The sequence below is a fragment of the Amblyomma maculatum genome, unplaced genomic scaffold, assembly GCF_055883805.1.
Source record: "Amblyomma maculatum isolate TAMU_Amacu unplaced genomic scaffold, ASM5588380v1 scaffold_13, whole genome shotgun sequence".
Classification (NCBI taxonomy): Eukaryota; Metazoa; Arthropoda; class Arachnida; order Ixodida; family Ixodidae; genus Amblyomma; species Amblyomma maculatum.
In genome coordinates this window covers 29,071,340-29,143,428 of record NW_028146738.1, presented here as the reverse complement: position 1 = coordinate 29,143,428, position 72,089 = coordinate 29,071,340, and the positions used below count along the sequence as shown (strand labels likewise).

Sequence of the window (72,089 nt, the reverse complement as noted above, 5' to 3'; positions counted from 1 at the left end):
CATGAAAGGTTGCTGCCGATTACTGCACAGGGTGGCCAACTGCTGTTCTGGTGAGGGAGTGCGTTGCCGGAGGTGTTCACCGGCATCAGGTCGCACCCCAAACCTGTTTATGCAATTCCATCGACACGCGGATATTTTTTTATCCGGAGTAGAATTGCGTTTCATCGGATTTTAAACCCCGGTCCTCTTGCATGCGAGGCGGATGTTCTACCGCTACGCCACCGCTGCAACGCGCTACAGCAAAAGAATAACATTAAAAAATAAAATAAAGAAGGTACTCAAGCAACTCGATCGTGCATACAGAAGACAGACACTGACCTCAAACTGCGTTCTACTCTGAGCAGTCTTCCGTTGCATGCTTCAACAGCTGTGGTATTTTAAACCGAAACGGTAATTACACCATTTCTAAGCGTTTGCATTAGGTTTTCTTGACGGCAGCGACCTGTCGTGATTTGACATGGCACCCAACGAGAGAATTGCATCATTTTAGACGTCGCGCACCAAAAAAATTCAAGAGCTTATTACCGAGTGATGATGTCCTTATATAGCCAGGATGACATACTCGATAGGGATATGTATTTTTTTATCGTTCTTTTATTGTAAATGTGTGATGAGAGATTGTTCACATTTACTTTCCAAGAGGCAGATAGGTACGCAAACGCGCACAAGAACCGCGAAACAGCAGCAAAGAAGACACACTGGTACTCGCCGCACGCACGCACGTCAATCGATGTAGGCTGGCACACGACGTTAAAACGCATCCACTCTGAGTAGGGCAGGCCGCTGCGCCGCAAGGCGGCGACTAGGCTGAGGTCAATACTAGAAGAGAACGATAGCAAGAGGGCGGAGCTCCCGAGGGGACCGCCGGTATCCCCGGGAAGCCGTTTTCGGCCGCTGAAGGCGGCTCGTTTTATTGAAGTGTACACAACACCACTCGTAAAGGCTGTAGTTCCCCCTCGTGTGAATGCCGTTTGATGGTCATGAAATTCCCACGGAAGTTTGGTTCGGGGGCAAGCGGCTGCGAGGGCGTCATCTCCCATCGAGCGGGCATGAGGGGTGGACCGGCTGCGGGGTATTATACGGCTGCACCTGAAACTCTCCTTTCATGCCTGTGCTAGTACTCAGAAATTTTTTTTCCTTCACACTAAATGAGAGTCGGCGTTATGTAATCGCTGCAGAAGTGCAAATGTAATCTTCTTGGCGTTTAAATGAAGAAGGCGCGGCGGCAGAGCCACAGCTGGTTCCTCAGCCGTATAACTTTATAGCTACATGCTCCCGTAAACGTACGTCTACCTTTGTCATACGTATAACGGAACGCAAACATTACCAAAACGTAGTGGGCTCGTTACCCCACAACACGTAAGGTAAAACTGAGTGGTGCGCGGCACGGTGATGGCCGTGTTAGAGACTGCGAGCGGTAGTCACTAAGCGCCATAGTGGAATATCGATAGCTGGGGACAGCCGGAAATAAATATAGTCAGAGACTGCTTAGTGTCCACCCTACTTTGTCTATAGACCTTTGCAACGAGGGCCTTCTGGGCGTCACCATGATGCTCGCTGGGCTGTTGTGTGCGCCTGACGTCAACACGGTGGAGGAGGCAGCGGAACCGGCTTGCAACAGTCCAGAGAGGAGGCGTTTCGACAACCTCCTCGCCCGATGCAAAGGTCTATAGGATGTGTGAAGTTCGGTGAACTATCGCCTGCACGGCTACAATGTTGGGTGCTCTATCTGGGGGCCTACCGATACCGGCTACTGTACGCAGGAGGAAGAGAGAGGCTCGACGCAAACGCCCTGGGCCGACTTCAGCAGCGATCTCCGGAAGCTGACGACGACGTGAGCCGCCTGAATATATGCTGTCGCTGAACACGCTGAACAACGGCGCCGTAACAACGCGTGAGCTCAAGGCATTAACTTCTTCTGACATTGTTCTGCTGGAGTTCAAATTGTACATAATACATGGACGGTCCAGAAACGCAAACAGATTAACTCGGGCCGCACTGCCGTTTTTTCACCGTAAGCTCGAACTATCCGTAGCACAGGAACTGGTGTACTGGGGTAATAGATGATAATACTGACCGAAGCTATAGGGAGCGAGTGCTGCAACTTCTACATAAACGCACCAGGGTTCACTGGGAATCAAATCAGTCTCACGTTCTTTGTTCTGGTGGCCAGGCCTCGACAGATATATTGAAAAGGTGTCCGCTTCGGTGCCAGAACTGTGAAAAATCTGCCGATTCTAGCCGTGGCTCCCGTCGTTAACTCGCCTGAAACAGGCGAAAGCTGGTCCCGTATTCACATCGACTACGCGGGCCCAATCTGCGGAAAGCTGATATACTCTTAGTAGCGACGCACATACCAATTTGTTCGAAGCGCTTAATTTAGGGCATGCTATAACGCATTTTAACATTAACAGTCTCCGTGACAATTTGAAGCTGGTTTGGAATACCTTGTTTTTGTCTCCAAAATCATTATTTTGCTGTCGTGCTCTCAAGAAACGGCGTCTGCTCTCGCGGTTGGATTATTAGTGCGGCAATAAACGTAAGGCCTAGCATTGTCGAGTAGAGTATGGGATTGGAAAAAAGAGACAAAAAAGCACTTTCAATAGGCAAAAGCTCTTCGTGAGCAGAGCATTAACCACGGACACGGAGGTCACAACCTGCAAAGACACGACAAAATTTTTATTTTTTTCTATCATTCAAAATACGTGATCAATCTCAAACTCCATTGCTCTCCTGTGAAGCACCTAGAGCATGGCGGAATTCGGAACATGTTTTGGCGCAAATTATGTCCATGGCCTTGTCACCAAGTGTGGTCTTGAGACAAGCGTAGGAAACATCCTTGTCCACTGCACCAGTGCACTCATGCGCAGAAGAGGCATTGGCGTAGGTCAAGTCCATGGTCTCCAAAGCAAGGGTCGACCTGTCGGGATATGTGGGGGGTATATTTTCTTATTAGTACTTTAAGCAATCGCTTTTCATTCTGAACATTGACACCTCTGTACGCCTTTTTTATTGTTTACCTTTATTTCCTGAATCAATTTAAATGATTTTATTAACTCTTCGCCTATCGCACACCAATCAGTTGTAAACCATTAGAACCAAAAATTACCATGATGCGATGTTTTACGCTCCATCCGAATATTGCGGATGAACTATGCCGATGACTACAACTAATGCGCGGATGCCTGCCGAACGAGCTATATAAGCTATCGCTTATACTATGAACAAATTGTCAACAGCTATAGTGATTATAGTGATTATTGTAGCTAGTGGGCAGCTGCAAACCTCACCGGGGAAGTCATCGGTGTCAAACTCCCGCAGTGGTCGATGGCCGGACGACTGACTGCTCTGCCAGGCTCGGCGATGTTCCGGGCAAACAGACTTGGTGGCCAACGAAGTAAATGTCGACAGCTCCGGCCGCCACCCCTTCCGTGTACTTCGAGCATGGAGTCGCAGTGCAGGTCTGAGACTAAAGAGCCCTTGTGGAACATCGAGATAGGTAGTCGCCGGGGCGACCTCTCCGCAGGGTCCACGATGTGATCCTAGTTCTCGAGCCAGGAGCCGATAACACGCCAACGAGGAGGACTCAGGAGGTGCGGTGCAGGAAACCAGGCTTCTACCAAAGTACCAGGAGGAGAGCTGTTTGAAGGTGGGTGCTTGCTGTGAAAAAACGCTCGGCGCAGCGCCTGTGTTCGAATCACCGCGTGCTGAACGAGGCACGAGGAATACGTGCGCTCTTCTTCTGCCTTCATACATGGCACGTACCCACGAGGGGGGATTGACCAGGGTTCAGAGTGGACTGCCAAATGTCCTACACAAACTCAATTACTGCATTAAAGTAATTGTCAACTAAATGAAAGCATAAGATTTCAGATCACAAAATCGATCGAAAGAAAAATACGAAGCAAAAATGTGAAAGTTTGTAAATTTGGAATATAATGCGCAAGGGAATCTGTCCCTAGCTGTGATGTTATGTGTGCACTGAAAAATTTCAGGCAACATAAATCCTTCCGCACTCGCACCGAAGAAGAGTAGAAGCGGGACCGACAACGTAAATCTCAAGCCTGTAATTGGAGATTCTAAATGCACCCTCCTCTGACGTGAAAACCTTCGACAAGCGACAAAGAAGTGACCAATATTTTCAATGGAGGAGGTCCTGTTGTGACATTTTGTTATGTGCACAAAATATTGTATTTTAAATGTTTTCTTCCCAGATTAAAAACAACTTATGATGCTATCAGGTGTGTTCTGACTTCGAACTTATAAAACTTACTTCCATGAGCAAGTGGGCAACAAGTACGAATTATGATGAGCGTCTTCATGTGACTAATATTATTATTCACGGGAAACTTTTGTGCGACATCAAATGAAAATGGCTTCGGCTATAGCCAAGTGGCGAAAATCTGCAAAGTTGTCGCAGCGAATTTGTTTGCAAGCATTCTTGGTAGTACAAAAGACGCAGATTTTATGAGAAATGGCTACTTTTCTACTCTTGTAGCGCTTTAAAGCAACATATATTTGTTAGCCTAATAACCGAGGAAGAAGGAAAGTGAGAGTTGTGCGGAAGGTTCCGTAAATAATATACTGTTGAGGGCACCGGTATGAAACCTGGGCCGCTTTTCTAAAAACGTCTACGATTTCAACATGCCTTTTAGAAATGACGGCTTTAGGTTGCACCTTGGCCTTACGTTCGGATAGATGCTTCTTACCTTCATTGCTGAGCCTAAACCTTTTAAGCGCGCTGTGAAAATACTTTGTTTTTAGTGCGTTCACACGGGTACAAAACAGCTGTTTTTCGTGTTGTAACACGCCCTACGTGAACGTAGAAATTCGCACATGTGCAGTCATGGAGCGATTAACTACCACCTACGAGATTTTCCAACGAAGTCATTGAAATCATGAAGCCTCTGCTCCAAATTTGGAGTCGCATCGCCTTTCCACTACGTCTCTATTTCCACACAAGCAAGCGTTTTCGGACACTGCCAGTGTTTGCCTTGGTCAGACGAACTTCAGAGAAAAAAAATCATTTGTAATATTTGTTCAGAATCAGACAACCGTAGTTTTTTATCATATAAGCGAAGTTGAACACATTATTCCTACTGGCAGTCGATATTTTATATGCGCTCGGCCGCAGTCATCGATGTCAGTCAGTGCCGCCTCATAAATAGAAAAAGACATCCCCGATAAAAAGTCCGTCAGAGCGTATTCAGCAGGAATACCTTGTAGAAAGCTAGTATGCAACATCATAGTCACGGCGGCCCCACGTTTGTTTCAGTGAAGGGTAGACAGGATGTATTACGCTATATGAAGGTATAGAAAGTGCTAGGACCAGGGTTCAGAGGGTGACAAAGTAATAAGGAGACCATATGATAGTTCTAATGCTTTGATAAAAGACCTGCATATATTAATGACAGCGAAACATGTCTAATGGGATTAAAAGGTGATCCTGAGAAAACTGGCAAGGCTTTAGCGTGTGTGAGCCTAGTCGCAATGAAATCAATATGGGGCCACCCGAGATATGAAACTGAATTGGTCTTCGCTGAAATGCTCTTTGGAGCCACTCGAGCGATGCTCTAGAGATGTGCCCTCAGCGCTCGATATTCGATATCAAAAAATCGCCTTGACGAAATGTCGTAATAAATTTGCTCGGTTAAAATCACATGTTCCTGTCCTCGTTGGGTTCTTTGCCAACAGCGGCGGCAGCAAAAGTGGCATCGGCGGTGCGACCTTGCACGTAAGTGTATATACGCCCATGCAGCAACCACCGCTGTTAAAAATTGCTAATGCCTTTAAACCTTATTCTTGCAAAGCATGAACTGCCATATTTAAAACAGTGATGTAATACCTATTGCCTAGCAATATCTGAACACAGGAGCCATAAAATATCTTCACAAACATTCTTGATAAATCTTCTATCGCGTAGTCGTATGTGCGTTTTATTCAATCGTGGTCACTCTTTCCGCCTTCTAGCTTTCTTCCCTGATCTATTTGGTCCAGGGCGCACAAACGCACAAGAAAAAAGAACGCTGACAAGCAAAAAATGTTCATAACAATCTCGATGGGTCTCTGGTTTGCCAAGGTCGTTCTCCGCGGTATCTTGAAAGCAAGACTGAAGGGCGAATGTGCGATTATATTAATATAGAGCCAGATTCCTTGAAAACCGCTTTATGCTCGTGAAATTTCTCCTCCACTCTCTACGAGAGCTTTGTAGGCTGCCAAAGGCGGCCGCCCAGCAGTGCTGGCATTAAACGGGGCATATGTTAATAAGGCGAAATCCTTTAATGCCTCATCGTTGTTGACAGAAGGTTGTCATCAGAGGTGTCACGCTTTCGACAGCGAGAGTTAAAAATAAATTATTAAACCTTTTCTCCGCCATAAATCGAACCACCATCACTTAGATCCAGGCGTCCGTGCGGCTCCTTTCATCTGCCGCTTCCTCGAACGACACACTACACAGCAAACAGAAGCAGACCCCGTTGTCTAGGAGGCGTTAGTACAGCAGGCATCAGAGCGTTTGAAATTGATTTACAGGATAGAAAAGCGCAGTATCTGTCACAATTCTCAGCGGACACATGTACCACATCGTAAAGGAAGGGAGGAAGGTGAGAGTGAAAGAAGAGAGGCAGATAGATGTACCACAGTGGAGGGCTACGATCCACTGCGCTATAATGGCTTTCGCCTCATTGTTTATTAGAGGTCCAAAGTACCCTCTAGAATTTTGGGGGGACGGAGATCGGGCGGCCGTCGTGATCGATATTTTACAGAGATCGGTTGTGTCATTTTCAATCAGGATGCATCTAGGAGATTACCAGCGACAACCGAAAAAACTCTGCACCGAAAGTGCCCCCTCCACCTGTCAATCATGAAAAAAAGAAAAATCCAGCCTTCTTCGGTAATTGAACCTCTGCGTCTCGGATCCCCAGGCGCCCGCTTTAACTAACAACGCCTCACTCAAAATTTCGGTTTTCTCTATTTGCCTTACCTTGACATATATTACTTCACAAAAAGAAGCCCCAAACACAGCATGATTAACATGTGGACATCATTTATGAACATCAAGATCAGCCGGTGTTAGTCAGGTTACGTGAAATGTAAAATCCGCAACAACAACCAGTGTCTACCCTTGAAAGTCAGTCGGTTGGTTATTCAGTAGCTTTTTTGTATGACGATAAACCATTGTATTCTCTCTCGAAAATACATTCCAGTAGGTCTTGCATCCTTGTTACAGTGATTGCCTGACATTGTAGACTAACGTATAGAGTGGAAGCCTAAAATCTTGATTACATTAAATAGTACCTCATCCTTATTGTCTATGCTCAAATATTATTGTCTGCCTATGTCTATTTATGTATCACCTGATCACCACCACTGGGACCTAGCGCTGACATATGTGACCTTCGCTTATAACTCCTCTAAGCACGACACGACGGGTTATAAACCCTTCTTCCTGCTTTTTGGCAGGCACCCCGCTTTACCTTTGGACACGTTGGTTCCGCCTGCTGGCCGCCCCATAACTACCTACGCACGTGACGCCATTGCGCAAGTCACTGAAGCGCGTCAGGTAGCCCGTAGTCGGCTCCTCGCCTCTCAGACTTCTCAGAAGTCTGCCTACGATAGGCGAGATTGCCACGTAACCTATGACCCTGGGTCCTTGGTTCTTTTGTGGTCTCCTGCACGCCGCATTGGTCTCTCAGAGAAACTTCTGTCCCCCTACAGTGGCCCTTATCGGGTGGTGCGTCAGGTCACTGATGTGACGTATGAACTTACCCCTCTTGTGCCCGCGTAAATGTTCTCTATTGTGAGAATTAGAGTAGCGATAGCAAAGACGCTGCAATCAGTAATAATGATAATAATGATACCAGCGATAATCAAGGGTGTTTCTCAGCGTTAAACCTGTCGCAGTCTAGATGTAAAGAATGCGCACGTTTTCGTAAATCAATTCCTCTGTGTGAATGGAGGCCTCAGGTGTTTTAAGGGTAGACGCAACGCGACAAGGTCGGTGACGAAGACGCCACTTTTTCATTCCCACACTCACGCGAGCTACGACAGAATCGTAGACGGCCCATTCCCCAGGAATCAGTTGGTAACTTCACATTTTATCCTCTTAACGCGCCTGTTCTTTAAAAACGTTTTGACACATTGGACCTCACCAGCTACGATATGTTCCCAGTCAAGGGGTAACGTGTGCTTCTGCAGCATAAAACGCCTACCTAGAGCCTGGCCTTAAAGCAGTTGGCCTTTACTTTCGTTACTTGGCGACAACCTGAGCGGCGAGGTCCATGTATGCAAAACGTCTAGCGAACGCGACGCCAGCAATAAACGTTTGACACCCTCGCTAGATTTTTTTTTTTTGCGTGTGTCGCTTGATACGTCGCACGGAGGGTTGAGATCTGGTAAACAGAACATTTCGCTAGTCGCTTCGAAATTCACTCGTGATTAGCCAGTCAGGCCTTCACCGGCGGTTTACACTTTGTGAAATAGCTCCTATTCTTACTTCTGCCTTTGCCTGAACAAGCGCGAGAATTCGCGTTACCTCTTAGGCAACCGCAGTATTGAAATAAAAGGAAGAATCTCATTGTTGGAACACGGGCCCAATGTGTGAGGGGGGGAGGGGCGTTTAGTGGAGCTTTCAGTGCCCTAAGGATATTGTGAGCATTGTGTGGCGCTTCATCTTCCACACTGCTGAACGTGCTGCTTCATCTTCATCCTGCTCCCTCTTGTAGATACCCATCGTCATCGCGGAGTGTGTTTGGCTGCAGTGTGCGACCAAGGCTTCAGGTCTGTAATAAAGCCTGGTTCCCCAAGTCCGACCTTCGCGTTACCTTACACGTGGTGGAGGTGCGCCTTGATTTCCCCGCTGCTTCGTCACCTGCATCCACCTGGAGCTTCGTTCTGGCCGCCGTTTGACCCCGACCACCATCGTCATGACACAAGAGGGCCACTCCGCTATTACGGCTGCTACCAACTCGACTCCAGCTCCCCTTGCCACTTGGACTGTCAGTAGCCGTCAGCGCGACCCGCAGATGTTCGCCGGTCTCCGCGGCGACGACGCTGATGACTGGCTCGACAGCTACGACCGGGTCAGTGCTTTCAACCGATGGGACGATTCTCTTAAATTAATTAATGTGTTCTTTTATTTGACGGATGTGGCCAAAACGTGGTTTCTAAATCATGAGTCGACGATTCCGGACTGGGCTACCTTTAAACAAAAGTTACGCCAGATTTTCTGCGCTCCTACTGTTCGCACGGAGTCCGCCAAGAAGAAGCTAGAAGCCCGACTTCAGCGGCCTAATGAGACCTACACCTCTTATATAGAAGATGTACTTTCACTTTGTCGGCGCATCAATGACACAATGCCAGAGGCCGAGCGGGTTCGGCACGTCCTTAAAGGTATTGGGCCACTCGCCTACAACGCCCTGGCCGTGCAGAACCCTACCACAATCGATGCCATCATATCCACTTGTCAACGCCTTGACGAACTACAGTCGATACGCCTGCAGCCTGATCCCACTTCATTTGGTTTCACTGCCGAAGCTGACCTCCGTGTGCTTATTCGCGAATTAATTCGTGAAGAGCTCTCGGCTCAAGGTAATTTGTGCCGCCCTGCATCTGAGCCACATAATTCAAGTGCCGGCCTGCGTAGCATTGTTAAAGAAGAGCTGGCCTCAATGACCTATTCCCCGCCAACATCGGTCGCTCCTACCATTTGTCAGGTGCCAACGTACGCCCAGATCACGTCCTTGCCGCCCGCAGTTGGAGCGCCTACGCCACCGGCGCCTACCACTGCTCATGTCGCTGCATTGGCACCACCTGCCGCAGCGCCGACATACTACCCCAACTGGCGCCCAGCCCGCCCTGTGTGTTATTACTGCGGGTACCGAGGCCATATTTCCCGCTTCTGTCGTCGCAGGCTCCAGAATGAACGCCGCGGCTACGAATCATTTGAAGCAGACTACCCTCCTCGCTTTTCCGGCTCTAACCACCGTTCATTCCCCGATTATCCCCGACGTTCATCACCCCCGCCAGAAAGCCCCGCTCCGCCTGCTGGTTACAGGCCTTCAAGACGCCGTTCTCTTTCGCCTTTTCGCCGCTCAGCCTCGCCTCTCCGTCAAGCTTCTCTGACGACCCCCCGCCTGTCGGAAAACTGACCACTGCAGTTTTAGGAGGGAAAACTGCACTCTTCGGCCATCCCAAAAATCCTCCGGAACGTCCCTGGAATATTATTTTAGTGCGGGTTGAAGGATTATCTGTTGAAGCTTTGGTTGACACGGGCGCCGCTGTTTCTGTGATACACACTGACTTGTGCTCCCGCTTGCGAAAAGTGAAAACGCCTTATGATGGACCTGAACTCCGTGGAGCTAATGGTGCAATAATTCGGCCTTCTGCTAAGTGTACTGTGCGAGTTTTTGTTGACGGTGTCCGCCACCATGTACAATTTGCCGTGATGTCACCGTGCGCTCACCCAATTATTTTAGGCTGGGATTTTCTGTCTGCCGCGTCAGCCAGCATTTCGTGTCGCGACAGGATCATTTACATGAACGAGAGCGATCCGTCTTCTGAACATCCCGAGCCCCGTTATCGCCTGCTTGCCGCTACTAACTCAGTGTTGCCCCCTGGATGCGAACAACTTGTCGCGCTTACTTCTGCTGACATTGATAACGGAGATGTGCTAATCGTGCCTTCTGATCGCCATCTGACCCGCGGAATCGCGCTACCCCCAAGTCTTGTTCGGTTTGAGCATGGCACAGCGCTTGTCGCTGCTTCGAACACTTCCCCAGAGCCCATTGTGCTGACTAAAGGGACATGTTTTCCTTGTGTCCTGGACATTCACCCGGTGTCCCTCACCACCCTTACCGCCCCCTCTTCCTCACCAGCAGCTTCTTCCGATGCTTCTCTCTGTGTTCTCTTTGGCACCATCAATCCTGACCTTCCTGCGACTCACCGCCAAGCTTTGCAGGAATTACTTCGAAAACACCAAGCCTCCTTTGATGTCACTTCTCCGACCTTGGGCCGAACGTCTTCTGCACAGCACCGCATTATTACAGAAGGTACTTCTATTGTTAGCCGCCGCCCTTACCGTGTTTCCTTATCAGAACGTAAAATCATAGAAGATAATGTGAATGATATGCTCCGGCGAGACATTATTCGGCCATCAGCTAGCCCCTGGTCATCTCCGGTCGTCTTGGTCAAAAAAAAGGATGGGTCCGTGCGTTTTTGCGTTGATTACCGCGCACTTAACAAAGTCTCTCGAAAAGATGTTTACCCTATGCCACGAATTGACGACTCCCTCGACTGTCTTCAGGGCGCCGAATATTTCTCCACTTTGGATTTGCGTTCCGGTTACTGGCAGATACCGATGCACGAAGCCGACAAAGAAAAAACAGCATTCGCTACTCCCGATGGGCTTTACGAATTCAATGTCATGCCTTTTGGACTTTGTAATGCCCCCGCTACGTTTGAGCGCATGATTGACACTGTTCTTAGAGGACTTAAGTGGAAAACATGCTTGTGCTACCTGGACGACATAGTTATTTTCTCTGCGACTTTTTCTGATCATTTATGCCGCCTTGATCAAGTATTAACGTGCCTGGCATCCGCCGGTCTCCAGCTGAACACAAAAAAGTGTAATTTCGCCAAGAAAGAAATCAAGATTCTGGGCCACCTCGTCAGCCGCGATGGCATTCGACCCGACCCTGACAAGCTTGCTGCAGTTTTGAACTTTGCACGCCCTCAGCGGACTAAGGAACTACGCAGTTTCCTTGGCCTGTCTTCGTACTTTCGCCGTTTCATTCGAAATTTCGCTACCATTGCTGCACCGCTCCACCGCCTCCTTACAGACCGTACTACTTTCAATTGGTCCGAAGAATGCGAAAAAGCTTTCCAAACCCTAAAGAATGCCCTCACTTCAGACCCTGTTCTCGCTCACTTCGACGACACTGCTGCCACCATTCTTCACACCGATGCCAGCAGCCTCGGTATCGGCGCCATACTTCTGCAACGTGATACCGCTTCTCGGGAAAAGGTAATTGCGTTTGCCAGTCGAACTCTAACACTAGCGGAACGCAACTACACCATCACTGAGCAAGAGTGCCTAGCCGTCGTTTGGGCAGTTCAGAAATTCCGCCCCTACCTCTACGGCCGCCATTTCACGATCGTTACCGATCACCACGCTCTGTGCTGGTTATCAACCCTCAAAAATTTGACTGGACGCCTGGGCCGTTGGATTCTGCGTTTGCAGGAGTACCACTTTGATGTCATATTCAAATCGGGACGCAAACATCGAGATGCCGATGCTCTTTCCCGCTGCCCGATATCAGAATCGCCACCTAGTGCTTCCTCGAGCCTTCCTGCGTGCACCCTCGACGTCCCAATGTCGTCCAGAGCCCCAACCTTAACCTGTGCTACTCTTGCCGCTGCTCCAGATCGCTACGCCATTATTTCAAACCAGCGAGCAGATCCCTACTGTATTTCCCTAATCAACCTTCTCACCGGTGCTTCTCACCCTCCTACCGCTAGGATGCGCAGGCAACTCCAAAAGTTCAAACTTGACAACGGCGTGCTCTCCCGTTATATTTATTGCTCCGAAGGCACCCGTTGGGTCCCCGTTATTCCGAGAGCGCTTCGCACCCGTATCCTGGCGGCTTTCCACGATGATGCTACAGCCGGTCACTTAGGCTTTCATAAAACTTACCACCGCGTGAAAGCCCGTTTCTTCTGGCCAGGCCTCGCCTCAAGTGTGGCAAAATACGTCGCCTCTTGTCTGCCATGTCAGCGCCGCAAACGGCCCACTTCTCCTCCTGCTGGCCTACTACAGCCGCTACCTTGCCCTGCTACTCCTTTTGCCGTTGTTGGCATAGACTTATACGGGCCACTTCCATTGTCCGCACGAGGTAATCGCTGGATCGTCACCGCCGTCGACCACCTAACACGCTACGCTGAGACCGCTTCCCTGCCTAATGGCTCAGCACATGAGGTCGCGACCTTCTTTTTGGAATCGCTCGTACTGCGCCATGGGGCCCCTCAAGTGCTTCTCAGCGATCGTGGTCGGACATTTCTGTCGAAGATTGTAGCCGAAGTTATTGAAGCCTCAACCACACATCACAAATTGACCTCCAGCTATCACCCGCAGACCAATGGGTTGACTGAGCGGTTCCACCGCACGCTTTCTGACATGTTGTCTATGTATGTCGACCAGGACCACCGAAACTGGGACATAATACTTCCTTTTGTTACGTTCGCCTACAATACGGCTGTACAGCGGACCACAGGTTACACCCCGTTTTTCCTCGTTTACGGCCGTTCTCCCGCTACCTTTCTTGACGCCTCTTTTCTTTCTACACATGCCAGTTCCTCATCCTCTCTTCCTGACCAGTTCCTTTCCCGAGTGGCCAAATCACGCCGGCTTGCTCGCGTCAACACGGAAGCTAGCCAGGAAGACCGCAAGTACCGCTATGATGCAACCCATCGCCAAGTTTCGTTCCGTCCCGGCAACGAGGTGTTACTTTGGACCCCATTACGCACTCCTGGCCTTTGTGACAAGTTACAGCACCGTTACATTGGTCCTTACACAGTTCTTGCAAAAACCTCCCCGGTCAACTATCGCGTCTCCCCTGTTTACCCTCCTCCGGACTGTCGTTACCGTGGCACTGAAGTTGTCCACGTTTCACGTATGAAACCTTTTGTTCGGCGCATTCCTGCGGACTAATTGCGGCCAGGCTGGCCGCTTGAACTGCGCGGGCGAAATAGTGTGAGCATTGTGTGGCGCTTCATCTTCCACACTGCTGAACGTGCTGCTTCATCTTCATCCTGCTCCCTCTTGTAGATACCCATCGTCATCGCGGAGTGTGTTTGGCTGCAGTGTGCGACCAAGGCTTCAGGTCTGTAATAAAGCCTGGTTCCCCAAGTCCGACCTTCGCGTTACCTTACAATATATTCGACTAGAAGCGCTACGTATCCTAGATTGCCTGCGTCGCTGCCCTCCAGATGCAGTTGCAACATCACTCACGGGGCATATGCTTACGTGCATATAGTTTGCTATGTCACAACAAGATCAAGGAACAGTTGGTTTGGATTGGGCTGCGATAAATGCCGTAGTTGAGGACTTCGGAAATTGCTTCGACCTGGGGTTCTTTAACGTGCAACGGACATTGCACTGCAATCGGAAGCAACTCCGCTTCGCCTCCATTTAAATGCAGCCTTCGGCGGTCGTGATCAACGAACAATTAACAGACGAGTTGGTTAAGAAGGAGGCTCTGGCTCGTCACGGTAGTCCACCTCTTCGTGAATCCATGAGCTGTCTTCGTCTCAACAAGGTTGCCTGTTTAGACATCGCACTTTAGGCACACCCCTGCCGTATGGAAGCTATTCCTTTGGTCCTATAGCTAAGAAGTGAGCCTGTAAACATTTAAAAGAGAGACCAAAGAGTAGGTTATAGGCGTGTTGACCAAGGAGTTGATAAAAAAAGTGCCGGAGTAGAAGTCGCCTATATCGGCCGATGGGCTGGGATGAAGGCTGCGCAGGCCATCTTGACAGGACAAGAAGCGTCCTGCTAAGCGCTTAGAAGTGTTTTTTCGCCTTTGTTGCCAGTGTGGTGGAAGTTTTAAAGGAGTTTTAGGTTTTGACACAAAGCTGTGGGCTATCAGGCTAGCCATAATGCACAGCTCTGAATAGGTTTGAACCACTTTGATTTTTAATAATCACGACGGTGTCCGAGAACTAGGGCGTTTTTAAATCTACTCAGTGTGAAAGTTACAGCTGGACCTCAATGTAAAACCTTTGAGTCAAGCCTCGACTTATGTCGAGGGTAATAGCACTTGATTAATTGTGTCTTTATTAAAAAGGTCAGTTGTTAGGCTACTTGGTGGCGATGTTCCATATCTACAGCGCGTTAAACGGAACTTCCACACTATGTTCTCAGCATAGTTATGTATTAAATAACTATAGCTTATATTTATATAACGTTTTAATGCAGATGTACGATCGCGCTAATTAAAAAAAAACAGCGAACATTGAAAATTTCTTAGGAAAGTAAAAATAAAGTTTCAACATTGTTTAAACTTTTTCCACGTATTCTCCACTACCCCAGCTATCGAAATCATTACCACCTTACATAATTGTGTTGCGCTAGTAATTACGGCCACTCCAATAAGGCCCTAGTGCAAGCGTAGCGCACCACGCAGATCTGAAGATTCTACGGCATTTGTGAATCGCCCGCGATTTTGAAATTGTGGCATATTATTGTAACAGGGAGAAATATATTTACAAAAGAGGATTAAAGATATGTACAATGAGAGACTGCCAAGCAGCTAGGCAATGAGGCCCCCCGTTCGACACACTTCTTTTTCTTAATATTTCGCAAACGAGCCCGCCACTTCGTCCTCATCATTCTCATCATTATCTAGTCACGCTTTGTCTCGACCTTGCAAACTCGCTGGGACAGATACGGCAATGAATGGTTCGGAGTCAGGGCAAGGGCACACTGCAGCATAACAGCAGCGGAGCCAGCACGCGTGCTAGTCACGGCAGCAGCGTCGCCGTCTTTGTCGAAGCGATCGCGCTTCTTCTTCAGACGCTGCAATATGCATTAATTGCTTTCAAGAAGAAACACAACGCAAAAACACGCGTAACGGAATCCATAAAAGTAATATGACAACAGTTCAAACCCCGAAACGCGAAAAGGAGGAAAAATAGAAACTCGACCAATTAAGCGAATAAGCATCACTATTTATATAATACAGGCAGGAATAGGCGAGATTATATATCTAGACAAAAAAAAAAAAGATTAAAGAAGAAAAAAACGCACTCGTAGAGGCACCATAAAGGCACTACGGCGAAAGGTTCGGCGAATGTCGACATCGTGCGAGTTGTAAGCGGCAGGCCCAGTATATGAAACGCGCTAATCGGCGCCTGTAATTTGGCCCCAACGCGCCCGCAGAGTAAACATCCACCCTCTTCCTCCGCTTGTTTCCCACCGACTGGGCCTTCGCGTCTAACATGCGCTGTTAACCCTTACAAAAATGAGTTTTGAAACTCTATTGTTGGACTATTGACCGCCTTTTTAATTTACTGAATTTCGATAGACATTCAAACCCAGCTGAGTGCAATCTTTACAGGGCCAACAGAATTTTCATTGTGTTCTACCCAATAGACTTTTTGTGCTATTTTTTCTATGTGCTTTTTGTTGTCAGTTTTCAACGTTCACGAACAATTAGCGTGTACTGTTCAAGCTGACCCATGTTTTTAAGTAGTTTTAGGCACCAATGATAAGAACATGATGTGACAATTTCGTTATGAATTTTTGGCCTCACTTGTAATCAACTATTGGCCACATTCTGCAAAGGGAAATATAAGAGCAGCATGCAGTTGCGTGCTCGTTCATGTTATATAAAAGTACATATTAACGGTGCACACTTAGCTCAAGCTTCGCAACACAGTGAAAATATGCCCTAAAAACTTCATGATGGCAAAGCCTCCACTAATAATGCAAATACATCGTTGAATGTCAGTCAGAATTCGTAATGGATCAGTTTCTGTATGTCGCAGAAGGTAACTTTAGTGGTAGGACATATTTTATATTTATCATAAAACAAGTTCAGTGAGTCATCATACTAACAAACAGGATCCTAGATTGAACTTACCATGTAGGGCAGGACAGAGCTTTTTTAAACCAGTTGCCAAGTTCACTATATATGTGCTTCGGGGTCTGACATTCTGCCCAAGCCTAGGTATTTTTGGCCGTAGCTTTTGCCGCAAAATGAGGTGCAGTCTGTATTGGAATCCTCCACCGCTGTATGTCTTTGGAGAATTTTACTGTTATTTTTTTCTTTTCCTTCCTCTCTTAAAGTGGACACCATGCTAAAACGAAGTCACTTTAAACATTGAGGAGTTCTAATAATCACGGATTGATCCCACGCATACTATAGAGTTAACACGCATAGCAAAAACATTCGCGTATGAAATAAAAAGAAAAAAAAAACAGGATTGCATGCGTCTTCTATCGGCGACCCTTCTTTTCAAACAAGCATTCGGCCACTGCCTTGCTCCTGTCCATACCCATCTTCCCCCCGTGCCCGCGAACGGCGCCAGCATGTCCGGAGGGGTCGAGGGTTACTTCCTGTCGGCTGGGGGAGAAAAAGGGGGGGGGGAAGGGGTCGCTCCCGCTGGGTCTCTGCTCTCTGCCTTCTCCGTGGTTTGTCTTCACGGAGATGACCTTGGCTGCAGCATAGCTGGAGTCGCGCAGCGGGGGCGGCGGCTCCCACTTTTCACCGAAGCTGTTCTTCTGCGCCCCGTTTTCTTTGCACGCAGACGCCGGTACGCTGAGTGCGGCGATGTGCCAGTTCAGTTGGCGTTTTCCCGCCACCGTGGTCGCATCTTGCACTGTGAGCGAAGCACCGTATGTAGGTTTTTCGCTGGTGATTATCACTAAGATCGTTTTGTCCAATTTGGAGCGCGAACGTACGCATTTAAGTCTTCGGAGGAATCCGCTCTTGGGGGGCAGCTTCTGCGCAAGGAGAACGTGTTTAAGAAGTTCAACCGTCGCAGGCGTTTTGGATTCTAGGCGAAAAGCCGGCGCGGGCGGAGGAAGCGTCTGCACTTTGGTAAGTGTTTTACTTTTTCCTATTCGTGTTTGTGCCAGTCTTGTACAGTGTGTGCTACAAGGTGAAGCAGGCATGTAAATATTTCTAGCAGGCAAGCCAGCCTCGTCGGAAAAAAAAGGAGGGGGAGAGAGAGACAGAACGAGGCTTGTCTCCACGCGGACGCTGGGGCCGATGGAACGCCAGCTAGGGTGGCGACATTTTCTTTCTTTTTTTTAACCGGTGACCGTTTTTGACGGATTGTTCGGCACAGTGCTGTACTCTTTCGATACGCTACTCGCGCTGAGACGGACACATTATCGAGATCATAATATGCCTCTGTCACACATTGTGGATTATTGAATCTGTGCAGCTCCACCATTTTTGCAGTGTTTGTTTTTGTTTCCAATTATTTTAGTGCCTATAGTTGGTAATTTTGCTTCAAGTTTTCCGGGTAGTAATGCTTGTGACCTGCGCTTTGCTATTTATATTCACAATGGGATCTTTGACGGCAGCATATATTGTTTATCAGGGAGAAATGAACGATGTGGTAGTGCTGCCGAGCTGTGGAGGCAGCGGTCGATGCCGTCTAAGCAGTGAAAGACAGTGACAACTCATTTTAGACAAGAAATTTCTTCAGCTATGACGTGGAGCAGCGCACAAGTGCCTTTGCTCTATTTTTAGGTTTGTATATACCACAACTTAATTATGATTTTTATTGTTTATTTCAGCATCACATGCGAGGAGTTCCCGGACGTATCAGCGTTTTACGCAAAGAACAGCCTGGCGTCATACCATGCACATGAATTGAAATAAAGCAAATAAACAACCCAGCTCATGTTATGGGTTCACCAAAGATGCATATTTTTTCTTTCTCATTAACGCGCATTTTTTTATTCTGTGTTCCCTTTCCGCTGAGGATTAACAGAAAATGCTGAGTGATCAACGGTTACCCAGGAGCAGGCACGAGGTGGTTTATATTAATGCAAAAGTAGCACAGCACATATCCTTGCTGCGGTCAGTCAACACATTCTATGTTCTGCTCGACCAATCAACAATTTAGTCAGTTTAGTGTAGGTTAATGAGTGAGTAAGTATAATGGGGCTTAAAAGATCAAGATCTGTTTTGTTCTTTTAAGCCTCACTATGCTTATCATTAACCAGCACTGATCAGACAGGATTGTTGATTAGTCGGGCAGAACATAGAATGTGGTGACTTATCGCAGCTAGGAGATGTACTGTACTACTTTTGCATTAATGAAAATCACCTCGTGTCTGCTCCTGGCAAACCGATGGTCGTGTACTATTTTCTGTTCAGGAGTGGAAAGGTAGCAGAAAATCAAAAAGCGTCACTTGCGGAGTTTCTGAAGCATTTGAGCCTGAAATCAACAGAATTTCAGTGGCGCGAATTCCAAAAGCGCTCTTAAGAAACACATGGGCCACTATTCCAAAAGACCTTAATATGGGGTCAACACGGCACCTTCAAAGATGTCGATGATTATCAATAGAGTTTCAACAATGTATGTTGACACATCTGATCCGAATGTCTATAGACACCCAACATGCATTTGTGTAATGGTTGGCTTGCACACGCTCTGAGCAGACTACCCCTGAACAGCAGGGAGGCGAGAGAGGCTGATAGAGGCAAGAACCTCCTTCGGTTTCACGTTCCAGCTTTAGTTCGCAGCATTGAACCAACACGTACAGCTTCGAGCAAACCGCTACGATTGCTTTTTTTTATACAAGAGGATGCGCCAGACAAATTTGTTTGGGCAAGATGGCAAGTGAATTTAGGAGAGTACCTTAAAAAGAAATAACCGTTTCACCGTCAGAAAAAGCGAACGTGCAGACTTGTCAAGGCGCGTGGTCTCTCCACTTTTTCTCGCCGGTGTGCATACCTCGCTAACACACGTCTCAAAAGGAAGGTCGTTTTTGTCGGCCTGTGACCAGAAAATTATCGTAAATTGCCTCTGCCCAACGTTCTTTAAATGCCTATGCTCAGTTGTCGGTCGCTTCGACAGGGAGGCCTATTGTGGCTTAGGAAGAACGGCGAGAAATTCAGCCTATGCATGCGCGCCATCGCTTTCGGGACCCATCATAAGTAGAACATTCGCCCACAATCCACATGGATTCTGCGACATGCCTACAAAATTGATATCCGAATCTGAAGCGTAGAAGGCGTCATAGCTCAGTGGTTACGCTCGAGGTCTGAATACAAGTGCGAAGGTACTTGTATTCAGCCAAGCAACCAGGCAATGAGTTCGACGCACTTCTTTTCTTTATTCTTCCACAAACGAGCGCGCCACTTTGTCCTCATCATCCTGTCATTTTTTTCCTCGACTTTGCAGACTAGCTGTGACAGACACAGCAATGGATGATTCAGAGTCAGTTTTGTATGCGTAGAGTTGCTGATGCGCTGTGTCATAGGGCAGCCCACAGACGTTTTTCGCAATCACCTTCACCATTACAATGAAAATTTCTGCGGTCAAATAAAAAAAAACTGTTTTTGATATCTTTTTAAACTTTGTTAACGTATTCTTCTCTACATCAACTTTCAATATCAATGAAAACACATTGCATAATATTGATGCACTAGTAGTTACGACCAGCCCAATAAGACCCTTCAACAGGAATTTGCAATTGCTGTAGGTCTGACGTCTTGGCCACTAAGCGAATAAAATGCAAACAGGATTCAATTTCAGGTTCTAAAAGTATGTCTAACAGTAGGGAAAAGATGTCGACGGGAATGAGGACGTTAATGATCAGATGTTGAGATGACCGGAGCGGCCATGAGCGCGGGGGTGTGCTCACGAGTCGCCGCAGACGTTCGTTTGAAGAGGCACAGCAGTGAGAGCTCGTTTTTGCGTCTTCAGAACGACAGACTTCGATAAATATATTATGGTGAGGCTACCCAAAACTAATAAAAAATAATATGCCTCTGCCCGTGCCACTAGGTATAAAGGGCTTATAGTAACTCTGTTGTAGCAGTTCACCGCATCTGCACTGGAGCTTCACTATTCTATCCGCCTGTTTTTCGCACCGCAACCAGACGCCAATAACACGGGGTGAAGTAAGTGAGATGCAACCCCTGTCGGGGAGCCCGCTTCACCAGCACAGGCGACAGCCCCTGCCGCATGAAATTCAACAAGGTTGACGACTGGGCACGTTGGTATGGGTTCATACTAACCCATTCAAAAGACGAGACATAGCAAAGAGGAGGACAGGACAAGGCTGGACTATCAACTGAATGTTTATTGATCAGAAGAAAACAACGAAGACTCCTTCCGAAAAGCTCGCGCACAACTCAACCGGTGGAGTGGCAGGAAATTGGGAAGAAGATGAAAAAGAAAATGCAAAGCCAATTCAAAGTCAAGGCCTAACTAACGACTTTTCTAATAGATGAAATTCCTTACAATGAAGGCTAACCGACGCCTTAGCCACACACTTGTCCTCGGCTTTAGCAATGTAAAATGCTTCAACCAACTCTCTGCAGAGTTGATTACCATTGCTGTAAACTACACCCGTATTATTGAAGTCAGGCGCACAAAGGGACGGGTCATGAGAAACTGCTGCGCCAGATGCGATCGATGGAAAGCTTGAATGTGGTGCTGCGATGGCAAACCAAGGTGTCGAATGCTAAAAAAAAAGAAAACAACAACAACCATTGGTAACCGAATGCTCGTGCCTCTCTCAGATGACGGCATCCAGACGGCCTGAAGTGGCCCTACTTCTTCATTACTCTGTTAGTCGCATTTATACCCACCTAATCCGCAATAATTGTGTGTGATCCCCTTAACTCAGCCTAATTCGTCTTATTTAACGCAATTACCATCAATCAAACGTAATCCTCCGTAATCAAAGTTAATCCCAAGTAATCGTTCTTAGTTACACGTAAACTGCCATAATCCAACCTAAACCACCCTTATCCAATTTAATCCGGCCTAATCTAGCACTACTGTGCTTAAATAAAGGTAATACGCTCTAGTCGCCCCTTACTAAGCCATCATTACTATAATATAATGAAGCGTTAATTAAACTTTCTCCACCAAATCCTCCTTAATGAACCCGTAATCCAACTTCATCTCCACTTTTCCGGAATTAACACGTCATTCATGTGCACGACATACGATGCCACTTCTTCAGAAGCAGCACACAAAGCCTCCAAATTTTTCCTGCACATTTTTCTCAATGTTTGGATAATGCGATGGTTTTCCGACCGAGCGATGTCTATATACGCTTCTCGTAATATTCACGCGCTGATTCATCAGGCATTTACACTTTTATGCAGACTGTCCTAAGCCTATATAATGATTAGTGGTGCATGTATCCACTCCGGAAATAACCGAGTCGGCACAGAGCGTATTAGTCGCGGCTAACAGCTCGATCCCAAAGTGTTCGCGCCTAAGGATCCTATGGAAACCAAGGAGAAAAGAAATAGCCGCTATATGCCCGCACGTACACGCCGCAATGCAAGGAGTATAGACACTTCGGAATGAGCATTACCGGGCGCACTTTTTGAAATGTGACTCCTTGTGTCGTTTTCACACGGTTTTTGCAACCACCTTAAGCCATGCAGGAACCAACAATGTTTGTTTTGATTGTGTTACATGCCGCGCCCTTGGACGCCCTCCACTTGTCCCTGTGTAAATCGGGCGCGCTCTGCTGTAACTGGCTCGCTTTTCTGCTGGCCGTTGTCAGATGGGGGGAAGTTTGGTGCCAGAAGGCTCCGCGCCTCAAAGTCTCGCATAACATATCGACCCATCATCAATCATACGTCATCCCCTGCACCCCTCCCCCCCCCCCTCCCAGAAGTCCGGGAGGAGGGAGTTATTGTTTTGGGATGAAGGCCGTACCCTGGCACGGGGGCAGTCGTGTGGTGACACGCGCATAGCTATTTCACCTAACACTATGTCAACTGTGTTTAAGGTCCCCACTGTGACAGCAAGCCGTGCACATAGGGAACGGACCCTCTGTGGACCTCGGATGTCCTAAAGAACAACTGTACGCTTTGGGTGTTACATATAAACGCTGTTATGGCACCCACAGAGACCGTGCTGCCCTCCGCAAGATAGCTTCATGGAAGCTTGCTTGACGAGCGCTCCTTTCACTCCAGCAGTTTTTTTTTCTAACCTCCTTGGCGTTTACGTATGCGCGGAGTGACGCAGAAATCCAAACCGGTATGCATGTCTATGTCGGCTACGTTTGCATTAAGGTTGCGCAGCGAGCGAAGGCCGCCTTCGCTGCGTCATCTCCTCGTGTTTTAATTTTTCATGCTCATGAAACACACACGGATGATTCCAGGAAAGACCGAACTGCCTAAATATTGATATTTTTATATTCTTTTTGCGAAAGCAACATTACGCCAGGTTTTGCCTCGTCGCCGCGACGAATGGCCTTGAACAGTCATTGCCTAGCAACCGTTTCAGCCGATCTCGACCAGGTCATGTCACCGTCGTCGGCACCGCGCAGCTGCGCGGGCACGCAGTCGCTCGCTCCGCCAGATGGCGCCACAGTCAGCGCCGTGCTAACGGCTCAACTGTTCAGGGTCCTAAAATACAAGGCCATGAAATACCCAGAGTAGCAGAATATAAATATCTGGGGGTATGGGTAAACGAAGGATTGGCATACATTGGAAAGCATGAGCAATCACTTAAGGTCAAAGGACGAAGAAATGCCGGGATAATGAAGCATAGGGCATTGTGGGGATACAACAGGTATGAGGTTTGAGGGGTATTTGGAAAGGAATTATGGTACCCGGATTTACATTCGGAAATGCGGTTTTGTGCCTAAAATCAGAGGTACAGTCGACATTCCAAACAAATTAAAGATCCGTTGGACGATTAGCACTAGGTGCCCACGGCAAAACTACAAATTAGGCGGTACAGGGACATATGGGCTGGGCATCTTTCGAAGTACGGGAAGCTCAGAGTAAAATATTACGTGAGGAACACCTGAGGAAACTGAACAGTAACAGATGGGCAGCTAAAGTATTTAAATACCTGTACTTAAAAAGCATTGACTCACAATGGAGGAAAAGAACTAGGAACCTAACTAGTAAGTATGCTAGTCACAAGGACGGAGAAATAAAGAGCATTAAGCAACAGGTGAAAAAGACAGAAGGTAAAAATTGAATAAATTCGATGAAAAGAAACAAAGCGCGGAATTATACCGAAAGTGGAAAATGCAGATCAGGAAGGAAGCTTTCTTCGATAACTCAAGAGGCAGTGCCCTACTTTTTTAAGCTAGATCAGGATGCCTTAGAACACGCAGCTACAAAAAGAAATTTAACAATGAATATGACGAATGTGCTGTATGTGGTAACTCCGGTGAAGTAATTGACCATATTATACTCAAATGTATTGGTATCCATCCGGAAGTTGATGCAGGCGCAGTCACTGTTCCTGTAGCTCTGGGGTTTAGAGATACCAGTGGCCGGGTGGATAAACCGGCGGTGGAAACGAGCAAAAAACGACTGGAAGATTGGGGCGTAAAAGAAGAGAAGTGACATAATGTTAGTAATGTAGAAACAGAAATTTAATAAATGAAATGATGGTTTAGTTAACCAATGGGGCTGCGGACTCGCAAGCCGCCAAGTGGCAGCTTTGTTTCCGTAGCCCTCCATCTGTATAGCACCTGATGGAAATAAAGATTTATTTATTTATTTAATATAAAACAGTAATTAAGATATAGGGAGAAGAATGAGCATGATAGCTATTGCTACCACCCCGTTTCAAAGGGGACGCTCCTATATTCCATCCATCCATCCAGCCAGTTTACAGTTGACAGCCGTGTGTTGCGGACGCGTGTTCCATCGCTCCTCCGATTGCACGTGTCTACCGGAAACGGACGGACTGGCGACAGCGGGAGCTTCCGAAAACGTCATATAGATGAGTTCTTTCTTTCATTAACTTTATTTTGTTTTCACCTAGTCAGGTTAGGCGAAGCCTAAATAATAGATTTGAGCTCTTTGTCCTAACGGCCTGGTTTTTCGTGCCGGCAGCTAGGTTTTCTCGGCGCTCATTCTTTAATTATTTTGTTTATATAAGTATTCCTTTTTCTAGGCTATTGGCATTCGCAGAAGTTATTTTAATGCGTGTTTGCTAGTTGTATTTGGGTCTTCCTGTAGCAGTTTGTATATCTGAGAATTCGTAGTAGAAATAGTTTCGTTGATACATGCTTAAGATGTGCAATCAAAAGAAGGTAAAGCGTGCTCAGTGTGAGGCGAAGGCTAATCTCAAGGAAACGCCTTTTGACTCTGTAGATGAAGCGGAAGGCAATGCCTTTTTGTGTCGGTGTTGCGTGCTGAGTGCGCGTCTAGATAGATTTGATCAAGAAAGGGGCAGTTTAGTGTGTCGTGTGGATGATTTAGAAAATGAAATACGTTTATTAAGGGCAGAAAATCAAACTGCTCGGACAGCTTCCTCAAATGGAAAAAAAGGTCGACTTTGTCCTTGGAAACAACGAAAATGGACATTCCAGGGCAGTTAACATGGCTGGGACCAGCACTGGCATGGAAGGCATACGCAAAGTAGGTCAGGCGGATCCGAACCGACAGAGTTATTTAAAAGCAGCTGCTAAGAAGTCGTAATGCCCATCACAAAGAATCGGGAACAAAGAATTCCTGTCACACTCATCAACGCTCCATGTAATGTTGGCGCCATTCATTTGCCTCTTTCCATTTTAAGTGGCGTCATACTAACCACCGAAATAGCCTCTCTACGCGCGGCGCGGCGGGGGCGTCGGGGTCTTTTGTTTGGACGGCGCTCGTTGTTCCGCTAAAAGCTCGTTTCAGTGTTTTTTTTTAAACCAAAGCGAACGAGAGGTCCCCCTTATCAGTTGATGGTCGCGTTTCCGCCCGGTCGCAGAGTGTGGGAAGACAGCCTCCTCCGTGGCCGAGTGCGGATTGCCCGCTCGTCCGAGGCGGGGAGACGAGAAAACGATGTTCGCGCTTTGCGGCTTTCTTTAAAGAGTTAAGCTGGTTAGGGGCGCACTTGCGATTAGCGAAGGAATCCACTCTTCGATAGGGCCGGTGCCCTGCGGCGTGGCGCGGTGCAGACAACGCCCGGGATTGGTGCGCCCATTTGCTAGCCACATCTGGAGACGTGTAGCGGCGCCTTGCCTGCCTCGAGGGGGTGTCGCTGTACCTGTGGCGGGTAGGCGTTCGTCGCCGCGTTTGCAGGCTGTGTACGGTGTCGAGGCCGGGACTTTTAAGAAGAGAGCAAAAGCACATGTGAACCTGCCTGGTTTGATTTGACGAGACTCCTCCTGCTCGCGCCTTGTGAACAATTAAACTGTGTTTTTCTTTTCGTCTCGCGTGGTGAGAGAGAGCGGCACGCCCGACGCTCTGCACTGTCGCAGAATAAGAGATTTTGATCTCGACCGGAGCCGGGCACTCGGATCGTGCTCCCGAGTAGCCGTGGAGTGTGTTCACGGGGCGGCCGGTGAGACATCACTCTGAGTTGTATATAATCATTGTAAATAGTTTTCTGTATATAAACCCCATTTCAGTTCAGTTCAGGCGTTCAGTCGTGTCCGACTCTTCGTGACCCTATGGACCATGTCACACCACGCTTTCCGGTCTCTCACTATCTTCTTAACATCACATAGCTTCATCTGCAATGCCTCGAGAATGCCATCTAACCATCGCGTTCGCTGCCTACCCCTTCTCCGGCGACCCTCAACCTTTCCCAACATCAAATCTTTCTCCAGCGACTCCTCTCTTCTCATCAGATGACTAAAGTAGCTGAGCTTTAACTTTAGAATTTGACCCTCCAATGGGCAGTCAGGGTTTATGGTCGACAATATCGACTGATTTGATCTTCTGGCAGACCAAGGAACTCTTAAGAGTCTTCGCCAGCACCACAATTCAAACACGTCAATTCTTCGGCGGTCAGCCTTTTTCACAGTCCAACTCTCGCATCCATACATCACAACTGGAAAGACCATAGCACGGGTTATATGGATCTTGGTTGGCAGACTAATGTCTCTGCTCTTTACTAGGCGGTCAAGGCTAACCATTGCTCTCTTTCCCAGAAGCAGGCGTCTCCTAATTTCATGGCTGCAGTCTCCTTCCGAGGTAATCTTGGCGCCCAAGAACTGAAAATCTGTCACAGCTTCCACTTCTTGTCCATTGATGCTCCAGGACTTGATAGGGCAAGACGCCATGACCTTCGTCTTTTTAATGTTCAGTTTAGGCCCAAACTTCTCACCCTCTTCTTGTACGCGCATCAGAAGTCTCTTGAGTTCCACTTCACTTTCTGCCATTAAAGTGGTATCATCCGCATATCTAAGGTTGTTGATACGTTTTCCAGCAATCTTCACTCCAGCTGAAGACTCGTCCAGACCGGCCTTCCTCATGATGCACTCTGCATATAGGTTAAATAGGCAGGGCGACAGTATGCAGCCTTGCCTCACCCCTTTCTCAATCGGAAACCAATCAGTAAGACCATGCCCAGTTCTGACTGTGGCCTCTTGCCCTTCATAAAGGTTTCTGAGGAGACAGATGAGGTGAATTGGAACTCCCATCTCTTGGAGAGCTTGCCACAATCTGCTGTGATCTACGCAGTCAAACGCTTTCGCATAATCAATAAAGCAGAAGTAAATGGGTTTCTGGAACTATCTTGCTTTTTCCATGATCCAGCGAAGGTTGGCAATTTGGTCTCTAGTTCCTCTGCCCTTGCGAAACCCAGCTTGCACGTCCGGAAGCTCCCGATCCACATACTGCTGCAGCCTACCTTGCAGGATTTTAAACATCACCTTGGTAGCATGCGAAATAAGCGCGATCGTGCGGTAGTTGGAACAATCTTTGGCACTGCCTTTCTTTGGAATGGGGATGTAAAGTGACCTCCTCCAATCCTGTGGCCACTGCAGGGTTGTCCAAATCTTTTGAAATAATGTATGCAGTGTGTTAACAGCGTCGTGGTTGAGGTTTTGAAGCAATTCAGCTGGAATACCATCAATTGCGCTAGCTTTGTTCTTAGCAAGGCTGGCTAAGGCCCATTCAACTTCACTCTTCAGGATGCCCGGCTCGAGATCAGTAATCACAACTGTCCTATGTTGGGTTTGCACATCCGGGTCCTTCTTGTACAGTTCTTCTGTGTATTCCTGCCACCTCTTCTTTATTTCTGAGGCTTCAGTGAGGTCCTTGCCTCGTTTGTCCTTTATCACGCCCAGCTTAGCACAGAAGCTTCCTTTGATATCTTTGATTGTCTTATACAGAGCTCTTGTGTTCCTTAATTGGCTGTTGTCCTCAACTGCTTGACACTGTATGTTCAGGAAGGCATTCTTATCTCTCCTTGCTATTTTCTGAAAATCCGCATTGAGAACCTTGTATCTTTCTCTTTCCCCCATACCTTTTGCCATCCTCCTTGCCTCAGCTATTTGCAAAGCCTCTTCAGAGAACCAGTTTGCTTTTTTGTATTTCTTTTGCTTTGGAACTACCTTAGTAGCAACTTCTTGTATTATATCACGAACATCAGTCCACATCTCTTCGGGCTCTTTGTCTTCTAGATCTAATTCTTGAAATCGATTCCTCACTTCCACAGCATATTCTAATGGAATCTGATCCAGGTCATACCTGAAAGGCCTTCTAGTTTTCTGCGTTTTCCTCAATCGAAGCTTAATTTTGGCAACAAGAAGCTGATGATTGGTGCCACAATCGGCCCCAGGCCTTGTTTTTACTGCTTGTATAGCGCTTCTCCATCTCTGCCGGCAAATGATATAATCGATCTGATTCCTGTACAGACCGTCCGGTGAAATCCATGTGTACAGGCGCCTCTTGTGCTGTTGAAAATAAGTATTCGCTATGATCAGGTTGTTTTCTTGACAGAACTCTACTAGCCTCTGCCCAGCTTCATTTGGCTCACCAAGACCGAACTTGCCTGTAATTCCGGATATTTCTTCACTCCCGACCTTAGCATTCCAGTCTCCTATGAGAAAAACGACGTCTGATGATGGCGTGCGGTCTAAAAGGCATTGTATACGTCCGCATAAAATCTCTCAACGTCAGCTTCTTCAGCAGCAGTGGTCGGTGCATAGACTTGGATAACTGTTATGTTGAAAGGGTGACCTTGGATCCGAAGTGAAATCATTCGGTCGTTTTTGGGGTTGTACCCTAGCACTGCTTTGCCCATTCTTCTGTTTACTATGAGAGCGACCCCATTCCTTCTCTTGGATTCGTGCCCACAATAAAAGACATAATGGTCGCCGGAGTTAAATTCTCCCATTCCGGTCCACTTGAGCTCGCTGATACCCAAGATATCAATGTTCAATCTGTTCATTTCTCGCTTGACGATATCCAGTTTACCTTGCGCCATAGATCTTACATTCCATGTTGCTATGTGATATATCTCCTTGCAACATCGGACTTTCCGGTCGCTTCCCGACACATCCACCACTGAGCGTCCTTTTGGCTTTAGCCCAGCCGCTTCATTCGTCCTGGAGCTACTATTAATCGCCCTTTGTTCATCCTCAGTAACATGTGGGACGCCTTCCAACCTGGGGGGCTCATCTTCCGGCGCCACATCGATAATGGTATTGTGACTGGCCATAGGGTTTTCTTGGCAGGAAATACTGGAGTGGGTTGCCATTACCTTCTCCAGTGAATCACATTTTGTCAGAACTCTCTGCCGTGACCTGTCTATCTTGGGGCGCCCTACACAGCAGAGCTCACGACTTCATTGAGTTTCGCAAGCCCCTCCGCCACGACAAGGCAGTGATCCATGAAGCGGAAACCCCATTTACCAGTGCTCAATAAAAGTGCCCTGCCTTCGCTTCGAGTATCTTCCTATTGGCACAGTACTTAGTTGGAAGAAAGAAGAGAAGAGAAAAGAACCACCACTCCTTACTCCCCATTTAAAGGCTGCTCAGAACAATGTAGTTAACGTCACAAAATGCTACTAGCACTAACTGGAACATTGTAGAAACATACGCAAGTGGTCGGAATCTTCGCGACAGATCTCGGCGCATCGTTCGCGACAAAAAATATAACGCGTCCTATCGCGACCACGAGCATGAACAAACACGGGATGCAGAATTGATACGCGTGCCAGAATCACAGTGATAAGGCCGCATGCCGGCGGCTGTTAAAAAAAAACACAGTTTTGAAGATTTCGCGTCAATATAGTGATGGTAGCCGCGAGGCTAAACGATGTCCTAAATGATGACGCTGCAGGAGTGGTGGAAAGTTGAGCTAAGGGAGTTGACGATATCAGGGAGATAACAGAGCACGCGCAGATAGTTGTATGTACAGTACCGGATGTTCTAGGTTCGAACGGGAAGCTGGAGAAGGACGTAGTGCCAGTCAATCAGGACATAAGAAAGGTAAGCCTGGAGAAGCGTTTCGATGTGGTTGAGGTAAACAGGGAGGTGCATAAAGCAGGTTTTGGCAGTGCTTTTCAGCGAGATGACATTCATCTTAACAGAAGGGTGAGAGCAAAGATCGGCTGGCGACTGGCAGGCAGGGCTGCAGCTTTTTTATGGGGTGCGCAAGGGCTCCGTGCACAACGGTTGTTATAAGTAAAGCAGAAGAAAGCGTGAAAGCGGAGGCTGAACCCCCAAAAATGGCAAGGAGGAGGTCGAGAAAGAAAAGTATAGAAAAGAGATTTAACTCTATTATCAGCTACGTAAATATGCAAGGCGGTAGAAAAGAAGCGAAATGGCTAGAGATAGAACATCAGTTGAAGGATGACAAAATAGGTGTGTACGCTCTCTGCCAGATTCATCTCAGGGATCTAGAAGATCCGCCGTTTATAGAAGGCTACGTCTGGAAGGGTGCAACAGAACGAGAACGAAAAAAAAAGGGTTGAAGGGCAGGTATGTTACTACACCAGGGAACAAATTGGCAAATATTAAAATCATCTTTTAAAGAACATATCTGGGTATCAGGAACAATTGCCGGCATAAGGACATGGCTAGGGGTAGGTTATTTAGGAACCGGACACCAATACAGAAAGAAAACAAGAATCTCGTTGAATGTCTCAGAGACGATATAAGCCAGTTTGGAGACGGGGCCGATATTATTCTGCTGGGGGACATGAACGGCCATATCGACGATCTGGATGCATACACGGATTGTAACGGGAAGCTAATGCTAGATTTCTGCGAGCGACACGATCTAGTTATAGTAAATAGAGAAACAAAATGTGAAGGCCAAATCACGTGGGAATCCCGCAACAGGCAGACGACCATTGACTATTGTCTAATGTCGCAGGAAAGTTATAGCAAGGTCACAAAAATGAAAATAGACGAAGAAGGGTAATGTAGTCTAGGACGTGATCATAAACTTATTAATCTGCAGATGGGGCCCTCAATGAAAAGAGAAATGGAACTTAGAAAAAAAGTAAACGCAAAATTAAACGACAATCAAATAGCGCAGAGAGCAGCAGACATAGAAGAAGCAATAGAGAAAAGCCCCATGGAAGACAGGGATTATGAACAGGTAGAACTACTCATAAGGAGGAAAATAACAAGTTTAAAGTAGCAAACCGCTGGAATGGAAAGAGGAAGCCAGGGAGCTGGTGGAATAAGGAAATCAGGGAAGCCATTGAACAACGACGGGCCGCTGGAAGGGAACACCGAGAGGCAAAAAAAATCACAGGTATCTCAGGAGGAAATCGAGCAAAAATGGGAATCATATCGACAAAAGAAACTTAATGTACAGGCCCTCGTTCATAGTGAAATAAAGCTGTCCACCGATAGCTGGATGGCTGACATACACGATTCCTCTGGAGGCGGACGAAGAAAATTCTGGAACCCGTATAAGCTGGCTAGGTAAAAAAAAATCAGAAAGCAGAACCGGATTCAAGATAACGAGGAAAATTGTTTAAAGAGAGACAACGCAGTGAACTACATTACATCAGTTATAGCCGAGCCATTTAAGAGCGACGATAGGGTAATCTCCGCAAATTACGAAGCAACACAATATCGCAAAATATAAAGCAGCTTAGAACTCATCAATCTAAACTAAAAAAAGGAGGAAAAAAATATTCCTAGAAACACATCTACAGGAAAAGGTGGCATTCTGATCTAGTTGATTAATAAACTTTGTTCAAGAAGTAAGAAAATCTTGTTAAAAGCTTTGAAAACAGTCATAACGAATAAGCAAATGCCGGACAGCTGGCGGCAGAGTAAAATGAATTTGATTTATAAAAGGAAAGGAGAAAGGATGCACATAAAATTCTACAGGCGGATTATCATCACATCTTTTATGTACAGGAAGGACATGCAAACGGTGAAATTAAAGGTGCAAGCATGGGTAGAAAGTAACAAGATACTCGGAGAACTTCAGAACGGCTTTAGAAATGGTAGGCGCTGAGATGATCGCCTGTTCGTGCTTACCCAATGCATCGAAATATCTAGAGTGGAAAATAGACCTTTGTATTTGGCCTTGCTGGACATAAACTGGGCGTATGACAATGTAAACAGGAAACTTCTGGGGAACATATTAAAAAAAGGTATCGGTTATGAGGGAACAGAGTTGCTACAGGAAATATGCCGGGATAACAAGGTATAAATTACACGGGAAGGGATAAGAAGCACGGAAGCTGTCAAGGTATGCAAAGGATTAAGACAAGGTTGTCCTCGATCACCGCTGCTGTTCATGCTTTATATAATAAACGTGGAACGGAGGATACAAGATAGTAACCTAGATTTCATCCTGCCATATAGATTAGGTGGAAAGGCGGTAGAACATCGCCTCCCCGGTTTGATGTATACAGACGATATTGTGCTGCTAGCTGAGAGTCAGGAAGATTTGCAAACTCTATTTAAGTAATGCGGAGACGAAGGGGGCGCTCTAGGCTTCAATTTTAGCGCATTTAATTCGGGTCTGATGATTTTCAACGGCTGAACTGATCAGAGTCTTAAACTACAAGGCCATGAAATACCCAGTGTGGCAGAATAGAAATATCTGGGGGTATGAATAAACGAAGGATTGGCATACATTGGTAAGCATGAGCAATCACTTAAGGCCAAAAGACGAAGAAATGCCGGGATAATGAAGCATAGGACATTGTGGGGATACAAGAGGTATGAGGTTTTGAGGGGTATTTGGAAAGGAATTATGGTGCCCGGGCATACTTTCAGAAATGCAGTTTTGTGCCTACAATTAGAGGTACAGTCGACATTACAAATAAATCAGTGCCGTCGGACAATTAGCACTGGGTGCCCACGGCAAAATTACAAATGAGGCGGTAAAGGGAGATATGGGCTGGGCATCTTTCGGAGTGCGGAAAGCTCAGAGTAAAATATTATATGAGGAACGCCTGAGAAAATAGGACAGTAACAGATGGGCAGCGAAAGTATTTAAATACTATACCTAAAAAGCGTTGACTCACAATACAGGAAAATAAATAGGAACCTAACCAGTAAGTATGCTGGTCACAAGGACGAAGAAATAAAGAGCGTTAAGCAACAGGTTAACAACACAGAAGGTAAAAATTGAATAAATTCGATGGAAAAGAAACAGAGTATGGAATTATACCGAAAGAGGAAAAGGCAGATCACGAAGGAAGCTTTCTTTGATAACTCAAGAGACAGTGCCCCATGTTTTAAAGCTAGATTGGGGTGCCTTAAGACACGCAGCTACAAAAAGAAATTTAACATTGAAGATGATTAATGTGCTGTATGTGGTAACTCAAGTGAAACAATTGCCATATTGTACTCGAATTCAATGGTATCCATCCGGAAGTTGATGCTGGCGCAGTCACTCTTCCTGAAGCTCTGGGTTTTAGAGATACCAGTCGCCGGGTGAATATTCTGGCGGTGGAAACTAGCAAAAATCGACTGGAAGATTGGTGGCTTAAAAGCAGAAAAGTGACATAATACTAGTAATGTAGAAACAAAAATTCAATAAATAGATTGATGGTGTAGTTAACCAATCTAAAAAAATAATTTAGATATAGGGAGAAAAATGAGCATGACAACAATTGCTACCACCCCGTTTCAAAGGGGACGCCCCTATATTCCATCCATCCAACCATGCCACTGCCGCTCGCTTCCCCCAGATGTGTGCTCCGCGAACAGAGGAGAGCAGGTGACGCTTCGCGGATATAAGCGCGCTTTGCTTCAGTATAATCAGCCTGCCATGACTTTTGAATTCACGTTATCTGTATGCAATGGGCAGGAGCTGCCAATTCGGGCCACTCCTTTCTCATGAGAGGGTGATACTAGAATCAGCCTTCCTGAACCATTTGCATGCTCGTTACACTTGCGACACGCACGCACGTTCATATGGTTCGGTTGAAGCCTGACTTTGTATTTGGGTTGGTAGCTTACGCTTTCGGGTCGTGCCCTTAAAGGGAGGTTTGGTGCCAGAAGGCTCCGCGCCACAAGGCCTCACATAACATACCAGCCTGCCAGAACCATTTGCATGCCCGTTATACTTGCGACACGCCTGTACGTTCATATGGCTTGGTTGAAGCCTGCCTTTATATTTGGGCTGGTAGCTTACGCTTTCGGGTCGTACCTTTAAAGGAAGGTTTGGTGCCAGAAGGCTCCGCGCCTCAAGGTCTCGCGTAACATATCAGCTTGCCAGAACCATTTGCATGCTCGTTACACTTGCGACACGAATGCACGTTCATATGGCTTGGTTGAAGCCTGACTTTATATTTGGCTGGTAGCTTACGCTTTTGTGTCGTACCCTTAAAGGGAGGTTTGGTGCCAGAAGGCTCCGCGCCTCAAGGTCTCGCATAACATATCAGCTTGCCAGAACCATTTGCATGCTCGTTACACTTGCGACACGAATGCACGTTCATATGGCTTGGTTGAAGCCTGACTTTATATTTGGCTGGTAGCTTACGCTTTTGTGTCGTACCCTTAAAGGGAGGTTTGGTGCCAGAAGGCTCCGCGCCTCAAGGTCTCGCATAACATATCAGCTTGCCAGAACCATTTGCATGCTCGTTACACTTGCGACACGAATGCACGTTCATATGGCTTGGCTGAAGCCTGACTTTATATTTGGCTGGTAGCTTACGCTTTCGTGTCGTACCCTTATAGGGAGGTTTGGTGCCAGAAGGCTCCGCGCCTCAAGGCGTCACATAACATATCAGCCTGCCAGAACCATTTGCATTCTCGTTACACTTGCGACACGCATGCACGTTCATATGACTTGGTCGAAGCCTGACTATATTTGGGCTGGTAGCTTACGCTTTCGTGTCGTACCCTTAAAGGGAGGTTTGGTGCCAGAAGGCTCCGCGCCTCAAGGTCTCACATAACATATCAGCCTGCCAGAACCATTTGCATGCTCGTTACACTTGCGGCACGAATGCACGTTCATATGACTTGGTCGAAGCCTGACTTTATATTTGGCTGGTAGCTTACGCTTTCGTGTCGTACCCTTAAAGGATGAGCTTAAGTGTCCCCGATAATGTAGTATTTTACACTGATAGGGTGTGATAGGGGAATAATGTAGCGGGCAAAAGAAGGTCCCGCCGTTGCTTTCGCAAATCAACTAAGGTAACCAGAGCTAAACTACAACTAATTAACATTTTCTATGTTGGTTGGTTTGTGGGGTTTAACGTCCCAAAGCAACTCAGCCTATGAGAGACGCCGTAGTGGAGGACTCCCGAAATTTTCACCACCTGGGGTTCTTTAACATGCACTGACATCGCACAGCACACGGGCGCCTTGCTTTTCGCCTCCACGGAAAAGCGGCCGCCGAGGCCGGGTTTCGATCCCGCGTCCTTGTGAACAGTAGTCGAACTCCGTCATTTTCTATGTACACATTCTGTACCCGTAGTATGTACAGTATGTACCCGTAGTACATATTATGTCAAGAATGCAATCATATTTTTATTGTTAATATTAAGGGAGAAAAAGACAGCAATGATTGCACGTCACAGGCAGACATTTCGCTCATATCGCTGTGTCCGGATTTTGTAATTACGCAAGCAAGTGTAGTCATTCAAGCCAAGGATAATAAGTTTAGTTCACTCAAACTTTATATGGCAAAAACTAAGTCAAGTGTCTACCCACCATTCCGATGAAGGTATACTGCTTGCAAGAAAAAAATTCAACAAGTACATACGCTCATGAGATTTTAGGCCTTGTATACGAATTAATTTCTATGCTACTAGCTGCCGCACCTTCTTCGAAGTTTCCCAAATAATAGGCACTTATGCAACATTTACGCTCACCAACTTTGTTTCTAATATATATAGAGGGGACGTGAAAGAAATATTTTCAAAATGTTGCATTTTTGATTAAGAGGGCTTTTCAAGGTTCAGTTATAACAAATATCTATTCTTTATTTGCTCAAAATTCTTCTAGCAATGCTCACGACGTAGGCAATAAAGAATATGAAAAGGCATATTGCATTATTTTGTTCCTTATAAAGTTACGAGAGCGCCAATTTGTCACTTCTGCGGCATTGGCATGGACACCACAATGGCGGTCGTGACACAGCTGCAACTGCCTCCTTAGCTTTAAATTTCCCGAAATTGCCACGACAACATTTTTACTCAGTGTAAAGTAATTTATTTTTAATATGCAGCATCGATGTTTGACTTAAACGCGAAGTAGCTGCTGAAGCACGCGATAGCAGACTGCTCATAGCAGAACGCCGTTTGAGCAGGCCACTCTGTGTCCTCTGTATGCACGACCTACTTCCTTGAGTACCTTCTTCTTTATTTTATTTTATTTTTATTCTTTTGCTGTTAAACATCCGTCACGGTGGCGCAATGGTAAAGAGCTCGACTATTGAGTTCGCGAAATGGTTTTGAATCGCGGCCATTTCGTGAGGCGCTCCTCTGCTGTGGGATTTCACTACAGGTTAAATAACGTCATTTGGTGAACGACACCGAAGTAAGCCCGCTGCTACGTCATCCATCATTGCCGATGTCGCTTCGGTGCATTAAACCAATAAGCAGTTTGTTTTCCTATTGAAAGGTTCTGCGCATCCGCAACAGGAACAGTGAGCAAGTTTTGCGTACTAAATATTCTCGAATCTTTGGGAAATATATCTTCCAATCATCCAATTGTTAGACTAAATAGTACATCAGAGAACAATGTACAGCTAGAAGCAATATGAAAGGCAACACGGGAGGGCATGACCTCCGCCCTTTGCAAAGCGGTACCACACACAAGACGAGAACGGGAAAGAGCAGCCGACCAAACTTACTTTGTATGCGTCTTTAACACTGATTCTTATCATCTGTTAGCGACAGCGCTTTTGAAATCTTGGGGGCCACGAGCTGCCATGCTCCCTTTCACATTGCTTCTAGCTGTACTCCACAAGCAGCCCGTTAAAATGCCATTTCGTCTAAGAGCAACTGCTGTTTTCCGAGCAAACTCGTTCTTTCTGACAAGGGAAGCAAAATATAGCTTCATAATTGCTTAACTATCAGTGTTCAGTTCAGGAATCAATCATCTTTTTAGTCGCATGATAAGACGAACTCTCTTTCTTTCGGGACAGTATTATATCCGGAACTTTTTTTGCAAGTAATCCTAATATTTTGCTCCGCATAACATTGAGTCCCTGCTCAATACTTACAATGATAAAGAAATCTTCACCCTCAAAATTTCTTGCCAGAGCATGACAGCGCCCATGTGCAGTTTTTTGCGACGTGTTCCAAGCAACTGATTCGTTGCTTACACTTTGAAGTTATTGAAAATTAATCGCTGATCGTCCTAAATTTTGTCAGCGTGTAAACCTGCACTCACAAAGGGATATTTATAGGAATTGTAAAAAATTATTACACTACTACTTTACCATTTATCAAAATCACACACATCAGAAATCCTTATATTTCCGCGGTTTCAGGAAATCTTTTAGCCATTGGCGCAGTGGTACACTATCAGATTCTCTGAAAGTGGCCGCAAGAAGCATTCCCCTCGTTGTGAAAGTGGTAAACTAAATGCACTCAGCGCTCTACACGTGACCTGCAGCTTTGCTACGCGAAGACATTTCCGGTATACAGTATCGGCGTAACCACATTTTTTGGGGGGAATACTTGTGCTTTGTTGTCTAGCCAGAGTTGACGTGCACTCACTTTATGACAACCCTCCGGGCAGTACCTTGTCAGTGCTGTATTTAAACAGTTTATTCCTTGAGTCAAGTACGATGCAATGAAGCAGGCGGTGTCTGGATTCCTTCTAAAGTACTGCGTGTCAGAGCACGAACCTTGCATCTGCGAGGGCTTTACGTTAAATTTGCCTCTCCGGCACTCGTATAAGGCGCGTACACTATTGAAAAACTGACAAAAAAAAAAGCTATCGTTACGAAAGAGGTATACAGCAAAAATATCTGGCCCATGAGAGGGGTACAGAACAAAAAGCGTGTAAACAGTAAATCTAAAAGGCCACCGATGCGTTGGTTTCGTTTGCTTAACCAGCGCTTCTTTTCCGCAGCAATGGCCAAATCCACGGATTTTTTTCTGCAATATTGGAACATTCTAAACAGTAGACCTCTATGCATTGGACCCCGCGGGGGTGGCGAAGTAGTTACGGCGCTCGACTACTGTTCTCAAGGACTCTGGATGGAATCCCGGCCTCGGCGGCCACTTTTCGATGTAGGCGAGAAGCAAGGCGCCAGTGTGCTGTACGATGTCAGTGTAGGTTAAAGAACCCCAGGTGGTCGAAATTTCCAGAGTCCTCCGGTACGGCGTCACTCATAGCCTAAGTTGCTTTCGGACCTGAAACCGCACTAACCAAACCATCACGTCACAAAACCCGATTCCTAATGCCGCGAAATGCAAGTTTTGAAGACAACTACGCGTTATCTTCAGGCCCGTGAGGCGAATATATTTTGAAATCCCAATACAATAGAAAGCTGAGAGCATCGATGGCGGCAACTGGGCATCTGAATATGCACGAACAACTAAGGAGGGTCAAAGCTTGTATTTGGGTGTCATTCAGACAGTGGAGAAAAAAATGTGCTGTAATTGCTCTCCCGAAAATGCCTTTTGTTGGGATCTGAAAGCTACTATTTGCAATCACAATTCAGACTCAGGAGTGTATCCCGAGTTAATTATTGTAATTTTGAATGAAACTTTAGGGAGGCGCTTAATACCCCAGTCCCAAGGGCAAGTTTAGTGACACTTTCACGAAGTGCACTTGCATAGGAAGAGTGTCACTTGCGGTGCTCACTGTCACACGGCAAAATCAAGTGCCATTTTGAAATGACGGCAGTGCCGATGCGGATGCTGCAGCCCTATGTGGAAAATAATTAGTTTTCACAAAAATACCTTAAAATTCAATTTTATTGCAAGCACAATTACCCCAAGCTAATATTCAGTTTATTTGTGCATTTGAGTACATGGTTTTCACTTAAAAAGCATCGCGATGTCGCACGCGCTTTTCGCTAACATGCATAGCCTCTCTCATAGCCTGAGTCGCTTTGGGACGTTAAGCCCCACAAACCAACCAACCAACCTATGCATTGGAGAATGCACGTTTCAATCGCCAACAAACCCGCCGTAAACTTGAAAGCAGTCCTACGCCACGTGCGTTACTGCGAGCGCCTCCGGCTGCCGATCGAGGATGGCACCAACGCTATGCCGATCTCGCAACAAATTAAGTACACTAGTTGAATGAGAGAATGATGTTGGCTACACAGCATGAAAGAACACTTAACAAGGGTTGAGGGAAGCTTCCGTTCGCAAGCCGAGCCAACGTTTCGACAAATGGACTTGTCTTCATATGGGCCGCATGATGATCACTGGAAGTGGTTTAAATACGCTTGTGCTTCCGAAGAAGAAAAGTCATGGAGCGAGGAAGGATGAGGATAGGGCAGAAAGAAGTAGGGAAAGGAAGGAACGGATGTTTCTTTGGAGTGAAGTTCTGAGCCAGTATCGCCCCCCCCCCCCCCCCCTGTCGCCTGAAAAAGAAAATCAAAAGCGGCAGCAGGAAAAACTACGACGCGGGCTGGATGATGAGTAGGCCCCTAAGCAGGTTCGATGTTGACACGCAATTCTTAAAAGGGGCAGGCATTCCAAACGGTCCTGATAAAGAATGCAGTTGCAAGAGAATAGCTAACAAACGATTTGCGAAACAAGGGTAGAAGTACAAATAAACCCATTAATAACAAATCGAGTGAACCATACCTGCTGATTCTGACGTTGTCTGCAGAAAAGGAAAAGGAAAACTATTGTAGAAAATGATAAGAAGCAGACATGTTCGGAACAACATATGAACCTTATGATATGCGCAGGGGCGTTACAGTGCACACTAGCTGTGAACGATCTGTCAAATGAACGCTATATTGGATCATTTTCCCGACTAGTTTGGCGCAGAGCGAATATGTTTAGCCGTCTATTTGCTCATTTTCGGATAATTTTTCCTGTTGGTTCCAGTGTTCTAAATTTCTGAATTAGATATACATCCCTATGTTTTCTATCATTTTCATGTCTAAAACCTGACTAGAGAATAAATATCACTTCTTGTAACGTGTGGTCTTTCTGATTGAAATGCTGGGAAACTGCTTTAGGAAGGCGTTTGGCTCTGCCCGATGTCCAGTTTGCCTTATATTCACTGATTGCCCCGTCTCTCAGATGATTGCCCCACCTCTCAGCTCTTAGCCTAGGTGACATATAACTACATTTTGAAGGAGAAAGGAGTTTAATTAAAATTATGCCCTTTACGTATCAATGCAGAGAACTCAAAATACCCGACATTGCCAGCCCTCTTCTTTAACTCTGCTTTGCTAGGACAAATTTATCTGAGCACTGTACTTTCCTTAGACAATCGCTGTTTCGAATATTTTTCCAGCTGCTTGTGTTGAATCTGTTGAGAATACAGGTGGCCTTCTGACATTGCCTTGAACTTCACATACACACACTCCAGGGGCGCTTAAATACAGGGACTTTTCCGAACCCAGATACCCTAACTTGGTGGTCCCGGAACAATTCTTATAAAGGTGCAAACTTTGCCACGATAAGGCGGATCTAGTACATATGATACGGATAGGTATAGAAATAAAAAAAAGTATAAATAAACTATCAAAAACGGAAGAATTTCGGGAGACTCTACTTTGAGCTCACACCCTGAGACTCAGCAAGATGTAATCAGACTGGCCGAACACACCGCCCGGGTCCAAGTCTCCGGGCCGTCATGTAGGCGGTTAGGTTGACGCCTATATGGTATCTGTTGGTAATCCGGTGCAGCAAGAAGTGGCTTGTGGTTCAGGGAGCGGAGGCACTTCAATTGTTGAAAGCATGATTTAGTAAAGTTGACAGTATTTGGAACACATGAGACATTGGGTCCACCATGGGCGTACTTTGCTAACAAAATCTGCCCTCTCATTAGGTCTGATGGCACAGTGGCCAGGGACCCAGTGAAAACGTACTTCTTATAATAAGGTGGAACACAAAATAAAGGCGACGGCAAAGGGGAATATCCCTTGATTTTTTTAGCTTTTGTTAAGAGGGAAACACTCTCGGAAAGTATAATAACCTTTGACGTATTGCAAGGTATTTTTTTTAAGGCCACGTCAATGACCAGAAATTTAGCGAGAAAATTAGTGACCCGAAATAATACCTGCAGACAAAAGCCTGGCTGTGTATTCTAATAGCTGCTTTTTCATTCTGAATCTCTAAAAATGGCAATACTGTTAGCAAAATTGTGTAGGCATTCCTCTCTCAGCCCATTTATACATTGGCAAACTCTTAGCATTCAATGGGAGGGCGACATAAAATCAGAATACAGTATTATGCGTCCGATGGTTAAATAGTACTAAATAATAGAGTGATGCGGAAATTTTTGACAGCAGGGAATTAGTGAATACATCCTTAGGAATACATCTTTATGCCTAGGCCAATAATATCAAAGAAGTGAGATGCGCTATGTGTAAATATGCGGTTAGGCAATTCAGGAACTGGCTCGAAATACCTTAAAACGTTCGTAATGGTAAAGAAGCTGAAACGGCGAGTTTATTAGATATCCGCGCCTCCAATTAAAGCATAACATTAGCCATAGTTCTAGGCAGATCTAAGAAACACGCAGAGCGCGCCGCTCCAAAACACACAGGGGTTCAGTCTTGTATCTTTGGCTCCCAGAAAAGAAAACGGAGCTGAATTTAAGTATTGGCAATAGATAGGTCTTATAAAGAAAGAGCAGAATGTCCGACGCATGCTGTATTTTATAGCGAAAGCTACAGTACAGTAGGTTTTGAAGCCGCCGGCGAGGCACCGTGGCGCCATGGCACCATGGCAGGAGCTGCAAACTTGGATCTCTCGTTTCACATGCAACGGCTGTGCCAGAAAAAGCCGGCCAGGACATTGGTATTCATGTTACCCCTATAGGCCACTAAGGCACGTACATAGAGCTTGATTAAAGCGGGGCATCATATGCGAGCTGGTAGCCTGCGCAATCGCGTCCTACCCTTAAAGGTTGGTTCAGACGAAAGGACCGGAGCGCGGATGGTCCGCGCGTGTCAGCACTGATTTGGGGCACGTGACCACGCGTCCGCGTGCCCATCCGGCCGTCGAGCATTCACACGAAGCCAGCGGACCATCCGCGTGTACCCTCCTTCCCATCGGTGGCGGCGCGCTGCCGAAAACCTTTCTACCGAGAGTTTCAAAATGGACGCCGAGCGAAACCGTCGTCTCGCTGCTCTGGCTGTTCTACGTGAAGTGTAGGAGGGCGACGAGGAAGCGAAAAAGCGTTCATTTATTGCAAGCATATTCTATATCGGTGCACAGCTCTCAACAAGCGCTAAAAACGTGACTGTCGCTTCGTCACTGAGCGCTTTTTTTCGCTACTTAACCCATAATAAGCACTATAAACCGAATAAAGGAACAACTCTGGCACGCCCACAAACACAAACAGATAAAAAACGATGCACTGCTGCGAACACAGGGCGAACAAAGCAGCGCATGCACAAGAAACATACCCCGCTCGAACTTAATATCAGACGAAAAGCGCGGGCGTAGCAACGCGGAGATAGCAACGATAAAGCAAAGAGAGCAAAAACAATTTCGGTACGCGGCGGACGCTCGGTCCGCGCGGACTGAAAAAGGCGCTCGACATATTTAGGCCGCTCCGCGGTCCGGGGCCCCGGACTGGCCCGCCTCTCTCTCCGTCGCTCAGAGCAGTGACGTCGGCGTCTATTGAGGTGCGGGTAGCGCTGACGCGCGCGGACCGTCCGCGCTCTGGTTATCCCGTCTGAACCCACCTTAATGGCGGAGTTTAAGTGCGCCCCACAGTAAACTAAAATGCCGGTGAAATCATATGCGTCCGACGGTACGCTGGTTCTGTTCGATGCAACGTTCGGTCGCCCGTAGCCACAGTTTTCGCTCCACACTCGGATCAGCAGCGTTGAACCCATGTAATTTTTTTGTTGTTGCTCCTCACACAACTTTTAAACAAAAGGCTTCTAATTTGGGGCCTCCAATATAACTCCGGGCCGCGTATTTCAGAAAAGTAACCGGCAGGATTAGGGCCGAATGATATGAAAAATTAACTTTAAAAGGTGACGCCAATGGTAAAACGAGGGCGCCCCCCTCGCCCCCCACATTTGTTCACATACAAATCTAACTTCAGGCTGTACAGCCAGACTTCCAAAGGACTTCCTTCGCCACTCTTCCAACAAACCATACAGGTTGATTATTTGCGGCTTAAGCGAAAAAAGCAATCGTTTGCATACCTATCAACTTTGACGGCCGAGCGAATAGGATTAGCATGCATTAGTATATTAAATGAAAGAAAGGTTTCTTCTTTATACAAGCAATAACAGTGGGAGGAGAGAGCCTTGTGGTGCAGCTCTTGACTTGGCGCAGGTGTTAGAATTTAAGGTGCCTTTATAGCTGAAGAATGATACGTCTCTTAACGATTCCCTTATCTACGCGAAGAACTACAGAGAAGGTTGTAGGCCCAGGCAGTTTATGAAGAAATATTCCGCATTCTACGATGTCGTACAGATTTGTGATATCCAAAGTAACTAGAGCTGATACCTCATTTTGCATCATAGCAGCACTGATGCGGCACTGCAAGTATATGTGCGTGCTACAGGTAGAAAACCTGCGTCGAAAAACAATCTCAGTTCGCTAAAGCCTCAGAGCACGATTTGTTATGAAACTGTATACTACCCGTTCTACAATCTTACCTAAATTTGAAATGAGAGGAATAGGCCGAATACGTCGAGACCAAAACACTTGCCCCAGTCTTCAGCTATAAAGTTATTTTCGCAGTTTTTAAATCATGTGGAATCCAGAATTTTTGGAATGCAGTTCATGATTTCAAGAGGTTCAGGCCGAAGTCTTGCGTTAGTGTTTTCAGCCCGGCATCTCATACTCTGTTAAGCCCAGGGGCAGCAAAACGCAGGCATTTAACTGCAGTCACTAACTCAGATAGAGACACTTGAGTGAAGTCAGTGCCCAAAATTAATGGCTTTGAAGGAGAGGTACTGCAAGCTTGAAAATGTGCGTTAAGATCTTGGAATATGGATTCCAGTTGACCTATTTCGCCTCAGGGTGGGAACGGGGGGGGGGGGGGGGGGGGGGGAAGGGCTTATACCGAGCGAGCCTGGGCGATATATAAAAGGAGGCCAACTCGATTTTTATACGGTTGCCAGGGTTACAAAATTAGGCGTCAAGAATTGCATCTTCTTCCTTACCATTAGATATTGTTCTTCTAAGTGCCTCTGCAATTTGTCCAGTTTTTTTGGAGGGCACTATTTTTGCGCTACAATTTCCTAATGCGGCTTTTACCCTAGGGAGCATAAACGAGAATGTCCTCTTTTTTCGTCTTTCTTCCGTGCAGTGTCAGGAAATCAGATGGCAATCTGGTAAACCTCTCAACTACTTCACCCTTGGCCATCTCTTCACAGGCAGTGAATCCATATGCGGGGTCAATATTGGGCTCTGAAAGAGTCTTTGCTTATTTAAAGTAGCATTTTTCTTTTTTTTTAACTCTCGCATACTTCGCTCGCATATGCTAACCAATACGTTTATTGCCGCACGAAGATTCTAATGGCGAGATTATACGCCGTTTCTTAAGGACACGACAGCAAAGTAATAATTTTTTTGAAGACAAAAACAAATGCTTTGACTCTGTACACATTTAAGCTCAGCATTATCAGCACATTAAGCGAAGATTATTAAGCATAGTAGATGCCCTGAGGCAATAAACATCGCAATAAAAAAATAAAGCACAGTATAGCATCAGAATTAAACAGGCTGCTTTGTAAAAATCTTTGTAAAGTAACATTTGTTGATTTATGCCGTATGCTCTGCCTCAGGCGCGTCTCCCATGGAATCTGCTGACTCATATTAGCGACTAAATTCCTGTCAGCACCAACGTTTGTAGATCCTACACTGTTCCTTACGCGAGCTCCACGAAGAAGAGGCAGAACAGCAAAATAAATTACGCGAGCGCACGTGTTCCGCGTTCCTCGTTCAGCACTCGCTGATTCTAACGTAGGGAAAGCGCCGAGCGTTATTTCACAGCAACCAGCCATTTTCCAACAGCTCTCTTCCTGGTTCTTAGGTGGAAGCCTGGTTCCCTTCAACGCACCTCCTGAGTCCTTCGCATTGGCGTGGTTCGGCTCCCGGCTTTTGAACTGGGTTCACAGCGTGGACTCTGCGGAGCTGTCACCCCGGCGACCAGCGAACTCCGTGCTCCACCTGGGCTCTACTGTATTATAGGCCTACTCTGGGACTCCATGCTCGGAGTATACGGAGGGGGTACCGGCCGGAGCTGTCGACATGTACGTCGGCAGTCACCAAATCTGCATGCCCGAGACATCACCGAGCTTGGCAGAGCATTCAGTCTTCCGGCCATCGACTGCCGCGGGAGTTTGACACCGATGACTTCTCTGGTGAGTTTTGTAGCTATTGCACTGCGATTGCGATAATCGCTATAGCTGTTGAAATTTTGTTCTTAGTCTTAAGCGATAACTCATAGAGCTCCTTCAGTCGAAAAGCCGCGGAAGCCATTTTATTACTCCCCAGGCAAGCCTTCTCGGAAATATTCAGACGCTGCAGAAAAAAATCGTATCTTGTAAATTTTTGCTTCTAATGGTTTCTGAGAATTAATTTGTGCTAGGTGATGACGAGGTAATGAAATCATTGTAATTCATGAATTAATTTTAAACAATAAAAGTGTGGTACAAAGCTGCCAAGATATACAGAATTGAATGCTTAAAATGCTAATTAAGAAAATTTACAGTGAGTGATTTATCCCTTAGTTACAATAATGGAATAAAAGAAAGATTCCAGGAAAGGGGCTCAATTGTGTCAAAAAGCTCAAATGAAAAATACAATTGCTGAGGCCACTAAAAAAAAATTGAGCGTATAATTGGTCAACTAACTGTTTACTAGAATAGAATAGGAAAGACGTTAATTCTTCTAAAAAGGTCTTGTGCTAGTAGCAGACGCGAAAGAGGAGGTCCATGTTCCTTCTTCTCACAGGGTCGCTGCCCCTATTCCAGGGCTCCGCTGAGATTCGCTGCTCGCTGGTCGTGCTGGATCAGACCTAGCTGGCAACCCAGATCGCTGCTAGAGAGCCGGCTCTCTCACTTTTCCGCACTCGGGTCTTTACGAAATCTATCGTCATTACCACATTCCCACGTGATGTGGTAAAACGAAGGTTTGCTACCACACCACGACCAGGTGTCCCGATATTGCGACGGGTAAATCTTGCTAAGGATATGCAGGTTTGGGAATGTTCTTATCTGCAGTCTTCGCCAGTACACTGCATCTTGTTGATTTAGATCTCGATGAGCTGGCGGATAGCGGATCCGTACCCCCTTATAGTAGTTCAGAATGTCTGAAAGCGTAGGGCCGACACGCTCGGGTAGATTGCCCGAATGGGAGGAAGCTCGGCTCGTATACCTTCGAGAGAGAGAGAGAGAACAACTTTTATTTAAAATGCCTGCAGAATCGGTTAGGCTCCCTCCACGCAGGGAGGACAAGCTTTTACCGCGACGCGGCCACTACGTCAGTCTCGTGCGTTGTGCTCTTTGAGGTCTTGTTACGTCCCTCGCTACTTCCGCGGGTTCGAGAGGGCCGCCGCCCCCTTCTTGGGGGTGCTGCCCCCCTCTCCTCGGTTTCGCTCGGTCGCTGCCTCTCTAGAGCTGCCGAGACCTGCTGGACGGCCTTGAGTTGTGTCTCTTGATCACAGCTCCTCGTTGCAGCCTCTAGCTGCGGCGGGATCGTCGTCTTCTCGCTGGCTTCGCGCGGATTTACTCTACAGTCCCAAAGGATGTGAGCCGCGGTGGCTCTCTCCTTCGCGCATAGTCTACACATGTCGCTCGCGTGCACACTCGGACACATGTGCTTAGCTAGCACCGGGGTAAGCAGGGACCCTGTCTGTAACTGTCTGTATAACACTGCCTCCTTCCGGGTAAGCCCCGGGTGAGGTGGCGGCATAGTCTGTCTGTTCAGTCTGTACCATTTCACTATTTCGTTGAAGGTGGTCATCTTGTCCTTGGCACTGCGCCGCGACCAAGACTCCGAGTCGGCCGTGCTTGCAGCCGCGCGGTTGGTTAGTCCTCGCGCGGCCGAGTTGGCCGTCTCGTTGTGGTTCACGTTTCCGCGTTCCGACACGTCACTGCCCATGTGGGCCGGAAACCACTTGATCACCACAGGACTTTTGCGTTCGATGTCTTCGGCCTTGCGCAGTATGCGCGCGGCCTCACTACATACCCTACCCTTGGCGTAGTTCTTCACTGCCGTTCTAGAGTCACACAACACTGTAGTGCATCCGGGGTCGGAAACGGCCAAGGCGATGGCCACCTCCTCCGCCCGGTGCGCTTCTCGAGTCCGGACGCCCACCGCGGTCTTCGTTGCACCCGTCGATGCCCCGACAACCACCGCCGCGTATGCGTCGGTGTTCCCTCGATACTCCGCCGCGTCCACGTAGGCGGCGCCTTCTTCTCTGGCGTGGAGGTCTACGAGAGCCCTGGCCCTCGCCAACCTCCGCTCCCTGTTGTGCTCGGGGTTCACGTTCTTCGGGATCGGGAAGACCCTGAGCTTTCTGTTGATGCTATCTGGTATAGGTACGTCTTTCTGCTGCTTGCCTTCCCTCGGTTCGAGGCCAAGGTCCCGCAGTATCTGTCTTCCGGTTCTCGTTTCAGAGAGACGCTCGAGTTGCGCCGTTCTCTGTGCTTCGGCTATTTCGTCCAGCGTGTTGTGGACTCCCAGCGCCATGAATTTTTCGGTGCTCGTGCTCCCGAGGAGACCGAGTGCCGCCTTATATGCCTTGCGTATGGTGGCGTCTATCTTGTTACGTTCACTCGGCCTCCAGTTGTGGAAGGCGGCCACGTACGTTATGTGGCTAACTGCGAAGGATTGAACGAGCCTAGTCAGGCTCTCCTCTTTCATCCCCGCTTTTCTGTTGGACACCCTCTTGATGAGTCTCATTGCCGCAGCCGCTTTGCCCGCGAGCTTGTTGACCGTTTCACCGTTGGCTCGGTTTCGCTGGATGAGCAGCCCGAGTACTCGAATCTTCTCGACCTCCGGTATTACTTGTCCTCCTGCCGTCTTGACCGTGATCTTGGGACGCTCGTACTTGACTTCCATATTTTTTCTTTTCCTGCCCGATCCTTTCGGGGGAATCACCAGCAGTTCTGACTTGGCCGGAGAGCAAACGAGTCCAGACCCGTCCAGCTGCTCCTCGATGGCGTTGACCGCTTCTTGCAGCGTTGTCTCGATGTGTCCGTCGCTTCCTCCCGGTACCCATAGCGTAACGTCGTCGGCGTAGATGGTGTGCCGGACTCCCGCTACTCTTTCTAGCCGGGTGGCCACCCCGATCATCACGAGGTTGAAGAGTAGCGGGGAGATTACCGACCCCTGCGGAGTTCCGACGCTGCCCAGCTTCTTCTCTTCGAGCTGCAGGTCTCCCGCACAGATTTCGGTGGTCCGTTCCGTCAGGAAGTCTTTTATGTACTGGTATGTCCTCCTGCCCATGTTTAGCCTGGATACTTGGGCCAGGATAGCCGAGTGCCTCACTTTATCAAAGGCGCTCTGCAAGTCCAGCCCGAGTACGGCTCTGTTGTCCTTGGTGCCCGTCGTATCGTCGATGATCTCGTTCTTCAGTAAGATCATGGCGTCTTGCGTCCCGAGTTTGTTCCGAAACCCGATGATGGAATTTGGGTAAAACTCCGATTCTTCCAGGTAACGCTGCCACCTGTTCATGAGAACGTGCTCGAGGACCTTTCCCACGCACGAAGTGAGCGAGATCGGCCTGAGGTTCTCTATGTTGGGTGGCCTGCCAGGCTTGGGGATGAGGATCGTCTTGGCTGCTTTCCATTGCTTGGGTAGCCTTCCTTCTTGCCAGCACTTGTTGTAGAAGTTCGTGAGCGTTTCGATGGCCGCTTCGTTGAGGTTCTTGAGCGCTCTGTTGGTCACTCGATCGGGACCCGCGGCAGACCTTCCATTGAGATTCTGCAGGGCAACTCTGACTTCCCAGGTCTGGATGTCGCGATCTAGCGTCTCGTTCTCTTTGCCTTGGTAATCCGGGTGTCTTTCCGTGGGGGTGGTCGGCAGGTACTTGGCGTCCAAGCGCCGCTTGACCTCGTCTTCCCCGTGTTCGCAGATTGCCTTGTGTAGGATCCTGGCCAGGTTGTTGTGTTGGTGGCCCTTGGTCTTGGTTTCGTCGAGGAGGTTCCGCAGCATGTTCCACGTCTTGCCCTTGTGCATCTGTCCGTCGGCTTCGTTGCAGGCCTCGTTCCACTGTTGGGTGCATAGCACCCTGCAGTGGACCTCGATCTGCCTGTTGAGCTCGGCGATCTTCTTCCTTAGACTTCGGTTGGTTCGTCGCTTCTGCCACCTCGCCTTTATGGACTGCTTGGCTTCTATCAGGTGGGCCAGCCGACTGTCCATCTTGTCTATCCGTTCGTCCGTCTCTAGCTCTTTGGTGGCTCCTTCCGTCGTCTCAACGACGTTGGCCGCCCATTGCTCGATGTCCGTAATGTCCTCTTGCACCGCGGATAGCGCCTTTCGAAAGGCGTCCCAGTCCGTAATGCGATGCTTCCTTATGCCGGTGTTGCCTTGGCCTTCGAGCGGTACGACGACCTCCACGATGTAGTGATCGCTGCCCAGCTCTTGGCCCGTGTTTCTCCATTTCGCTTCTCTTGATCCTCCGTCAGTTTTGACGAAGGTAAGGTCCGGAGTTGTGTCTCTCGTAACAGAAGTGCCAATCCTGGTGGGAAAGGCCGGATCCGTGATTAGGTTCAGTCCGACGTCGGTGGCGTCTTGCATCAGCTCTCTCCCCTTGACTGTCGTTCTGTGGTAGCCCCAGTCTTGGCTCGGAGCGTTAAAGTCTCCGCACACTACGAGCGTATTGCTCCCCGCGACTGAAGTTGCCTTGTGGAGCAGTGCCTTGAATTTCTGTTGTCCGTGGGACGGATTGCTGTAGACGTTCACCAGGAAAGTGCTCTCCTTCCTCTTCTTGCCCGTGATTACTTCCACCGTGCAGTGTTCGATGGCGCTTCTTCCGATCATTTCGTGTTCCACGAAGGTGATCCCTTTCCTAACGAAGGTGCAGACCCCTCTGCCCTTGCCCTTGGACGTGTCCCTTTTGCTCGGCGGGCTGTCGTGCGACCGGTAGCCCGGCAGTCTCGGCGTCTCTTCGCTGTGTGTTTCTTGAATCATTATGACGTCTGGTTTCCTCGTTAGTTGCTGCAAGTGTTGCTGCAGCACCGCTCTCTTGCCGGTAAAGCCGTTGCAGTTCCAGTGCCAGACCAAGAGGTCTCTCACTGGTGGTGTGGATGTTGCTGCACGTGCTGTCCCGTCCATGATTGCTGCAGTTTGGCGGTGATCTGTGCTTCCATACCTTGTATTTGTGCCTGTATCTGCGTCTGCAGCTGTGCTTGCGTTTGCGCCATCATGTTCTGGATCGTGCTCTGTATGTTCGTTGTCATCTGCTGAACCGTTTGCGTGAGCGCAGTAAGGCTTTCGTTGGTTACCTTGCTGATCGCCTCGAGACGGTCGAGTCTGTCGTCCTGTTTTTCGATTCTCTCCATTGTCTTTCGTTCCCTGGCGCCCTCTATGGCTCTCCTCTTGGGAGCCGGTCCCGCCGCTTTCGTGGCTCTCGGGTTCACCTCGACCTCTGGTTCGTCCTCGGTTATCTCTTCTTGTTTCCTCTCTTGTGCGGGCTTCGGCAGCAGCTGCTGCTTTTGCTGCATCGCAATTAATGTCGTTAGCTTCGCGTTGATTTCCTTGATGGTTGCGTCCTGTTCGGCGATTCTCTGCTTTAGCTTCTCGTTCTCGTCTCTTAGGGCTTTTATTACCACCCCGTTCTCTTCTTGGAAGTTCTTCGTGGCGTTTTGGGCCGGTGGTTGTCTCTTCTCTGCCATGTTTGCCTTGACTGTTTCGGCCCAGGCGACTCTTTCCCCCGATTGCGACGGTCTGTGGCGGCTGGCGCTCCTGCCTCCCTTGCTGTTGTCCCTCTTGCGGCTGCTGTCGCGCTGCCTCGAATCTCCGCGGGGTCTCTCGGCAGACGGCTCTCGCAGCGGCGGAAAGCTTTTCGGATCCAGTTGTTGCTGCTTGGCTTCCATCTTGCGTTCCCATTGCCGTTTTTTGAGCACATACGGCATCTTGTACTTGTTCTTGCATTCCCTCTCGCCCGTTGGATGCTGTCCCCCACAGAGCCTGCACTTGGGCTTGCATTCGCGTTTGTGATCCTCGCTGGGGTTCGCGATTCCGCAGCCGAAGCATACTATGGTGTTGGGATTCGGGCATACGTCTCTTCTATGGCCGATCTTGCCGCATTGCCTGCACACGTCAAAGTGCTTGCGGTAAAGCCCGCACCTGACTAATATCGAGCCATACTTGACGTAGTTCGGTACTTTCTCTCCTGCGAAGAGTACTATCACCGTGGTTGTATTGCCGATTCTGTGCGCCTCCACCGCTAGGGGGTTGCACGGGTTCACGATGTTTTCGGCTATCTCCTCCGGGGTGTCGTCTACGGCTATGCCTCGGATGACTCCCTTGACCGTGCCGTCCGGCGCCGTTCGGTAGGCGCTGACTTCGTATGGCCTGTCTCCTACGTTAAGGGTTTTGACCTTAGAGTACAGCGTGGCACGCCTCTCGTCCGGGGTGCTGACCACGATGATGTTTTGCTGCGCGTTCGTGCAGATGGTGTCTGCTTTGGCTTCTTCCTTCGTTACTCGAGCCGCCGTCATGACGGCCGACATAATTATTGAAACCTCAGTTCTCGCTACGTTGAGACCTCCCCGTGGTCTCATGACTATCTTAGTGTCTTCCTTCGGCATGTCCATCGGCATCCTCGCCGCTTTCGTTACCGAGGCTGCAACTCTCTTAGCAAAGCTGGCCCTAGTCTTGGGTCTAGACTGGCGAGTAATGGCGGCGGACTCACCGTTTTCCTTGCCGGCCCTGATCTGCTTGACGCGCTTGCCGGAGACCGACCAGCCTTCGACTTCTTCCGGTGTAATGTCCTCTCCTTGAACTTCAATGCACGTACGCCCGCCGAGACTGCCGATGCTCGGTGCTGACGTCATGTTGTCTCCCATCGACGTGGCCACTTCCATTTCGGACGCTTCCATTTCGGACGCCATCTTGGTCGTACTCGTCGCCGGGTTAGGCCTAGCGGCCGGGCCCGTCACCACCGGTGGCCGTACTCGTGGTAGGCCGACGTTAGGCTTAGAGAAAAGTCCGCACCGCACCAGAGAAAAGTCCTCGTAAATCGGGATAATCACGTACCGCTTGGTCAAAACTGGTACCGGTCGATGCCCCGCACCTTCGCGCACACTTTGGTACCAAATATATCGCGGTAACTGTAAATTAACACTGCGTTAATTGGCATAATAGCAGGGGCCGATGAGAAGCACGTCCCCTCTCGTCGGCGACCGCAGCGCCACCTCGTATACCTTCGAACAACGTCGTCGGCGCATTCGTCTACCGGTACGTCGATGTGTCCTGGCACCCAGTAATTGTTGTGTGTGACTTTTGATGCGGTCGCACTCTGGAGGAGCTTAAGCGCGGCGCGACCTTTGCGGCCGTTCATGTAGTTACGGCACGCTTGTCTCAAATATGTAAGAGTTGTAAGGTACGTGTTGCTTCGATACCCGGCTACCACAGCTAGAGCAACGGCCAGCTCCTCCCCTTTGGTTGTCATGCAATTCCTGACTGAGGCGCTAGCTAATGCCTTTAGGTTGCAATCACTAGCTACTGCTACTGCGCTGTTATGTGAGCTTCCTGTATACGGAGCCATGTCCGTTTATACCGTTCTGGATTTTGTAGCTAGATTTTGTCGCACTTACTTTGCCCTGGATGCCCTACGCGCCATATGCAAGTTGGGGTCCATGTTTCGAGGAAAGGAGTTAACCTTTAGCGTCTGCCGATTTGCGTCATGTATGCTCGCAGTAGAAGTCTCGGTTTCCGCTATTCCGCCTATCCCCAGACGCTTAAGAAGCGAGTACCCCGTAGGAGTCTGCTGGAGCTTGGGTATCTGCGTGGCCAGTTGGGCTTCTTTGATCTCTTCGAAGGTGTTGTGAACTCCAAGAGCTAGTAGTTTTGGGTTGGAGGTGTTCATTGGTAGGTGCAGGGCTGTCTTGTGAGCTTTGCGGATGATGATGTCTGCACTTTCCAATTCTCCTTTGTTGAGGTTGAAGTACGGGACGGCGTAGCCCACGCGACGGAGCACCAGGCTCTGAACCAGGCGCAGGGTATCCCCTTCACGTATGCCACTCCGCTTCTGCGACACGCGCGTGATCATCCTAATGACCTGAGTGGTCGATTGCTTTAGAAGGCGGAGCGTATGGCCGCATCGCTGGTTGCTCTGCGGCCATATTCCCTAAACTCGTATATAGCCGAGGAAACTGCGATCGCTTTAGCTTGCGTCGGAACGGAAGCGAAGTTTGTCATCAGTGACAGCAAAACTAGCTCCCATACAAAATTTTAGCAAGGACAGGATCTCGCCCCTAGGAGCCACAATCCTAGGCCGGAAAAGGTGGACGGGAAGATTCAAATAATTTGGGCTCCTGGGCACGAAGCCGTCCCCGGCAACGAGGCGGGCAACAAGCTGACACGAGATCTCTACCCTCTAGCCGCTACAGGACCACTTACCGAGGGAGCGGAGAGTGCTTGCTAAAACATAGGGAGATCACGCAACACTATAGATTGGATCGTAGATTGGTACCCTTGCCAGACACGCAATTAAACAGCAGACAAGCCATCGCGTGGAGGCGACTGCAAAAATTTACATATCCGCACCAGGTTATGGCGAAATTCATGTTCCTTGAGGCCAATAGTGATAAGTGCAAGCTTTGTGGGGCGAGAGGGACCCTCGACCATATAATATGGGAATGCCCGTATTCTCCCAGGGGGACGCACAATATAGGCAGTAGAGACACCTGGGAGACCCTGCTGCGCAGCTCGGACCCTGAGATCCAGCTCCTACTCGCCGAACTGGCTGAAGAGGCTGCTGGAACCAAACACCTCCCAGCCTGCATCTGAGGCGGCGGCATCCGCCCCCTCGCCTGCGTGTCTCGGGGACGGTTAGATCACCTTCTTTATTGGACATTAAAGTTTAGTCCATCCATTCATCTTGTCTCGTTCGGGAAGTTGCTGTTCTTCGAAGGAGACATTGAGGGTCCCTTCCTTGTGTTTCCCTTTGTGAACTCGCAGGATTTTTCTGTGGAGCTGGCGAGGCCTCGTGCATCAACATACACTTCCACGCAGGTAGCCGCTGCTTACAGTCGTTCTTCTTCCGGGCTGAGTGACCCGGAGGTAACTCAGACCGTGAAGTGTTCAGCGTGCATGGGGTGCTGTATGCCTTCGATATTCGCGAGTTGTCTCGTGAGTCGGATCATAGCCACGTTGAAAAGTAGTAGTGAGATGACCGCCATGCAAGGCGGTGCTGGTGGTTCTTCCAAAGCTGTGCTGCTCCCTGTTCCTTCGGTGCCTGTCCCGAAACAGACCGTCGTGTGTTGGTTGGCTGGTTTCAACATGTCCAGTAGCTCGAACGTCAAAAACCTTCCACCGCAGGTTCTGCGGAAGGTGTCGCGGGAGCTCTGCGAACTGGTTCGTCAGTCACACGAGGGAATCCGGGTCATCGTCAACGAAGAGGACGTTACTGACATTGAGGCCACCATCGAAGGACTTCAGGGCACCCCCTATGCTGGCGGTGTCTTCAAACTGCGCCTGGTGATACCGAAGGACTTCCCGGCGTCGCCGCCACGGGGTTTCTCCACGACGCACATCTTCCACCCGAACGTGGCCGTTCCATCACGCGAAATCTGCGTCAACACCCTGAAGAAGGACTGGAAGCCAGACCTGGGCCCCAAGCAGATCCTGCTCACCATGAAGTGCCTGCTCGTCGCCCCCAACCCAGAGTCGGCGCTCAACAAGGAGGCTGGCCGCATGCTGCTCGAGAGGTATGACTATATCACTAACACCCGCCGGTGTGTTGCAGTATTTACGGCGCTCATGTGCTCACGTTTGCGGGATCGTATCTTGGCCTCGGCAGCCGCTTTTCAATGGAGGTGAAAAGCAATGCGCTCGTATGCTGTGCGCTGTTAGTGCACGTTAAAGAACCCATGTGGTCAAAATTTCCAGAGTCGTCCTATGGCGTCTTATAGCCTGAGTCACTTTGGGACATTAAACCCCACAAACCAAACCAACTATATAAAAATGAAAAATAATAAATGTGTTTATAAGGTCAAAATGCTCAGAATGGAAAGGCGATGACCCCTGATGCTGAGTATAGGTGCAAAAAAATTCTGCCGAACTAAAATAAAAAAATGAATAAAAACTTCAAAAGCTTCGTCCGATTATGTGAAATGCCATCGAGCACTAGCTTTGTTGGTGGAGCTTGTGTATTGTGGCGTTGCGTCGAGATCAAAAAGAATGTGCACAAGGAAGTATCAAGTTTCAAAAAGCGGCGTCTGAGCTTACCGATAACGTCATCGCCCGGCAGGTTATAGAGAAAAAAAGTACAAATATATATATAAAGGCGCAACCCATCGCCTGTGTGTTGGAAATGCTATCGGGTGATAATTTAAAATCGAAGCTTAGGCGCCTCCCTACTTTTTCAAGCAAAATACAACAAATAACTGCGAATTCACCCCTGAGTCTGAATTGTGATAGATAAATCGTATCTTTCAGAACCCAGCAAAATGCATTTTCGGGAGAGCAAATACAGCACATTTCTTTCTCCACTGTCTGTACGACACACATAGGCTTTGACCCTTTTTAGTGTTTCCTGCATTAAGGGATATTCAGATGCCCAGTTGCTGCCATCGATGCTCTCAGCAGTCTATTGTATAGTGATTTCAAAATATATTTACCTCATGTGTCTGAAGATAATGCGTAGTTCTCTTCAAACCTTGCAGTTCGCAGAATTAGCAAGCGGGTTTTGTAACGTGATGGTTTGGTTTGTGGGGTTTAAGGTGCCAAACTAACTAAGACTATGAGTGACGACGTAGTGAATAGCTCCGGAAATTTCAGCCACCTGGGGTTCTTTAACTTGCACAGACCTCGCAACGCACATGGGCGCCTTGCCTTTCGCCGCCATCAAAAAGCTGCCGCAGCTGCCGTGTTACAGTCCTTCCTCCTTGGTCGCAGAAGTCAAGCTCCCGAACCTCTGCACCACCATGGCGGGTCTGTAGCCGATAGTGAACAATTATTTTGACTTTCGGAACGTGATGTGTTATGAACATAAATTCATATCAACAAAATTCATAACTGTTCCACGAGTTAAAGCAGTAAGCAGAGCAGCAATTATGGCTGCTGACTACCGATCTACAACTCGTACTCATTGTGTAGCTATGTACGAGGAAGCCGCCGATAGATACTATAAAGGATCAGTTATACTAACTACTAACCAAACTAGACAGCTGCAGTTCAGTGCCGATAGAGTACGGCCCGCGAAATCTGGTGAAGCGGGCCAGAATCCTACAGGGGTCTTGTGGCAGTTTGTCCCCTAATTGTTTATTTAATTAATTTTATCCATTATACAATTTTACCATACATTGATATTGATTAAACCACTAAAACGTTCCCATGCTTTCCTTGATTTCAGTGGCTGTTTCCTTCCTTTGCATGTGTCTGAAGACAAGCGCCTAATTTCCTTATATTTCTGCGCTGATGAACAGAGCTGCTAAATATGCTTTTGAGGACCTTGTGCGTGGATGCAGCGTGGATTACAATACCACAGAAAAAATTTAGGATTTGTCTTAAAGGTTTGAGTAGTTGGGGATACAGCTGCACATGTAATGTGCTGTTTTTTTTTCTTTCAGTGCTAGGTATAACGGCAATGCACATGTCCCCCAGGGCTCGTTGTCTATTAACATCTCATCTGCAGAGGAGGATCCAGGATCGGCTCACCGGAGCACGCGGACCAGCAATTGTCTTGCGCTTCTTGGGATTGCAACCCCGCGGTTCATGTTTTTTTGTCCTGGTGTCACAACCGGATCAAGCAGTCGTGGCTTCCTGAAAGGAGGCAGAGGCCATTCAGGTCAATGGCCAGACTTGTGACAGCCAACAGGTGAGCCTCCACTCAGTGCACTATTTTGCTAGTTTTGTGGAAGAATGTGGCAATCCTCATGCGCCATCACCGTCTCGGGCAAAGCCTAATGGCTCATCACGCAGTTGATCTGCTTCCTCACAGCACTCGCATCTGGGTTTTGGTGAGTGTCGAGCCGCACCACTGCTTTCCCTATTCCATGTGCGTGATAATCGAGCGTGACGTTGTGTAGGTCACTGCCATCGGGTTGGCATCCGCTCAAACAATGTCCACTGACGTTCAGAGGACGTCAGCAGGGTCCGGGGCTGTGTAGATGTGGGGCAGGGGCACATTGCTATCGGAAGACTAGAGGCGGGCGGTGCAATCGCTCGAGCAGAACAGCAGCTACAGCTTGCAGATGTGGATAGAACGGCCCCAATAGCGTCTGTGTTGCCCCACAGAGTGCCTAACAGGACACCGGACACAAAGGACACATATTGGTCGATGGCTCAGCTAGGCACGTTTCAGCAGCGGATGCTGTTGTCAAGGCCGCCGCTGAAGCACTGCTCCCCAATCGCACCCATTGCCAGGAGCAGAACGGAGCCTGAATTCGCACGACATATGTGTACTGGTTGCGCATGGAGGGCTGCCGTCTTGCAGGCAATGTCTTCTGCAGGATTTAAAGCTTCGGTGTGTGGTCCTCCGAGGCTGCAGTGATGAGCACTGATTTGACCGCATGGAACAAATGAGGAAAACAGGCGCATAAACAGCTAGGTGGGTAGGATCTGTCTATAGAGTTCACATGCTTACAGAAGCTTACACACATTCCGCAGAAGACGTGATATATTCTGCGCCAACCAGCATCCCCAGGAACGAATAATTCTCATTGCCAGCTTCTCCACAGGAGTAGCTATTTCCAATACACGTTGAGATGCACTTCATGAGTATTGCGGCAAATCTCTAGAGTTGCGGAAGCTTCCTCGTCGCGAGCCATTAAGGGCGGCCTATCAAACACACTAAGCGCAGCCAGGGATAAAAATGCTTAATTGTCGCCAGGCATTCGGACATTTTACTATGTTTTGATTATAGTTTAACTCAGACCTCCTCAATACTACCAGTTGCGAAACTTCCCATAGGGCCCATGTATCAATAAACGGCGCTTTTAATTGGTCAAAATTTGGGTGTTTACGATTGGTGGCGGCAACCACGGCCATTAAAAGAAACTGCATCTAAATTCCGAGTGTTTTGATTAAGTATAAAAGTACAACCATTATGGAAAATAAATTTAGATGAAGACTTGTAGCGGCAAAAATTGTTAGAATAAAGCCATATAGATAGTTAAGATGAAAAAGAGGACAGAAAAGTTTGATTTCCAAAACTCAATAGCGGCAATACCAAAAGCTTGTATCTTACGCTGCCAGCAGGCGCGACATTCACAGACACCCGAAAAATGCGTACAAAATCCGGATACTTTTTGAAGCGCGTTGTCGCAAATGGTATGATCCAAAAACTCTTGTTTCACTCACCTGAAGGGAGAAATTAACACTTCGTCTTGTGTGATGTGTGATATTGTGCGAATGAAAACATTTCACCGATAGCGCCTGTTGTTGCGTGTCCCGTTTCTTGTCATCTTCGTGCAGATGCGCTATAATTCCTTGCAAGATCATTATGCATCAATTCCCCTATGCAGAAAACAAATACTGTAATTAAAACTGTAATTTTTCGTGGCTCAGGTCATGCTCCTGGCAGTGCTTGTGTCGCAATCTCAAATACAGTTTTTTCTTAGGAAGACCTCAACAAGACGGATCAATTATTAAAACTGCGCAGGCGCCTAGACGGAAAAAAATAGTCATCAACAAATTGGCATTTCATCATGATCACAGAGCTAGCGGGAGTGGCATTCAAAGAGTAGCGAACGGGAAGTGTCATTGATATTTTTGTCATTTATGTCTGCTCCTTTTAACAGGTTCTCATGTCCACATCCTCGAGGATAAATGACTAATCGGAGCGACCTTTTTTCCCGGAAAGGTCCAAAGCCAACGCGAAAGACTCAAGCATGGGCTCAAAAGAATAATTCGGATTATTTTCAATGCTTAAACATTTTTACTGCAACCTCACATTTTCCTAACTTTATCATCCAATCAAAGCCGCGGTGGAATCGGTCAATAGGTCAAACATGCTTACAGAAGGCAGCGGTAACGAGTGTTACACGCAAATGCTCTGTCGAAGCGCTTATCGACCAAACTAGGTGCCCCGTATGGTATCAAAGGTGTGCTTTAAGGGCTGGGTGTTCAGAGAGAGTTGTCCTTCTAATGAAAAAGCTCTAATATTTCACATTTAAATGCCCCGCCACAACAAAATTGATAGCAATATTGTCAATGAAACTACTACCGTAACAGGCAGGAAAGAAAAGATTTCCCCGTTAAGCAGACAAATAATCCTAAATTTAACTTTTTAATCTGGATCCTGTATTTTCACCAATGCAGTTCTCTTTTTTTTTTTCATTTCTACGCAGGTGCAGCCCTATTCTGAACCCTCCATGCACCGGCTTTATGGGTAAAAGGGATACAATGGAGTAATCCTGGTCTGACATTTTGTTATGCGTACAAAATATTGTATTTTCAATGTTTTCTTGTCAGATTAAGAACAACTTATGATGCTATTAAGTGTCTTCTGATTTTATACTGATAAAACAACTGCATGCATTCAGTGAGCAAGTAGGCAACAAGTACGAATTATGATGAGTGTCTTGATGTGACTAAAGCTATCCTCCACAGGAAACTTTTGTGCGACATCAAATGAAAATGGCTTCGACTACAGCTAAGGGGCAAAAGTCTGCGAAGTTGTCGCAGCGTATTTATGTTTGAAAGCACTCTTGGTAGTACAAAAGACGCAGATTTTATGTGAAATGGCTACTTTTGTACACTTGTAGCGCTTTAAACCAAAATATATTTGTTAGGATAATAACAGAGGAGCAAGGAAAATGAGAGTTGTCAGGATGTTTCCGTAAATAATATTCTGTAGAGGGCACCGCTATGAAACCTGGGCCGCTTTTTAAATAAGTCTATTATTTCAACATGCCTTTAAGAAATGACGGCTTTAGGTTGCACCCTGGCCCTGCGTTCGGAAAGATGTTTGTTGCCTTCATTGCTGAGCATAAACCTTTAAGCGTGCTTTGAAAATACTTCGTTTTTATTACGTTCACACGGGTACAAAACCGCTGTTTTTCGTGTTGTAACACGCCCTACGTAAACGTAGAAATTCGCACATGTGCAGTCATGGAGCGATTAGCTACCACCCACGAGCTTTCCCAACGACGTCACTGAAATCATGAGGCATCTGCTCCAAATTTTGTGCCGCGTGGCCTTTCCACTTTCTCTATTTCACACAGTGTAGATTGAAGACATTGCACGACCACTTTCTCTCGCGTCTTTCCTTGTGTCTAAGACGACTGCAGCGAATGCCGCTAGAAAGCGCTTTCGGACACTACCAACGTTCGCCTTGGTCAGACGAACTTCAGAAAAAAAAAGTCATTTTTAAAATTTGTCCAGAATCAGACAATCGTTGTTTTTTTATCATATAAGCGAAGCACAGCACATTAAACCTGCCGGCAGCCAATATTTTATATGCGCTAGCTTTATCGGCCACTGTCAACGATTTGAGCGATGTCCCAGTGCCTCCTCATAAACAGAAACATACATCTCCGATAAAAATTCTGTCAGAGCATATTCGGCAGGAATACCTTGTCGAAAGCAAGTATGTATCATCACAGTCCCGGCGGCACCGCGTTTGTTTCAGGGAAGGGTAGACAGGATGTATTACGCAATATGAAAGTGATAGAAAGTTCTAGAACAAGGGTTCAGATGCCGAAAAATTAATAAGGAGACCATGTGATAGTTCTAAGGCTTTGATAAAGGAACAGCGTATATTAATGACAGCGAAACATGTCTAATGGGATTAAAAGACGATCCTGCAAAAACTGGCAAGGCTTTGGCGTGTGTAAACCTAGTCTCAATGAAATCTATCTGGGGCAACCTGATATATGAAATTGACTTGGTCTTCACTGAAATGCTCTGCAGAGATATCCGAGCATTGCTCTAGAGACGTGCCTTCTGACGTGCATCAAAACATCGCCTTGACGAAATGTCGTAATAACGTAGCTCGGTTAAGATCACACGTTACTGTCCTCGTCGGATTCTTTACCAACAACGCCGGCAGCAAAAGTGGCATCGGCGGTGCGACCTTGCATGTAAGTGTATATACGCCCATGCAGCAACCACCGCTGTTAAAAATTGCTAATGCCTTCAAACCTTATTCTTGCAAAGCATGAACTGCCATATTTAAAACAGCGATGTAATACCTATTGCCTAGCAATATCTGAATACAGGAGCCATAAAATATCTTCACGAAGCTTCTTGATAAATCTTCTATCGCGTAGTCGTATGTGCGTTTCATTCAATCGTGGTCACTCTTTCCGCCTTCTAGCTTTCTTCCTTGATCTATTTAGTCCAGGGCGGACAAACGCACAAGAAAAAAGAACGCTGAAAAAGCAAAAAATGTTCATAACAATTTCGATGGGTCTCTGGTTTGCCAAGGCTGTCCTCCGCGGTATCTTGAAAGCAAGCATCAATAGCGAATGTGCGCTTTATATTAATATAGAGCCAGATTCCTTGAAAACCGCTTTATGCTCGTGAAATTTCTCCTCCACTCTCTACGAGAGCTTTGTAGGCTGCCAAAAGCGGCCTGCCAGCAGTGCTGGCAATGAACGGGGCATATGCTATTAAGGCGAAAGCCTTCAATGTCTCATCGTATTCGACAGAAGGTTGTCAGGAGAGGTGTCGCGCTTTCGATAGCGAGAGTTAGAAATAAATAATAAACATTGTCTCCGCCGTAAATCGAACCCCCATCACAATTGGAACCCCAGTACAGCGCTTTACCTGCTGCGTCACGCTCGGTATCGTGAAATGCTCTACATAATTCCCCTAGTCTACCGTGAGGATGATAGCCGGATTCAGCGAGTGACAGATTCTGTGGATTTCCTTTCCTGTAAACAAATTATAGGCCGCCGGGAAATTTTGATCGCTTCAATAAAATGCTGGTTGTGTTCGGCAAGGGGCTCGCGATGTACCGTAACTACAGGTCATGACTTCATCAGGCGATTCATGCATAAACGAAGCTGACTCCGCCGGGCGTTCGTGCGGCTTCTTTTATTTGCCGCTTCCTCGAACGCCGCACCGCACAGCAAACAGAAACAGACCCAGGTGTCTAGGAGGCGTTAGTACAGCAGACATCAGAGCGTTTGAAATTGATTTACAGGATAGAAAAGCGCAGTATCTGTCACAATTCTCAGCGGACACATGTACCACACCGTAAAGGAAGGGAGGAAGGTGAGAGTGAAAGAAGAAAGGGAGATAGATGGGCCATAGTGGAGGGCTGCGACCCACTGCACTATAATGGCTTTCGCCTCATTGTATTTTAGTGGCCCAAAGTACCCTCTAGAATTTTGGGGGGACGGAGAGCGGGCGGCCGTCGTGATCGATGTTTTACAGAGTTCGGTTGTGGCATTTTTAATGAGGATGCATCTAAGATATTAGCAGTGACAACCGCAGGAACTGTGGACAGAAAGTGCCTCCTCCACCTGTCAATCATGATAAAAATTAAAATCCTGTCTGCTCCGCTAATTGAACCTCCATGTCTCGGATCCCCAGGCGACCGCTTTAACCAACAACGTCAAACTCAAAATTTCGTTCTTCTCTATTTGCCAGACTTTGACATACTTCACAAAAAGAAGTCCCAATCACACTATGAAGGGCACATGACTACGTATATTTCTGGACATCGCGATCAGCCGCTGTTAGCCTGGTTGCGTGAAATGAAAATCCCGCAACAGCAACCAAAGTCTCTACCCTAGAATTTCAATCGGTTGGCTATACAGTAGCTTTTCGTATGGCGATAAACCATTCCATTATATCTCCAAAATACATTCCAGTAGGTCTTGCACTCTTGTAACAGTGATTGCTTGACATTGTAAACTACCATATAGAGTGGGAGCCCGAAATCTCGATTAGATAAAATAGTACCTCATCCTCATTGTCTATGCTTAACTAGCGATCGTGGAAGATACTGGAGCCACTCCCGAAATTGTGAGAATCACGTCGTAATTCTCTAGTGTAAGAATTATAGTAGCAATAACAATGACGCTGCAATTAGTAATAATGATAATGGTAATACCAGCGCTAATGGAGGGTTTTTTGCAGCGTTAATCCTGTCGCAGTATAGATGTAATGAATTCGCACGTTTTCGTAAATCAATTGTTCTGTATGAACGGTGGCCTCAGGTGTTTAAGGGTTTACGCTACGCGACAAGGTCGGTGACGAAGACGCCGCTTTTTCATTCCCACACTCACGCGAGCTACGACAGAATCGTAGACGGCCTATTCCCCAGGAATCATTTGGTAACTTCACATTTTATTCCCTTAACGTGCCTGTTCTTTAAAAACATTTTGACACATTGGACCTCACCAGCTCCGATATGTTCCCAGTCAAGGAGTAACGTGTGCTTATGCAGCATAAAACGCCTACCTAGAGCCTCGCCTTAAAGCAGTTGACCGTTACTTTCGTTACTTGGCGACGATCTGAGGTGCGAGCTCCATGTATGCAAAACGTCCAGCGAACGCGACGACAGCAATAAACGTTTAGCACCCTCGCTAGATCTTTTAGCACGTGTCGCTGGCCACGTCGCACGGAGGGTTGGGATCTGGTAAACCGAAAATTTCGCTAGTCGATTCGAAATTCACTGGCGATTTGCCAGTCAGGCCCTCAACGGAGGTTTACACTTTGTGAAATATCTCCTCTTCCTTCTTCTGCCTTCGCCTGAACAAGCTCGAGAATTCGCGTTACCTCTAAAGCTACCGCAGTATTTAGATAAAATTAACAATCTCGTTGCTGGTACAGCGGGCAAAAGGTTTGAGGTGGAGGGAGGGGAGGTTAGTGGGGCTTTCAGTGCCCTAAGGATATATTTGAGTAGAAGCGCTACATATCCTAGATTGCCTGTGTTGCTGCCCTCGAGAGGCAGTTGCGACATCACTCATGGTGCATATGCTTACGTACATATAGTTTGCTCTCTCACAACAAGATCAAGAAACAGTTGGTTTGGTTTGGGCTGTGATAAACGCCGTAGTTGAGGACGCCGGAAATTGCTTCGACCTGGGGTTCTTTAACGTGCAACGGACATCGCACTGCAATCGGAAGCAACTCCGCTTCTCCTCCATTTAAATGCAGCCTTCGGCGGTCGCGATCAACGAACAATTAACAGGCGTGTTGGCTAAGAAGGAGGCTTTGGCTCGTCACGGTAGTGCACCTCTCCGCTGATCCGTGATCTGTCTTCGTCTCAACAATCTTGCCTGTTTGGTCATCGCCGCTTTAGGTACGCCGCTGCCGTAAGGAAGCTATTCCTTTGGTCTATAGCTAAGAAGTTGGCCTGTAAACATTTAAAAGAGAGACCAAAGAGTAGGTTGTAGGCGTGTTGACCAAGGAGTTCATAAAAAAACTGCTGTAGTGGAAGTCGCCTATACTGGCCAATGGGTTGGGATGAAGACAACACCGGCCATTTTGACAGGGCAAGAAGCGCTCTGCTAAGCGCTTAGGAGCGCTTGCTCGACTTTGTTGCCAGTGTGGTGGAAGTGTTTAAAGGATTTTTAAGTTTTTATACAAAGTTGTGGGCTACAGGATAGCCATAATGAACAGCTCTTGATCGATTTGAACCACTTGGATTTTTAATAATCTCGACGTTATCCGAGTACTTGGGCGTTTTTAGCTCTTCTCAGTGCGAAAGTTACAGCTGGACCTCAATGCCAAACCTTTGAGTCAAGCCTCAGCTTATGTCGAGGGTAATAGCACTTGATTAATTGTGTCTTTAATAAACATGGCGTATTAATAATGGCTGATAAACTTAGACTTCATACAACATCAACAAATCATATGTCGTCTGTAACTGAACTGGACTTGTTTTAGGTCCGAATCCATTGTTGTAAATAAATAGCTAATTCTGAATAAAATATTGCGTTAACTTAAAATGCTACTTGGTTGAATGGCTTGTGCAGAGTATAATTGCACTAGAAAAACTGCACGACATAATTATTTACCGATACAAGAAATTTTATCAAGCTTAAAAGCAGTGGGTGCTAACAAGTTCGTAGCGTTTGTGACCAGCTGACAAAGTAAGCGAAAGAAAGGATGAAGTTGGAACACTGATTCTGGTGGGTTACACAGTGACATACCATTGCCATAACATGAATACGAATATCAGTTTTTAGTTTAGGAAATATATAGAATTTACTGACTGAAATATACTTCTGAATGAAACAGCAAGTTGATACAATGTGCGCAGACATAAAATTCATTAATTTCTACTCTGCTGAACTGTAAACAAGGCGTAAACTAATATACCCAAGGTTTGGATGAAGCCGCAAATGCAATGCGACATTGCCGTTACCCATTTTTTAAAACACCAAACAGAGGCACTCGTCGCTGTTTATGTCATGATACTGATGCTGCATACTGAATTTTCATTGGTTCCTAATTAAGGTAAGCCTTGAGAGGATGGTCCTCAGTTGGTCCTATGTACTAAACAAATTCCACTACTTTTTTGAGGGATGAAACCTGGTGTTTATATATAGCTCCACTACACTTTGCAAAGCTTGTAGACATACTTTCCCAAAAATTGTAGGCTATGAGTTGTGAAGAACTCCCCACTTCTAGCACGGTATGCTCTCCTTTAAAATAAATTGTTTGATCAATCTCAAATTCTTCTTGCAACCGATACAGCCCTTTCTCTGTACGCTTTATTGCCCATTGCCTATTTTTTTTTTTCCATTAATATAAAGGGCTGATCCTTACGTGCTTTGAATATAAAAACGTCTTCAATTCTCTAACTGTTAGTCGCATTTATACCACCATAATCCGCCTTAATTCTGCTTGATCCCCTTAACCCAGCCTAATCCTTCTTATTTAACGCAATTACCCTCAATCAAACGTAATCCTTCGTAATCTGAGTTAGTCCAAAGTAATCGTTCTTATTACACGTAAACTACTGCCATATTCCAGCCTGAACCATCCTTATCCAATTGAATCCGGCCTAATCTAGCATTATTGGGCTGAAATAAACGTAATACGCTCTAATCGCCCCGTACTAACTAATCATTACTATAACATATTGAAGCCGTAATTAAACTTTCTCCACCAAATCCTCCTTAATGAACCCGTAATCCAACTTCGTCTCCACTTTACCGGAATTAACACGTCATTCAGGTGCACGACATACGACGCCACTGCTTCAGAAGCAGCAAAGAAAGCCTCCATATTTTTCCTACACATTTTTCTCAATATTTGGATAATGCGATGGCTTTCCGACCGACGGATGTCTGTATACGCTTCCCTTAATAATCGCGCGCTGATTCTTCAGCCAGCCATTTACACTTTTATGCAAACTGTGCTAAGCCTATATAATGATTAGCGGTGCCTGTATCCACTCCGGAAATAACCGAGTCGACACAGAGCGTATTAGTCGCGGCGAACAGCTCGATCTCAAAGTGTTCGCGCCTAAGGATCCTATAGAAACCTAGCAGAAAAGAAATAGCCGCTATATTCCCGCACGTACACGCTGCAATGTAAGGAGTATAGCCACTTCGGAATGAGCTTTACCGAGCGCACTTTTCGAAATGTGACTCCTGGTGTCGTTTTCACGTGGTTTTTACAACCACCTTAAGCCATGCAGGAACCAACAATGTTTGTTCGATCGTGTTACATGCCGCGCCTTTGAACGCCCTTCTCTTCTCCCTGTGTAAAGCGGCCGCGCTCTGCTGTTACTGGCTCCTTAATGTTTTCCTAATGAGCACGAGGGAATTCATCGGAGATTCAATACCTCCTGTGTTTTAGCAACAGCCTTAAATCCGGTTTTCAAGTGACATTTCACATTATTTTTTCTTGTTTTTTATATCAAAGCCTTTTTTTGTGGACTGCTAATGTGTAAGCACAGAATGGGAAAAGTTAACGGAGATTATGGTGTGTATTTTCTAGGTCATTGCGACCACCCATTGAGAGAACACGGTGTGTTTCAACTTGAAACAGAGTGCAAATTATCAACGATCACTACATGTGCATTACTATTACTGCTTGATGATCTTGGAGGATGTAAACATAATTAATGAGGAACAACATGTCTTTAAAGCCGTTTAATGAATGCTGCATGCCCTTGCATTACTACAGGACAGAAAGCCAACGGATAAGCCACAATACCTAGATTTTACGAGTCATCATCCGAGTCATTGTAAGCAAGGAATATTTGTAGGACAGGCGACACGGCTTAGAAGAATATGTAGGGATGATAGTGACTACCTAAACGAACTACATTCATTGAAAGCAACACTAATCCAGAGGAACTATACCGGTAAGTCCCTTAATACGGCCCTCGATAAAGCAAGCGCTTTAAACCGCAACCGTGTGCTCACGAAACGACCAAAGGCCAACACTGAACGCCAGCCTTCTTTTGTACCTAAATACTCCAATTCCCTTCCAAACATAAACAATATTCTGCGGAAATACCATTCCATGCTAACGTATAATGAACGCCTGAAGAAAATATTTCTGGAGGCACCAAGGGTAACATACAAACGTAACGCAAACCTCAGAGATATTCTAGTACATTCTAAACCCAACAACAAGCATCCAACACAACCACACCCTTGCTGTCAACCTAGATGTAAGACGTGCAGTCATATACAAAACGACACCACGGTTAAAAGTAATGCAAGCAATTTCACTTTTCACATAAAATCAGGCTTTAACTGCACATCTTCAAACGTTGTCTACCTTTTAGAATGCTCCTTCTGTCATAAACAGTGCATAGGAGAGACAGGGCAACCAATGAACATGCGGCTTAATGGACATCGGGCAGTCGCCGGCAAAAACCTCCCGCAAGCAGTTTCCCAGCATTTCAATCAGAAAGGCCATAAGTTCGAAGAAATTAAATTATATATTCTTCAGTCAGGCTTTAAATCTGCAAGGGACAGAAAATATAAAGAGGCATGTCTAATTCATAAATTTAAAACAATGGAACCAGCAGGAATAAATATATCTAAGGGAACGTTACAATCCCTTAGGTATATTCCTTCTGCATCGTAACTATTCAGGAAAACAATCCCATCATAGCGTTAATTGTACAGTTTATTCACAACGCATGTACACTCTATTCCCTTCCGCAATAGCATAACCTTACATGTTCCTCTAAACACATTTCCTCCTTATCCAAGAAGGACTTTTTGTTGGGCTAGTTGCTGCAGCATTTTTTAACAAAAGGACAAAGCGCTAACGACACATTCACAAGAAAGAAGACACGGACAAGCGCTTATCACTTGTTGCTTGAATTTGTCCTCAAACGTTTTTTTTATTATTATTACTTTTTTCATGTCAGTTGCGGCTCCCTGTGCGGTTATTATCCTGTGGCTTTGTACTTCTTCGCCCCCCTTGCAGAAAGTTTAAAAAATTGTCCCCCTTAGATATATGCCTCATCAGGGCACTTCACAAAGCCTGTCCCTTTGTAAGCTGTATCTGCACCAAACCCGCCTAAGTGGTGACTAATCATCTACCCGGTACTGTGGTGTTTCCTGGTACTGCCGCTTTTACTTCTTTTGCAGGCCACAGGATCTCTGGTTCCAGGTTGAGGTACATAATTAAGATTGTTATTTTTATTTTTTTTTTCAGTTGTGGTTCACTGTGCGGCTATTGTCCTGTGACTTTGTACTCTCCCTCTCCCCTCTTACCTTTTAAGAATTGTCCCCCTAGATATATGCCTTATCGGGCCCTTTGCATAGCCTGTCCCTTTGTAAAGTGTATCTGCACCAAGCTTGCTTAAGTGATGATTAATTACCTACCCGGTATTGTAGTTTTTCCTGGTACTGCCGCTTTTACTTCTTTTGAAAGCCACAGAATCCCTGGTTCCAGGCTGATAAATATATACTGGAAATTTTTTTTTTCCTTTTTCTCTTTTTTTTTTTGCCTCAAGACCAACTTTTTTCTCACCCATCCTCTCCTCCCCACACCTTCACCAGTGCGACCAGTGTGGCGCGTGACAGTATGCGTGACAGTACGAACTGTCTGCAGCGTCATACTGGGCCCATAATCAGGTATGGCACTGGGGTGCTGGGACCCAGCGGCACTGGTTTGTATTCCCTCAGCCCGCCAGATTTGTGCTTAATTATGGCCCTAGACGCAGACTGTACACTGCCTTACAAAAAAAAAATTATCACCAAACTGCCTTTCGAAACCGAAAGTCCCTCTAGGAAGCGGCCTGCAGTAAAAAAAAAGCCAGAAAAGCCACCGATAGGTCAATCCAATCCGATCCGAAGTTGCCAGCGGCAGAAAGTTACGACGGTGTAATGCTACCTTTGTTGTTGTGTGGTGTGATTGTGAATGCTATTTCCTTACGCTGTACTGCTTTTTTGTTCAGTGGTTCTCGAAATGGGCCGCAGAATTGATATGTGACACGTGCACTTTGATAGACGTTCTGAAGTACGTGATGTAGTGGTAAATAGGTTCTTTTTTTAATAACGTTGTTTTTTGCCTCAGGGCATAATCGAATATGTAAAAATAAATGGGGCAATAAATGAAAGAAAAAAGTTAGCTGATCTAATAAAGTTCAAGAGAGAGCGATAATAAGGACCTTGAGTTCATGCAATGTATGAAGATGAGTTGTTCGGCGAAAGGCCCACTGCCGTCAAGTGCCGAATTCTTGTCGGCTTCAGTGCCGGGCAAACCAACAACAAATGGTGAATATCTGCCTAGTGATCTGGTGACTTGCAGACAGGACATCTTGGACGATCATATTGTTACGGTGCGCAATATCGAGATGACGACGCACTGGTGTGGTGTTGTGAAGAAGACGACGCCCAGGCTAAGCTGGGTTAGTTCTGGTGGTGTGTGCTTCTGACAGTTATCTAGCGTTTACCGCTGTGTACGTTTCCCTTAACATTTGGTGGAGGATTGCTGGAAGTGCGCCCGTAGCAAACCTATATTCTAGCAAACCTGGATCTCCGTAGTGGCCGCCTGGTCGGTACCATCACTATGCCATCCGACGCGACATCTTCAGCGGCACCACCCGCTTCCACCGTCGTCATGACGCAGCCTCGTGACCCGGGCACCTTTTGCGGCACCGACCACGTCGACGTAGAAGACTGGATCGGTATGTACGAGTGCGTCAGCAAGCAAAATCATTGGGACGCGATCCTCAAGCTCGCCAACGTCATCTTCTATCTGGCGGGTACGGCGCGCGTCTGGTTTGAGATGCATAAAGACGATCACATCCTGGGATATGTGCAAGGAGAAGTTTCGCGATTTATTCGGCAAACCGATCGGACGCAAGCTCGGTGCACGAAAAGACCTCGCATCCCGTGGCCAGTCTTCGACGGAATCATATTTGTCTTATATTAAAGATATTCTAGCCTTATGCCGAAAAGTGGACAGCGCCATGTCCGAGTCAGACAAGGTGGACCATATATTAAAGGGATTGAAAACGATGTTTACAGTCTGCTGCTTTGCAAAGACTGTCCGACGGTCGAATCCGTCATCTAAGTTTGCCGGCAGTTTGAGCAAGCAAAACATCGTCGCATTACTCCCCGCTTCGACCGCTTGCCAAACACAGCTGCTACATCTTCGTGCGAAGATAGTCCAACACTGCAGCAGCCATCTCAGCCAACCAACTTGACCAGGATTGTTCACCGAGAGATAGAAGCTATGGCGCCCGTTGCGTTCGCTCCTCATCCGGCAGATGCTACTATAGCCTTAATGCAATCTGTCGTTCGCCAGGAGTTCGCAAATGCGGGCCTCAACGCGAACGTGGGCTTCAACTCTGGTCAGTCTTCCGCACAGCCCTCATTCCAACCTAACGCACAGCCATTTGTCCAGCCCACCATTCCGATGGTAGCAGCTGCGGCTTCGACTGCACCCATGGCGAAGCGATAACGCTACCGCAACTTGGACGAATGGCGAACCTCGGATGACCGACTGATCTGCTTCAACTGTTCACGTGTCGGCCACATTTCTCGTCATTGCCGCAGCCGTTAGAGTCCGCCACCTCGACTCCGCTACTTTCCTGATCGCAGCGCCGAATATGGTCCACACCCAAACTATTTCCGTGATACGCGCTCTCATGACTTTAACCCACCAGCCCCGCGCATGTCCAGCCGCTCACCGTCGCCTCAGACCCGGAGGTCCTACTCGTCCCTACCTCGCCGTGCATTATCTCCCCACTTCTCTGGCTCTCTTCCGGAAAACTAACCAATGCAGCTACCGGAGGTGATGCTGCATTGACGACCCGGCCCGAAAATCCTCTGCTGACCCTCGCTCATCGCCGGAACCTTCTAGACATCTGCAGTGGATGATGCCCCTGTTACTGCCCTTATTGACACTGGTGCCCAAATTTCAGTCCTCAGCTCATCCTTACGCCGCCGTCTCAAAAAGGTCACACCTGCCTCTTCATCCGCCGTTCGCGTCGCCGATTGAAGCGTCGTTGCCGTCGTGGGACTGTGCACTGCGCGCGTGAGTATTTCCGGTCGCACTACCCCTGTCCTCTTCACTGTTATCGACCGCTGCCCTCACGACGGGATCCTCGGCATCGACTTTTTAACGGTCCATTCTGCCCTGATTTATTGCTCGAGCAACAACTGCGGGGAACGGGGCCAGTGGAACATACATAGCAGCTTCGGAGGATAGGAGGCGCGGCTTTTTTCGGTGTTTTCGGAGCAGTAGGGCAGGTCTAAGCGAAGACGGCCAGTTGATCAACTGGCCGTCTTCGCTTAGACCTGCCCTACTGCTCCGAAAACACCGAAAAAAGCCGCGCCTCCTATCCTCCGAAGCTGCTATGTATGTTCCACTGGCCCCGTTCCCCGCAGTTCCTGACGGCACATACGTCACTTGCCCAATTACCGATGTTGTTCTCCGTCGCAACATCATAACATCATACTCCCTCATACTGTTGTGACTGTCACTGCTAGCCCCACCTATCTTCCCGTCCTTAACTTCAGCTGCTCGACCCAAGTTTTACCCCATGGCATCGCGCTTGCTGAACTGTTTCTTCTGACGGACTGTGAAGTTGCTGCTCTAACGCCTCAGCATCTGACAGA

At 47.2% G+C, this 72,089-nt stretch overlaps 1 pseudogene across 1 annotated transcript; it reads left to right on the top strand.

Moving 5' to 3' along the window:
* The first annotated feature begins 29,802 nt into the window (after window positions 1-29,802).
* On the top strand, window positions 29,803-55,815 carry LOC146172475 (ubiquitin-conjugating enzyme E2 S pseudogene; annotated as a pseudogene). The gene is made up of 4 exons (XR_014702453.1): window positions 29,803-29,893; window positions 44,993-45,323; window positions 54,457-54,845; window positions 55,803-55,815. The product of XR_014702453.1 is annotated as a ubiquitin-conjugating enzyme E2 S pseudogene (transcript).
* Window positions 55,816-72,089: the final 16,274 nt, after the last annotated feature.